The sequence below is a fragment of the Cyclopterus lumpus genome, chromosome 13 (assembly GCF_009769545.1).
Source record: "Cyclopterus lumpus isolate fCycLum1 chromosome 13, fCycLum1.pri, whole genome shotgun sequence".
NCBI classification, from domain to species: domain Eukaryota; kingdom Metazoa; phylum Chordata; class Actinopteri; order Perciformes; family Cyclopteridae; genus Cyclopterus; species Cyclopterus lumpus.
The window spans coordinates 7533293-7597389 of record NC_046978.1 but is presented as its reverse complement, the minus strand read 5'-3'; the positions used below and the strand labels follow the sequence as shown (position 1 = coordinate 7597389).

General features: G+C 42.5%; 5 protein-coding genes and 1 long non-coding RNA gene across 14 annotated transcripts; 5 read left to right on the top strand and 1 right to left on the bottom strand.

Moving 5' to 3' along the window:
* Nucleotides 1-6567: 6567 nt before the first annotated feature.
* On the top strand, nt 6568-26494 carry taok1a (TAO kinase 1a). Of its 4 annotated transcripts, none has more exons than XM_034547823.1 (20): nt 6568-6877; nt 12870-13119; nt 13795-13866; nt 13962-14063; nt 14164-14209; nt 14328-14424; nt 14521-14634; nt 14733-14824; nt 15051-15144; nt 15265-15346; nt 15457-15624; nt 16784-16984; nt 17186-17314; nt 17606-17842; nt 17933-18061; nt 18196-18399; nt 18551-18790; nt 19157-19369; nt 21601-21783; nt 22665-26494. In XM_034547823.1, exons 2-20 carry the CDS (start codon nt 12988-12990, stop codon nt 23196-23198), a joined length of 3069 nt encoding a protein of 1022 aa, XP_034403714.1. In that variant the 5' UTR covers nt 6568-6877; nt 12870-12987; the 3' UTR covers nt 23199-26494. The 4 variants fall into 4 exon arrangements, with proteins under 4 accessions (XP_034403714.1, XP_034403713.1, XP_034403715.1 ...); XM_034547822.1 differs by having other exon boundaries at nt 6568-6987; XM_034547824.1 differs by having other exon boundaries at nt 6568-7072.
* Nucleotides 26495-26684: 190 nt separating this feature from the next.
* LOC117741505 lies at nt 26685-29678 on the top strand. Its single transcript, XR_004610740.1, has 4 exons — nt 26685-26960; nt 27969-28116; nt 28298-28342; nt 28446-29678. It is a non-coding gene; the product is annotated as an uncharacterized LOC117741505 (long non-coding RNA).
* A 72-nt stretch (nt 29679-29750) lies between these two features.
* On the top strand, nt 29751-34590 carry paf1 (PAF1 homolog, Paf1/RNA polymerase II complex component). Of its 4 annotated transcripts, none has more exons than XM_034548579.1 (14): nt 29751-30004; nt 30642-30671; nt 30791-30883; nt 30970-31091; nt 31179-31245; nt 31328-31429; nt 31679-31784; nt 31938-32006; nt 32235-32338; nt 32430-32546; nt 32650-32778; nt 33016-33121; nt 33590-33668; nt 33799-34590. In XM_034548579.1, exons 1-14 carry the CDS (start codon nt 29958-29960, stop codon nt 34233-34235), a joined length of 1608 nt encoding a protein of 535 aa, XP_034404470.1. In that variant the 5' UTR covers nt 29751-29957; the 3' UTR covers nt 34236-34590. The 4 variants fall into 4 exon arrangements, with proteins under 4 accessions (XP_034404470.1, XP_034404468.1, XP_034404471.1 ...); XM_034548577.1 differs by having other exon boundaries at nt 29752-30004; nt 30639-30671; XM_034548580.1 differs by lacking the exon at nt 29751-30004 and adding an exon at nt 30018-30197.
* A 215-nt stretch (nt 34591-34805) lies between these two features.
* Nucleotides 34806-37907, bottom strand: gmfg (glia maturation factor, gamma). Its single transcript, XM_034547933.1, has 8 exons — nt 36756-37907; nt 36523-36666; nt 36065-36161; nt 35877-35926; nt 35714-35763; nt 35520-35602; nt 35224-35297; nt 34806-34975 (listed from the first exon to the last, which is right to left on the bottom strand). The coding sequence occupies exons 2-8, from the start codon at nt 36523-36525 to the stop codon at nt 34904-34906; spliced, it is 429 nt and encodes a 142-aa protein (XP_034403824.1). The 5' UTR covers nt 36526-36666; nt 36756-37907; the 3' UTR covers nt 34806-34903.
* A 68-nt stretch (nt 37908-37975) lies between these two features.
* LOC117741137 (protein Smaug homolog 2) lies at nt 37976-49370 on the top strand. Of its 3 annotated transcripts, none has more exons than XM_034547932.1 (14): nt 37976-38322; nt 39967-40304; nt 40380-40482; nt 40844-41314; nt 41485-41727; nt 41859-41968; nt 42297-42383; nt 42685-42958; nt 43350-43435; nt 43676-43791; nt 43999-44197; nt 44750-44876; nt 46489-46572; nt 47536-49370. In XM_034547932.1, exons 2-14 carry the CDS (start codon nt 40287-40289, stop codon nt 47562-47564), a joined length of 1947 nt encoding a protein of 648 aa, XP_034403823.1. In that variant the 5' UTR covers nt 37976-38322; nt 39967-40286; the 3' UTR covers nt 47565-49370. The 3 variants fall into 3 exon arrangements, with proteins under 3 accessions (XP_034403823.1, XP_034403822.1, XP_034403821.1); XM_034547931.1 differs by adding an exon at nt 38624-38728 and having other exon boundaries at nt 39967-40482; XM_034547930.1 differs by having other exon boundaries at nt 39967-40482.
* A 1219-nt stretch (nt 49371-50589) lies between these two features.
* On the top strand, nt 50590-54727 carry socs9 (suppressor of cytokine signaling 9). The gene is made up of 2 exons (XM_034549044.1): nt 50590-50705; nt 51716-54727. The coding sequence occupies exon 2, from the start codon at nt 51880-51882 to the stop codon at nt 53536-53538; it is 1659 nt and encodes a 552-aa protein (XP_034404935.1). The 5' UTR covers nt 50590-50705; nt 51716-51879; the 3' UTR covers nt 53539-54727.
* Nucleotides 54728-64097: the final 9370 nt, after the last annotated feature.

Below are 64097 nucleotides of genomic sequence, written 5' to 3'. Positions count from 1 at the left end.
CACAAAGCTGGCAACCACCATGACTATATTTTCACCAGAAACTGCTCCACATCTAACCTCACTGTAACTCCACTTCATGTCTCTGACCACTTCTTCATCTCGTACTCTCTCCCACTCTTTGGAACTGACAACCCTCCCACAACGGACTCTGCACCTGTCCGTCGCAACATCCGTACCCTCTCACCCTCCTCTCTCTGGCCTCGTCTGTCCTGTCAGCCCTCCCTTCAACTGACTCCTTCTCACTCATGCATCCTAACTCTGCCACTGACACTTTACTCTCTACTCTGTCTTCCTCTCTTGATTCTCTCTGTCCTCTTACAACTCGAAAAGGTCCGCAAGTCCTCTCCGGCTCCGTGGCTGTCCGAACCAGTGTGCGCCAAGAGAGCCACTATGCGAGCATCGGAAAGAAAATGGCGAAAATCCAAACACACCAGCGACCTGCTCACCTATCAATCTCTTCTCTCCTCCTCTGCATCCATCTCTGCAGCCAAAAGCCTGTTCCACCAATCCAGAATCGAATCCTCTTTTTCTAACCCCAAAAAGCTCTTCTCTATTTTTTCCAACCTCCTTGACCCCCCTGGCCCCCCCCTCCCTCCACCCTTCTACCAAGCCACTTTGTTGACTACTTTACAAAAAAGATAGACGACATACGCTCTTCATTCACTAATCCATCTTCTATAACTACACCTCCAGTAACTTCATCTTCTTCCCCCTCGTTTTCCTCTTTTAACCCCCTGTCTCCTAATCAAGTTCTTACCTTGGTAACCTCTGCCCGCCCGACCACCTGCCCCCTTGACCCCATCCCGTCTCACATTCACCAGTCCATTGCTCCGGACCTTCTTCCCTTTCTCACCCATCTTATTAACACCTCCCTCTCAACCGGCTGTTTCCCTAACTCTCTGAAGGAGGCAAGAGTCAACCCTCTCCTGAAGAAACCCACTCTCAACCCGTCTGAAGTCAACAACTACAGACCCGTCTCTCTCCTCCCCTTCCTTTCCAAAACTCTAGAGCGAGCTATCTTTAACGAAGTCTCCCCCTTCTCCACCATAACAACCTTCTTGACCCTTACCAGTCTGGATTCAAGGCAGGCCACTCAACAGAGACTGCCCTCCTTGCTGTGTCTGAGCAGCTTCACACTGCTAGAGCAGATCAGGTCCAGTCTACATCCAGGACATGGTCAAACCTCACACCCCAGCCCGTTCACTATGCTCGGCTTCTGCCAATCTGCTCATAGCTCTGTCACTACGAGCTAAACACTCAACAAAGTCAAGACTGTTTGCTGTGCTGGCTCCTCATTGGTGGAATGAGCTCCCCATTGATATCAGAAGAGCAGAAAGTCTCTACACCTTCCGTCGCAAACTAAAAACACATCTTTTTCGACTATACCTTGAATAGGGAAGGTAGCGCCGTAGTAGCACTTTAGTAGCACTTAAATGTCTCTTACTGATAGCACTTTGTAGTTTAACTTTATTGAAGAAATTGTACTTGCTTGATTCTTGTTGTTCCGAGTTTGGACTCATGGTTTAATGCACTTATTGTAAGTCGCTTTGGATAAAAGCGTCAGCTAAATGACTTGTAATGTAATGTAATACAAAAGACTACACAATATCAACAAGTAAATGGACCTGTACTTGTAAAGCGCTTCGCTGGTCTTCCGACCACTCAAAGTGCTTTAAGAATACATAACTTTTTTTTTTTATATTAAAAGTAATAAAGTCTGATTGATAACATGTCATCAATCAGATCTTAAGACTTTTGGGCTAGCGGAGCCGGGGACCGAACCTTCTGATTGAAGGACGACCCTGGTCATCACTGAGCCCACAAGGTGACTCGTAGAACATTCATTGATAGAGAAGAACTGGTCAAAATCCATCAAAGATATCTATAAACTCAAATAATAAATAATAAAGTCAAAATGTAACATTATCTATCAGAACAAAATATATCTCGAACAAGGAAACTCAAAATAATGTTTAGTGTCAATACTATGGAAACCATGATAACCAATTTCATCTTAATTTGTTAATTCATTATTTGTCCCGTAACCCAACACCTAAAACAAAACCTCTACCCTTGTGTTCAATTCAATTCAGTTTATTTTGTATAGCCCAATATCACAAATTACAAATCTGTACACATACGACACCCCTGACCTTTGACCTCACATCGGATCAGGAAAACTCCCCAAAAATAATCTTTCACAGGGAAAAAAGGGAAGAAACCTTCAGGAGAGCAACAGAGGAGGATCCCTCTCCCCGGATGGACAGAAGCAATAGATGTCATGTGTACAGATCAACAGAGTTACAGAGTTACATAAACACATTACATGAATATGACAATGTATGAATGGACCTCCACAGTCCATGAAACAGAAGGAGGTAGAGAGGAGGAGGGGCGGGGCGATCAGCAGGGCCATGGCACGGTCCATGTATAGATGAGAGAAAATAAAGTATCCAGTCGGCACAAATTTACCTTAATTGGTACATTAGACAGCTTGAGAACATAGCAGTAAATGGTGGAGGTGTGGATTGTTCTTGTATGGTCCTGCATTATCTCTGCAGCTTTTACATGGCCAAATTGCTTTAGAACGGGTCGGCGGGCATGAGCATAAGTATGGAGGAGAGTTTTCTTTTGAAATGTTGAAGTGCCCCCTCATGCACTAATGACCTCTTTCAGCCATTAGCAGCTGAACAGCCTGTCGATCAGGTGAGTTTGGTATGTTTCCTTTGTTGTTGGTACGTAGTGAGTCATAGGTTGAAGCCTTGGAGCACTGACCAAGTGGAAGTTTCTGATGCCCTGAGGTGATAATGTCTGGAACTTCATATCAAAAGATTGTTCCGACCCCAGCTTTAGAAGGTCTTTTAACCCTAAATAGAGCATTTGGTTGTTGCATTGTCCACATGAAAAAATTAAATTAAAATAAATCCAAGTATTACAATGTTTGTGTGTGCATGTTTGTGTGATAATAACAATTTTGAAGATGAGTTGGATATTTCATTGCCAGAAATACAATTTTGTAAAATATAAATGAAAACAACCCATCAAGGAACGTTGCATGTACATGCTTTCATTAGATATGTATGGAGTATCGAAGCTATTTCTCCTGTTGATTGTCTCCAATCCAACTTCCGGTGATGATCACGACTATAATTTCTGCAACAATGTAGCAACAATAAAGTGTTATGAGGATATATTTTGCTGAAGTTGCTTCCAGAGCAGAATGTCACTCAATACCAGACTCACTCAAACATGACTACATCCCCCAGTACTCACTGATTGGTGTCAATACAAAAGACTACACAATATCAACAGGTAAATGGACCTGTACTTGTAAAGCGCTTCTCTGGTCTTCCGACCACTCAAAGCGCTTTAAGAATATATAACTTTTTGTTATTATATTAAAAGTAATAAGGTCTGATTGATAACATGTCGATGTGTCCTTGGGCACATCGACATGTTATCAATCAGATCTTAATACTTTTGGGCTAGCGGAGCCGGGGACTGAACCCTCTGATTGAAGGACGACACTGGTCATCTATAAACTCATGCTCAGCATTGCAACAGATGGTACATGTGTTATGAGTTCATTACCTCAGTGTCATGCAGGATGTTCTCTCCTCAAAGTGAGAACTTCTCCTCCGGCTGCATTTCTTTTGGAGGTGTAATTGGCTCATCTCATTAAGCTTATTTGTTTTTTACCATCTACAACACATCTGGGATTTTTGAAACTAAAATGAAAAGAAATATGCGATGTTCAATATGTTCAACCGTTGCACTTTTCTTTTGTGAATCAACTTTCCCTCAAACTGCCCTCTTCAATCACCGTTTCCAACAAGTCGTTCAACAACCCACAGAGAAAGGAAAAGTGACACTTCAGTTATGTGGAGCAGCATTAATAGAAAAGCAATATGAGAGAATGTTTTCCAGTGAGGAAAAGTGAGCATCACAACCTGTAACTCTGTAACAAAGGTGACATGTTTTGTGGCTGCATTACATTTTGGTGTCATATCTGCATTGTGTATGACATTGTTCTCCGCTGTACATCAATGCAAATGGTGAGTCACGAAAAGATAATTTGCTGTTTGAATCTATGAGTTGCCAACACCAAAATATGTACCAACGACATAAATATTCTGCTGTCAGACTATGAAGTCATTGAAGCTCTGCTTTCACTGAGGGTTCATTGAGCTCTTAGTTATTTCTATGAGCACATACACAGTCGTGAAGATATATTTCCCATCCTTGTGCTCTGCACGGCCTAAGTGCCATGCGACCATATTTCTGTTCCCAATCAACCATCATATCTTCAGCAGGAGGAGGTGGAGCCAGAAGGGCCCACAATTTAGAGGGCTATGCTGTACTCATATAATCTGTAGATACAAGGTTCTATTTTGTGTCTTGAGGCTCCGCCCTCTAAGAGCTGTCACTATTGGGTTATGGGCGAAGCTGATGGAGTCTATGTCCCACTGTGATGGGTCATGTTCAACACAGCACTGCCATGGCACAACATTGTGGGGAAATGGTCAATTTGGTTCCTAAGCAGCCCAGTTTCTAAGTGATGATCAGATTAGACTAGTGATTTAACTTCTTCCCAGGCTCTCTTTAGACCAGTGGTTCTCAAACTGTGAGGTGCGCCCCTCTAGTGGGGCGCAGGAGGAAATGCAGAAATACCTTTATTGACAACTTCACATATTACACAAGTTTAAAGGTACAAAGATATACAACTAAGTCATTAATAAAATACATGTCAGAATGCCTGTACCTTCCTGTACATGTTTACGTTACGCGGTTAACAGGTTACGCATGTTAACAGGTTACGCATGCGACGGTCAAGATTCTTGGCGACTCGCTGATTCTTAGCGTTTTTGCCAAAAGTCAATCTCCATGAGATCTGCTTTTCTGTTGCTGCCCTTCAAAACAAATTTTGTTTTTGCACAGGTTGAACGTTATTTTTTGGAAAATGTATGCAGTGTAAAACTCTTTCTTGCCAAATATTTGAACTTGTTTAGTTTAGTTTTTCACAGGTTGCACTTATTATCTTGAAAAGATATCCAGTGCAAAACAGGTTAATTGTAGTCCCAATAAGCTATGTCTTTGCCAGTGTGTTTTTTTGCACATATAACTTTATTTGATTGCACATTTGGTTTACTTGAAAGTGTCACAAAAAGTTATTTCAATAAAAGTCAGCATAGACTATTTTTTTGGGGCGGAGGGGCATGAGCATTTTTCTTCCTCCAAAGTGGGGCGTGACAGAAAAAGTTTGAGAACCACTGCTTTAGACACACTCACTTTTGACCTGGGAGTAGAACAGTGAGGAAATGGAAGAACGAGATGTAGAGATGGAGGCATGAGAATAAGTTAAGGTATACAATGGTAAAATGGCCTTTTCATTCAAAGGTTCCTGTCATTGCAGCATTCTTAAGTGAATGGGTTCCTGTGGTTGCCTTCATGCAGTATAACACTTCTAAAACCCTTTTTGTTGTAGGGAAGCCTGCTACATCTGTCAACTACCACCTGTTTAACCAACCACCATCAGCATTACCTCATAACTTTCACCAGTTTAGTGAACAAAATAAGTCTAATTTGCTCAACAGCACAACATAAAGAAGAAAAAAACTGGTTGTCTGCTCACCATCAATATCATCTTAATTTTCAATCGGTATCCTCTTGAAGAGGAAGTAATGCAACATCCTTCATTCGAATTAAAGCAGATCCAAACCAAATTGAGTAGAGCTTTTCCATTTGTTGGCTTTCGAACAGGCAGGTTATTGTACAGGCTGAGTTACCATGCATACAGTGATGGTTAGAGGGGGTTTGAACTTGAAGGAGAGGCTGGAGGGGTTTCTTCTGTACACTGTTACATCATGCAGAAACCAACCAAATGCAGCAAAAAAATGAACAAAAGTCGACTATCATGCACTGCCCGAAGACACATTGCATACTCTAAGTCGGCTGATCAAGGATTCCAAGTATTCTGAGTACCATGCACCCACCTCAAGATGTTTGTAAAGCCCTGGAATTTTTCTTCTTGAACAATATGTCTATGAACCAACTGGATATTATGTTATGTTGACCCTTTCTCTAACATGTCCACTTGAACATAATACATTATATAGCCAAAATATAAAAGAATGTGAATGGCGGACCATGAAATACTAGCCTGCTGACCACGTCCATATCTCTTGAAGCCATTAAGAGAAAACAATATGTTGGACTTGCCATGAACTTTATTCACCTTCAACAGACTCACTGGCTAGGGGCTAGGTCTCTAACTTTGAGGATACATTTGAATATGTGACAAAGTAGTTAACCCTAACAATCATCTAAAATCAATTATGTTTTTTCAGAATATTAGCCTACCATGATTTATTTCATGATCATTCACTTGTACATGACATAATGACATATGGCGTGGTCCTTTAAGCCTTAAACAAATATGAATAAATGCTGTGTCAAAATGTAATACAACGTTTTGTAAGAGAATCTTCTCAACTTTATATTATATTGTTTTTTACTTATGTCTCCGCCTCTGGAGGTTATTTGGGTCAGAGAGAGTTTACTGCAGCTACAACAGGGCGGAACTGCAGTTCTCACTATATCGAAGGAAGACGGACCGTCGGCCAGAGTAACAGTTTAATTAGGCAGCCAAGTGAGTCGTTAAAATGCTTGGGTGCTAGCTTAAACCGCCCAGTTTTCCCCCAACGACATCGCGGATATCACCACGGATTGTTTCTGGGTGTTTTGGAGGTGTTTGAACTTCCCTCACATTCTCCCCGACGCATTTCGACGAAGGGAGGCGGCGGCGGAGCGCTCGGCAGCCATCTTTGGACTGGGAGTGGGATTCGACTACTCTGGCACCCCAGTTACTTCGAAGAGGGTGGGGATTTTAACCGACCGTAATTTACTAATCTTCCCTTTATAATCGACTGACAGCGTTAAGAACCACGCGGATTTAACGTAGGAAGTCTCCGCGTCGCGGATGAAACGGTAATCACACTTTAATGATCGCAAACTGTTTTGAATAACGCGACATTCTCTCCGGTGCTGAAAGCTGGCCTGTCAGGAGAGGAGGGTGAGTTTCAGCTAGCGCTCGCTGGCTAAGCTAAGTTAGCAAACATCACACAGGGAAGCTTGCTAACTTGGCTATTTATGACGAATGACTTAAAAGTTGGCGTAATTCCACATCATTCGAGTAGTTACTCAACTGTTCGCGTTGTGAATACGTCGCGGATCTACGCTCGGGTCGTTTGATCATATGACACGTAACTTAGCTTAGCTAACGTTAAGTTTGATGTGAAGGCTAACAACGCTGGCTGATTTGGGAGCTCCCGAAACCTCCTGAATGTGTATTCGCTCGCTTGAGATTGGGAGTGGTGTTGGGTTAGTTTGATTTACTGATGTGAGACAAGTGAAACGGCGATGGGAAAGTGACAACTTTCAGACATTACACTAAGTGCTCTCGCTAATTCCACTTGTGTTGAAACTCTCGTGAGGTATCACCCAGCCACACAGGTAGCTTTGGATATCACGCAGCAGGTAAGGCTGGGCGGCTCGTGTGTCTCAAATATGATCGTTTTGGTTAAACCGTGGTCATCTGATTGTGGGTTATCACATGTTTTCAGATCAGTGACACTACTGTACAGATACTCTGAGACCCAATGGCCATCTTACTCGATGTATTTACTGTAACGGACGCTGTCCATAAGACGTACACATACGCCTTTTGTTTGTATTTGTTCTCTGACATACATGTTAATGATAAAGGACCCACTCGTGGTTGACACTGATTATGTGTTTTTATTTGTGCGTATGGTTTGGAGGGCCAAAAGGAAATGACTTAACTATTACTGATGTGAGTTAAACCTCCGTGCTGATTTCTAAAAAGTGATGTCAATTGCATTTTGTAAAGATGGATTAACTGCATGGCCTGAAAGCTTTCAAAACTTTCTTTCGCTGTGTTTGAAATTGCAATTCACGTCTGTGAGCATGCCATTGCTGTTGAGTCAAGCTAGACAGACAGATAATCACCAGTCAAAATGCTCACCAGGGCCCCTTCCTACCTCCCGATAGCTGTGCGAACAGGAAATGCAGCGCAGTGAGGGCATACATTGGGAATTCCAGCCCTCTAGCTTTGTTGTCCTGTCCTGCTGCATTCTTGTGCATGTGTGTGCTGTGCTTGTTGGAACGCAAGGGTGTTTTTATGAAGGTATCAGTTATCATCACTCACTTTTGTGATCCAGTCGAAAATGCCATCATGAGATTTGACAACAACGCTCATTCATGAGCAACACTGTAGTAAAGAACAATGGCAATAAAGAGGCACAGTCCTGCATCGTAATGAGGCGTTATTTCTGAGCCGTGGCTGCATCTGTGTGGAATAGTGAGTTGTTCAGTGTTTTTGAGAGACAAAAGATGTCCACTTGAACTGGGGGCTGTTCCTCCCAGGCTGGGAAAGAAGTCTTGTGACTCTAGCGTCAGCTCTGTATCTGTTTGCAGCTGATCATCTGAGCCGCATGGACTCAGTAAACTTTCCTCAGTTATCTTTTATAGTCTACATCTGTATTACAGCAGTGGAGCTGTACAACAACAACAATAACAACAACTATTTACTCAACAGTTGAAGCCAGACAGTGGTTGTGGACGTAATGCTATATTCTGTCAATATCCATCCATCCATTATCACCCGCTTATCCGGGGTCGGGTCGCGGTGGCAGCAGGTTCAGCAGGCCGACCCAGGCTTCCCTCTCACCCGCAACACTTTCCAGCTCATTCTGGGGGATCCCGAGGCGTTCCATGTCCAGCCGGGAGATATAATCCCTCCAGCGTGTCCTCTGTCTTCCCCGGGGCCTCCTACAAATTGGACGTGCCCGGAAAACCTCTAATGTGAGGCGTCCAGGAGGCATCCTGACTAGATGCCCGAACCACCTCAGCTGACTCCTTTCGACACAAAGGAGCAGCGACTCGACTCCAAGCTCCCCCCTGATGTCCGAGCTCCTTACCCTATCTCTAAGGCTGAGCCCGGCCACCCTACGGAGGAAGCTCATTTCGGCTGCTTGTATCCGAGATCTCGTTCTTTCGGTCACGACCCAGAGTTCGTGACCATAGGTGAGGGTTGGAACGTAGACCGACCAGTAAATGGAGAGCTTTGCCTTCCGGCTCAGCTCCCTCTTCACCAAGACGGACCGGTACAGTGCCTGTTTTACTGATGCAGCCGCACCGATCCGCCTGTCGATCTCCCGCTCCACCTTACCCTCACTCGTGAACAAGACCCCGAGATACTTGAACTCCTTCGCTTGGGGTAGGCAGTTTGCCCCCACCTGGAGGGAGCAATCCGCCGGTTTCCGGCAGAGCACCATGGCCTCAGATTTGGAGGTGCTAACTCTCATCCCTGCCGCGTCGCACTCGGCTGCAAAACGCCCCAGTGAATGCTGGAGGTCACGGTCCGAGGAGGCAAACAGGACCACATCATCCGCAAACAGCAGAGAGGCGATCCCGAGACTCCCGAACCGGATCCTCTCCGCCCCCTGGCTGCGCCTAGATATCCTGTCCGTGAAGGTCACGAACAGGACCGGTGATAAAGGGCAGCCCTGGCGGAGGCCAACACCCACCGGGAACGTGTCTGACTTACTACCGAGGAGACGAACACAGCTCCTACTGCAGGCGTACAGAGACTGGATGGCCCATGCCAACGGGTCCGGCACCCCATACTCCCGCAGCACCCCCCACAAAACCCCCCGAGGGACCCGGTCGAAAGCCTTCTCCAGGTCTACAAAGCACATGTAAACTGGTTGGGCAAACTCCCAGGACCCCTCCAGTAATCTTGCGAGGGTAAAGAGCTGGTCCACTGTTCCACGACCGGGACGGAATCCGCACTGTTCGTCTTGAATCTGAGGTTCGACAAGCGGTCGGAGCCTCCTCTCCAGCACCCTGGCATAAGGTTTTCCCGGGAGGCTGAGCAGTGTGATACCACGATAGTTCGAGCACACTCTCCGGTCCCCCTTCTTGAAGATGGGAACCACCACCCCGGTCTGCCAGTCCATGGGCACTGTTCCCGACCCCCATGCGACACTGAAAAGGCGTGTCAACCAAGACAGCCCAATAATGTCCAGCGCTTTCAGCATCTCAGGGCGGATCTCATCCACCCCTGGCGCCTTGCCACCAAGGAGCTTTTTGACTACCTTAGCGACCTCTGCCAGGGATATGGGTGAAACCACCCCAAAGTCTTCCGGCGCTGCCCCCTTTCCGGGGGACATGTTGGCCGGGTTTAGGAGTTCCTCAAAGTGCTCTTTCCACCGCCCGACGATGTCCCCAGTCCGGGTCAGCAGTTCCCCCCCCCCCCTGCTGAGAACAGCCTGGGGTAGACCCTGCTTTCCCTTCCTGAGCCGTCGGATGGTTTGCCAGAACTTCCTTGAGGCCAACCGAAAGTCCTTCTCCATGGCCTCCTCGAACTCCTCCCATGCCCGAGTTTTAGCCTCCGCGACCATCGCCGCTGCAGCCCTTCTGGCCCGCCGGTACCCGTCAGCTGCTTCAGGAGACCCCTGGTCCAGCCAGGCCCGAAAGGCCTCCTTCTTCAGTTTGACGGCTTCCCTCACCCCCGGTGTCCACCACCGGGTTCTCGGGTTGCCGCCACAACAGGCACCGATGACCTTCCGGCCACAGCCCCGAGCAGCCGCGTCCACAATAGAGGCTTTGAACAAGGTCCACTCGGATTCCATGTCCCCAGCCTCCCTCGGGATTTGTGAGAAGTTCTTCCGGAGGTGGGAGTTGAAGACCTCCCGGACAGGATCCTCTGCCAGACGTTCCCAGTTCACCCTCACTACACGTTTGGGCTTGCCAGGTCTTTCTAGCCGACTCCCCCGCCATCTGATCCAACTCACCACCAGGTGGTGATCAGTTGACAGCTCTGCTCCTCTCTTCACCCGAGTGTCCAAGACATACGGCCGCAGATCAGATGATACGATTACAAAGTCGATCATTGATCTTCGGCCTAAGGTGTTCTGGTACCAGGTACACTTATGAGCCACCTTATGTTCGAACATGGTGTTCGTTATGGACAAACTGTGGCTAGCACAGAAGTCCAACAACAAAACACCATTTGGGTTCAGATCGGGCAAGCCGTTCCTCCCAATCACGCCCCGCCAGGTTTCTCTGTCATTGCCCATGTGAGCGTTGAAGTCTCCCAGGAGAACTATGGAGCCAGCAGGCGGCGCCCTTTCCAGGACCCCTCCCACCGACTCCAAGAAGGCCGGATACTCCGATATGCTGTTCGGTGCATAAGCACAAACAACAGTCAGAGCCTTACTCCCCGCAACCCGTAGGCGCAGGGAGTCGACCCTCTCGTTCCCCGGGGAAAACTCCCAACACAGCGGCGCTCAGCCGGGGGCTTGTGAGTATCCCCACTCCCGCCCGGCGCCTCTCACCCTGGGCAACTCCAGAAAAGGACAAAGTCCAACCCTTCTCCAGGAGCTTGGTTCCAGAGCCCATGCTGTGCGTGGAGGTGAGCCCAACTATATCTAGCTGGTACCGCTCCACCTCCTGCACCAGCTCCGGCTCTTTCCCCGCTAGTGAGGTGACGTTCCACGTCCCTAGAGCTAGTCTATGCTGCCGGCGATCGGCCCGCCCAGGTCTCCCGCCTGGCCCGCCTCCCGGTCTACATAGCACCCGACCCCGATAATTCTCCCTGCGGGTGGTGGGTCCACAGGGTGACTGCTGCTCCATGCTGTTTTTTTCGGGCTGAGCCCGACCGGGCCCCAAGGGCGAAAGCCCGGCCACCAGACACTCGCCGACGAGCTCCCCTCCTGGGTCTGGCTCCGGGAGGGTGCCCCGGTTTCCCTTGTCCGGGCAAGGTAGCTTCAGTCCGTGGGCTGCTTATCAAGGTCTGTCAATATCTGTACTTTTAAAGGGTGTCCTGACTTTATCTCAAATAAAAAACAAATAAGATAAACAAATCAGGCTAATCAACACAATCCCCGGTAAATATTTTCAGCATTTTTCCCTTTCAGAATAAAGATGGGTAATCCTGAGTACCATGGACATTTTTTTGGAAAGGCACACAGTTTTTCCAGTTTTTCAAATCAGTGATGACTACAAAGCATGCTCAGAAACCACTATAGATAATTGAGTAGGTGTTTTGGGAGTTCGGTGAACTGCTCCATTAATCACTAGTTACATGGAAGATGTTTGAGAAAACCGTGTGTTTTACCAAGTACCTACAGGTTTAACAAGTAGTCCGATCACTGGAATGCTTTGTTTCAGCTCAGGCATCTATCTCGCAGTGAGTGAAACAGCGGGTTACCTTATTTATTTTTTTTGTTCGAGCTGGAAATTGTCAGCTGTGAGACAGTTCTTTGAATCCTCCTCACATCTGTCCATCTTCGTACCAGTCACTGAAGGTGTGAGAGGAGTTTGCTAGGACACTGCCCACTGCTTTCTGTACTGTGGTTGCTGTTACTATGGAAACAGAAGACCTGTCTCTTGCTCCCTCAGGATTTCCAAATGGCCATTCTCCACATTTGCACCTGGCATCATGGTTCAGTTCATGTTTTGCGTAGCCCTCTCTTTCTCAGATTAATAGGCTCTGCTGTTGCACACATGGACAGCCAGAGAGCTGTGTGATGTTGTACTTGTTGTTTTACACTTTCCACTGTAACTGATAGCATAATAAAAACAATGTCAAGGAATCTATTATTAAAGAAAATAATGTGTATTTCATCCAAATTAATGTAACCCCCTCTTGGAGAATTGTGTACGTTCCTGCTGTCAATTTAATATTTATGATAAAACCCTATACTTTATACTGGGGAGTGGTTTTACCAGACTGCTGCTGTTGTCTTTTTTCAATGTGTTCTTATTTTTCCTTGTACTTTTAGCTCTGAACACACATGAGACCACTGTCCTGCAGATGAGCCATCGGTGGGGGCTTTCAAGGCGCTGTCGCAGACCCAGATAGTTCCTGGCGACAGCGGCTCTGCCCCCCAACTCCCCATTATGCCCAACAGCAGTCGGGCGGGGAGCCTTAAGGACCCCGAAACTGCTGAGCTCTTCTTCAAGGAGGACCCAGAAAAGCTGTATTCAGATCTGCGAGAGATCGGACATGGCAGCTTTGGTGCTGTATATTTTGTGAGTATTTCACAATTTAAGGTTATGGTCAAAGCCGAAAGCCAGGTTCAGTCTGATATCAGAACTGCGTCAAAAAAACGTGGCCGCCTCATTCATTTCAGTAAGGCCACTGTGTTGGCACATTGAGACACATGGAGGTCTGACCCAGAGATAAAGGGTTCTGCCTGGCTCAGTTAATCAAATATATTCAATGCACATTTCAGGTATTGCACTGTAACAAGAATGTCGTAATTCAATTGTTATGTAGGATAAAATGAATGCTGTTGTGATAAGTTACCTGAAAATTCGGAAGTCCTGTGTCATAGCACTATAAACCGCTCACTAAGAAGTTCAGCGTGAATGTTTTTTCAGCCTGTCAAGTGAATACAGAGCTTGGGTTAAGATTGGGGCTTTGCAGCCTTGAAGGTCATTAGAATGACCGTGATAAATTATTTTGTTTTGTTTCAGTATTCAGCAATTGGAAAGCATTGTTCTATCAACCACAAAGACCTTTAGATCCTTTAAAATATTTCAGAATTATTCTACAAATCTTGCACTGTTTAGCAACACTGTCTTCCTACCAGCTTTGACCTCCAGCAAATATCTTTGAAAAGATCACTAAACTAAGACTTGAATCATTGGTTATGTTGTGAAGTGATAAATAGTCATGCAAAATGTAATGTGCTTTTCATTCAGGCACGGGATGTGCGGACAAATGAGGTGGTGGCCATCAAGAAGATGTCTTACAGTGGAAAGCAGTCCACTGAGGTATAATAAATAGTGTTCACTGGCATCTATATCATGTTAATATCACATATTTGTTGTTTGTTGTCATAGTCCTCTAATTTTTTTGTTTTTCACAGAAATGGCAAGACATAATCAAGGAAGTGAAATTCCTGCAGAGAATACAGCACCCAAACAGCATAGAGTACAAAGGATGTTACCTGCGAGAACACACTGCCTGGGTAAAACTCGACATGAGAGTCAATGATGATGACTAACGTGTATGACCCAGAGATTGGAAAAGTAACACATTCACACTAAATGCTCTTTATTTCATTGCAGCTGGTAATGGAGTATTGTCTCGGCTCTGCTTCAGATTTGTTGGAAGGTGAGTTGAAAACCTTTATACTCTCGATGATTGCGTGAGGCGGCATAACTAAAAAACGGAGACGGTAGTCTCGCCTTTTTCTGATTTACATCGCCGTTGGTGAATTTATCCCTTCCAGTTCACAAGAAACCTCTGCAAGAAGTTGAAATAGCTGCAATTACCCATGGTGCTCTTCAAGGGTTGGCTTATCTTCACTCCCACAACATGATTCATCGGTAAGTGTTTGGGAGCATGCTGGACACTGCGTATGCCCTCAGGCATCCTGTCTTTCGTGGGGAGCTGTAATCATTTCCTCTTATGTGTTTTGACAGAGATATCAAGGCAGGTAATGTCTTGCTGACTGAGCCAGGGCAGGTAAAACTAGCAGATTTTGGTTCTGCCTCCATTGCCTGTCCTGCCAACTCCTTTGTTGGGACTCCATATTGGTACGCTACAAAACATTTTGTTAAAAGTTTCTCACATTTTCTAGTAAAATGGTTGTTTACACATTTTATATTGCGCTAAATGGGTTTGTTTTTCTCAGGATGGCCCCAGAAGTAATTTTAGCTATGGATGAAGGCCAGTATGATGGAAAGGTGGACATTTGGTCCTTGGGAATAACCTGCATTGAATTGGGTAAGATCACTGTTGTGTATATGGCCTAATTCCCAGTTTAGACTTAGATTACATTTGTTACATTGCTTGCATACACATTAATCTCCTTTTCTCAGTTTTACAAACATCTCATTGCCAGCATTCATTTTGCTCACTTAACTGAATAATGTTGCTCTTTCTTCCTCTCATAATTTCATTTTCCTTTGCAACATCTGAATCATTGGTGTAACTGCTACTTGGCCTGTAGCTGAGAGGAAGCCTCCACTGTTCAACATGAATGCAATGAGTGCCTTATACCATATAGCACAGAATGAGAGTCCCACGCTGCAGTCCAGTGAATGGTGAGTTTAGAATTATTATTATTATTATTATATTAGCTGGTCTGTTTCCTAAATAAACTGAGGCCATAAAATAACTACAATTCCATAATAATTTTTCTACATTTCACCTTTCAACTTCAGGACAGAATATTTCAGAAATTTTGTAGATTCTTGCCTTCAGAAATTTCCCCAAGACAGACCGAACTCTGAGGAGCTCTTAAAGGTAATACACTCCAAATGGCTATGGCAGATTATGTTCCATGTTTAACCCCCATCACTGTATTAAATGTCTGGTTTTTAATGCAAGACGTCTTTTCTGTGTTCTTCCTCCAGCATGCATTTGTCCAGCGTGAGCGGCCAGAATCCGTTCTAATAGACCTGATAAGTCGGACTAAGGACGCGGTGCGAGAGCTCGACAATCTGCAGTATCGGAAAATGAAGAAGATCTTGTTTCACGAAGCCCACAATGGCCCCACAACCGAGGCACAGGATGAAGATGAGGTTTGTCACGTGACTGCTTTAACTTCTATTAGCCTGCATTTTACATTACATTACATTACATGTCATTTAGCTGACGCTTTTATCCAAAGCGACTTACAATAAGTGCATTAAACCGTGAGTCCAAACTCAGAACAACAAGAATCAAGCAAGTACAATTTCTTCAATAAAGTCAAACTACAAAGTACTATCCGTAAGTGACATTTAAGTGCTACTGAAGTGCTATCGGTAAGGGACATTTAAGTGCTACTACGGCATTTAAATGCTACCTATTCAAGGTATAGTCGAAAGAGATGTGTTTTTAGTTTGCGCCGGAAGATGTAGAGACTTTCTGCTGTCCTGATGTCAATGGGGAGCTCGTTCCACCAATGAGGAGCCAGCACAGCAAACAGTCGTGATTTAGCTCGAAGTGAAGGAGCTACAAGCAGATTGGCAGAAGCCGAGCGAAGTGAACGGGCTGGGGTGTACGGTTTGACCATGTCCTGGATGTAGACCGGACCCGATCTGTTCGCAGCACCGTACGCAAGTACCAATGTTTTGAAGCGGATGCGGGCGGCCACCGGTAACCAGTGAAGGTCGCGGAGGAGCGGAGTAGTGTGGGTAAATTTCGGTCGGTTGAAGACCAGTCGAGCAGCTGCATTCTGGATGAGCTGTAGAGGTCGAATGGCATTAGCAGGTAGACCTGCCAGGAGGGAGTTGCAATAGTCCAGCCGTGAGATGACCAGAGCCTGGACCAGAACCTGTGCCGCCTTCTGAGTGAGAAGGGGTCGGATTCTCCTGATGTTGTACAGCATGTACCTACAGGAGCGTGTTATTGCGGCAATGTTGGCAGTCAGGGAGAGTTGGCTGTCGAGCGTCACTCCGAGGTTCCTGGCAGTCGGAGTCGGAACCAGCACTGAGTTGTTGAAGTTAATAGTCAGGTCGTGGGTGGGAGAGCCTTTTCCTGGAAGGAGGAGAAGTTCAGTCTTGTCCGGGTTAATTTTCAGGTGGTGTGCGGACATCCACTGAGAGATGTCGGTCAGACAGGCAGAGATTCAGGCATTTCTCTCTTTCTATCCCTGTCAGGCGAGAGGTTGTATTTTGTATGCTGTCATCCTGTAAGTTATAAGAGTGTTGTTTTAACCGTCTTACTATCTGCCGCATGGGTCTTTCTCTTTTTTAGGATCCAGAGCACAGCGTGGGTAGAACGGGTACAGTGAACAGCGTGGGGAGCAACCAATCCATACCCAGTATGTCAATCAGTGCCAGTTCCCAGAGCAGCTCTGTCAACAGCCTCACAGATGCAGGCGATGACAAGAGTGAGGTGGACATGGAGGGCGATCACACGGTCATGTCCAACAGCTCGGTGATACGCCTCAAACCGGTAGGAAGATCATGTTCCGGTCTGACCTGCAACCATGTTGTGTTATATGGTGTTCACGGTTTCAAATTGATGATAATAATAATGCATTATTATTAAACGATTTATATTCATTAATTTTAAATACAAGATGAGGCATAATTACTTTGCAGTATTTTGTTCTGCTGTTTACGTGCTCTGTGTGTATATTTGCTTGCTTTTCAGGAAGAGGAGACATACAATGAAGAGTCAGAGCCTAACACCCGGCCAACTGATCCTCAGTCCCCGCCTGCACACACTCCACGGCCAAAACGGAACCGCGAACACTTTGCTACTATACGCACAGCCTCAGTGGTAATAACTAATTTATGTAATTTACAGATCAAATAAGATGGCTATTATAACTGCTTGTGAATCTATTGGACATTTTCCACATCCATGTGTTTTTCAAAGGCAGACACCTTTTGACATATTGCCCTCATGATCATTGCAGTCATGATCCAGCTTGAAAACTTAATGCACTTGGATATGTTACCCATATTCTCTTAAATACCTCATTTTGGCATGATACATATGGTGGCCTCAAATACATATTGCATATACATTACAACAATATAAAGGGAATCCGTGTCTTGTGTTTTCCAGCTCACTCGCCAGATTAAGGAGCACGAGCAGGATTCCGAGTTAAGAGAGCAGATATTGGGCTACAAGCGCATGAGGCGGCAGCACCAGAAACAGCTGATGGCTCTGGAAAACAAGCTGAAAGCTGAGATGGATGAGCACAGGCTTCGCCTGGACAAGGAGCTGGAGAACCAGAGGAATAACTTCGCCCAGGAGATGGAGAAACTGATCAAGAAGCACCTGGTGTCCATGGAGAAAGATGTAGGCTTGAAGCTCATCTGCGTTCACTGAAGATTTACAAAACACTGTTTTTTTGTTGCCAACTGATTATAGTTTGCGTTTTTTCAATAGGTAAAAACTTTTACCAATGATGAGAAGAAGTTCCAGCAACATATTCAGAGTCAGCAGAAGAAGGAGCTCAACAGCTTCCTCGAATCCCAGAAACGGGAGTACAAACTTCGCAAGGAACAACTTAAAGAGGTAAGGGGATCCAGGCCTTCCTGCCCCTTACAATAGTATCCTAAACTTTAAGTTTACTTACAATCGGCAAATGGACGTCAATCAGCACTTTGAAGTCTGTGTCACCAGTCACCTGCATTCTTTCTTCTGTTTAGGAATTGAATGAAAACCAGTCAACACCCAAGAAAGAAAAGCAGGAGTGGTTGTCCAAGCAGAAGGAGAACTTCCAACACTTCCAAGCTGAGGAAGAGGCCAACTTGGCGCGTAGACAGAGGCAGTATCTGGACCTGGAGTGCCGCAGGTTCAAACGGAGGATCTTGATTGCTCGCCACAATATTGAACGGGACTTAGTGCGTGAGGTCAGCACTCTGTCTCCTACATTGTATTTCTGGGTCTGAAATGTTGCAAATATTAATTACTTAATGGATTGACCTGCTAAAATGGGTATTTGGGTGCATCATCACTTTGCTGTTTGACTCTCCATGCATGTCTCCATGCGCACATAATTAGGAGCTAAACAAACGTCAGACCCAGAAGGACTTGGAACATGCCATGCTTCTTCGGCACCATGAGTCAATGCAAGAACTGGAGTTCCGCCAGCTCAACAACATCCAAAAGACGAGGGCTGAGCTCATCCGCCTGCAGCACCAGACGGAGCTCACCAATCAGCAGGAGTACAACAAGAGGAGGGAGCGGGAGCTTCGACGCAAACACGTCATGGAGGTTCGCCAGCAGCCCAAGAGCCTCAGGGTGAGAACACAGCTTGTGAGCATGCATGGCAATTGAATAATCAGTAGATTCTCTTAATTTCAATGATAATGAAACATGGCTCTGGATACTTGTGGGGCTGTTTAACATTCAATTCACTATTTGTCGGGCTAACCTAAATTTCATCTTTAATAAGCCGAGATGTTGCGAAACATTGATCTAGTGCCTTAAAGTATGAGTGTGGAGCTTTCACCCTGCTCCTTGGTTAAACTGTTGTTCATGACATTGTGAATAGCGGCCGACCCACATTCCTTAATGTTGGTGATAATATTCAGTTCCTGTGTTGTCTCAATGTTTGCTTTTAAAGAAGGAAATACATACTTTGATTTGTTTTTCTCTGTAACGTAGTCCAAAGAGCTACAGATTAAGAAGCAGTTCCAGGACACATGCAAGATCCAGACCAGGCAGTACAAAGCGCTGAGGAACCATCTGTTGGAAACCACGCCAAAGTCGGAGCACAAGGCTGTCCTTAAACGTCTCAAGCATGAGCAGCACCGCAAACTTGCCATCTTGGCAGAGCAGTACGACCACTCCATCAATGAGATGCTTTCCAATCAGGCGGTGAGTCTGGGAATGTTAGAAATGTAGAATCCTTAAGCTGTAAAATAAGACTCCCAATTTTGCAACCTTTAGAGGATGGACCAATATCAACGTCCCTTAGCCCTTAAAGGGACTTACTGACATCACCTGGTAAATGGTTGAGTGTGAGAGGCTGTGAGGGCTTGATATGGTGTAAATATGAATGGGACTGCACTTGTGCTGCAACATATCACGTAACCATGACTACATACTAAAATATTGTGTACAATTGTGGGTATTTATTTTATACTTTTTAGTCCCGGATTTGAATGTCATCCATGCTCTTTCCTCACGAGATGAGACTTCATTTCAAATCTATTTACTCGTTTTTGTCAAAACAGTTTCAATAACAAAACGAAATGTGTGGGCAAAGAAACTAATTTAATCGCATGATTTTTCTGTGATTAACAGCGATTAATTGCATTATGTGCAAAATTCAATAATGAATTAAAAACTAGTGTATTGCAAGTACAGGTACCAGAAGAAACATTTGTCTGTTCAGTAGTTATGGTCCCTGTAGAGTGACGTTAAGTGGTCTAGCACTGAAGAAAGTACACAGCTGGAATTGACTGTGCAGGGACCTTTAGTCTGTACAGCCTGTTGATTTCCTTTTAGTGAATCTCAGTCAAAGAAAGATAAATATAGAGTGAACAGGTACCAACAGTTAGTTTAAGTGGCTCATAACCTTTCCGCATTGTTCAGAACTTTGTCAAACGCACTTTAATCATATTTCTGTCACCGCTAAGTGTTCTGACTTTATTATAAACGGACCACTGCTCTCCAACATGATTACAATGTTCCGTCCACGTTTCTGAAGCATGTCTGTCTTCTGTTGCCATGACAGTCAAAGCACGTGAATGCAGCTCCCAGTTCATCAATATAATGAACTGTGACTCTGAGATAACTGTGGTACCCAGAGATGTCCAGTCGTCTCCAGTGAGAGCAACAGTTGGTGCCCGTTGTAACGCCGCCATCTTTGTAGTCCGCTCCGTTTCATACACATCGACGGTGCGTCTTGAGGCTCGTACGCTCCGTCTTTCGTTGTGATTCTCAGGACGCTCCTCAGACCGACATCTTCCTCTACAGGAAGCGGCCTGCAGTCCGCTGCTCTCCACTTGGCCGAGGCATGTGTTCATTGTTCACGTGTTCATGTGTTCATTGTTCACGTGTTCATTGTTCACGTGTTCATTGTTCACGTGTTCATTGTTCACGTGTTCATGTGTTCATTGTTCATGTGTTCATTGTTCATGTGTTCATTGTTCATGTGTTCTTTGTTCATGTGTTCTTTGTTCATGTGTTCACGTGTTCATTGTTCATGTGTTCTTTGTTCATGTGTTCACGTGTTCATTGTTCCTGTGTTCATTGTTCATGTGTTCTTTGTTCATGTGTTCATTGTTCATGTATTCATTGTTCCTGCGTTGGTTTATCCACAGTTCTCCGCACGCCGCATCCAAAGTAGTCTGACGAAGTTTCGCTCCACTGGTTGTTTGGTAGCTAGTGACATCAATGCTGTGTGACACCTTTAAGACGTACTTCATGCTCGTGGTACTTCATGCTCGTAGAACTCCGGTGATGAGAACTCCAGTTTGAGTGGTTACAAATAACTTTACTTTTATCAACTACGCCGTCTGGTAGAGATTTAAAATGAAAATGTCCTTTTAAAAGTACATTTCTCCATGTTCTCGGTGAATGTGTTCAGCAGCATTAAGCTCCTCCCAATGCAAACAAAATAATGCTGTTAACGCATGAAAAAAATCATTGTCGGTAATAGATGGATTGCTACGTTAACGTATTTATAACGTTAACGCGTTATAAATACCTTAACGTAGCGTGTGTGTGTTTATGTTCCATCTTTAATGTTGTGTAAATGTAATTTATCGGGCTGAACACCCACGTGCCGTCCTTTTTGTTTATCTTTTTTTCGTTTGACTTCTCCATGCTTCCATTGGTAACTGTGCTTAACATCACATTGCAATGAATTGTGGGTAATTCCCTTAGGCAAAGTCGGCATAAAATGTCTGCCAGAGAGCCCTCAAACACTCTACGGAGTGACAGTGGGACAGCCCTCAACCCTCACAGACTTAGCGGGAGCACGCCTCAAAATCTGAGTCCGTAAAGGTGGCGATTGGGATTGGGCCGATGTGTCCAAATCAGTTATGGTTGTGTCTGAGTGTATTTTACTCATTGGTTCCTGATCTATTCTCTGTCACCAGCTTCGTCTGGATGAGACTCAGGAGGCTCAGTGCCAAGGCCTGCGAATGCAGCTACAGCAGGAGTTGGAGCTTCTCAACGCCTACCAGAGCAAGATCAAGATGCAGACAGATGCCCAACATGAGCGTGAGAGAAAGGACCTGGAGCAGAGGGTGTCCCTCCGGAGGGCCCTCCTGGAACAGAAGGTCCTCCTCTGTTCTCATGTCGAGATTTATATTGGTCCGACTATTGGGAAGATTTTAGTTTTATAGCTACTTTTATTTTAAAAGGCCAGCAGACTCGCACATGTTGTCCTGGTTTATTAGACTGCTGCTCTGGTTGAAGGAGGTACAAGGCACACAAGGATATGAGAGTGTACAAATAATAATGATAACGGTGTAATATGTCCGGCCCTAACAACATTAACAGGAGAGTAAGGGCAATATCAAACATTCACAAAATGAACATTAATTCCAATTCCCATATACTTCCATTCTATGCTAGCGAAGGGGCAATTACGACATTCGCTTCCGGTGGCAAAGCAAATTTGCCTTGCATGGATTTAAATTTTGGTGAAGTTATTGGTTGAGGCCGCAACCAATAACAAAGACGTGGGTGTGGTTGACTCCACTCGGCCCTGTCCACATTCACCACAAATACCAGGCAATAGTCCCTTTCCTGCATTCATTAATGTGTTGAAGATTTCAGCTCCATAAATGTTGTAAAATAAGTGAAACAACCTGTGGCGGTGTAGCACGGGTGTGCTGGACCTTTTTTAAGAGTAACTGAATCTTTCAGTAAACATTTGAACTAAATAAAATGAATGATGTTCTGTTCAAGTGTTTCAATATGTCATGACAGCGGGACACAATAGCAGGACTCTGAATGGGGAGCAGCTAAATGGGATACAGCCATCCTTAATTTGATTATTTACACCGTTTGTTTTTCTTTATCAGATTTCCAGTAGCTGTGAATGCTAAATATGCACTGTTCACGCCACTGTGTTCTACAAGCATTAAGTCACACTGCTAACTGTGAAGCAAATGTATTGTATATGAACATTGTCATTTTGTAAATGTTTCCCTAGATTGAGGAGGAGATGATGTCATTGGAGAATGAACGCTCGGAGCGAATCCGGAGCCTGCTGGAACGTCAAGCCAGAGAAATTGAGGCTTTCGACTCTGAGAGCATGCGCCTAGGCTTCAGCAACATGGTGCTATCAAACATCTCCCCAGATGCTCTCAGCAATAGCTTCCCTGGTGCTCCAGCTAGTTGGAGTCAGCAACAGCAACCGCCTGGAAGCTCTCCAGGGTCACAGTGGGGCAGTGGCGGTTCGGGCTTAGGGTCGAGCCACCATGGCAGCCATCACCACTATCACTCCAGTCCGGGAGGGGCACCCATGCAGCAAGGCTGGGGGCAGGGCATGCAGGGAGGTGGGGTTCCATCACCGTGGGGCCACTCACCAGCAGCAGGCCTGGTCTCCCGCAGCAGTGGAGGTGTACAGAACAGCCCCCAGGCAATGGGGAGGACACCCTCAGGAGGGCGCAGTGAGCAGAGCATGAGCAGGAGTACCAGTGTCACCTCTCAAATATCTAATGGGTCACACCTCTCCTACACATAGATCCCTTGTCAGCCTTGGAGTCCGATTTGAGCGAGGAGGTGAAAAGCAGACAAAGCAGGACAGAATATTGGCAGAGCTCTGCTTCTGTGTCTCACTGCGTTTCTCCCATGTACAGATGTGGATGTGCGATGACATAAATGTTGCTCAGGTCAAAAGGGCTGGTAGAGACACATCCTTAAATTTATGTTACATAAGAAATTTGAGTGTCAACACAATGTTCCCATTTGTTTTTATTTACAGCTCTCTCCCTCTGAATTTTATTAAATGTATGTTCTGTGCTATTCACAGCCATTGCTCTCATTTTGCACATGAAACACTGTTAAAAAGCGTTTGACATGTGTGAACGATGTCCTTTTTAGAAATGTGGTTCAAACAATCAGAACTCATTTTATTTAGGGCCCTCCACTCTCCCGATTCTTATTCTGTTAAATACTGGTCCATTTTCTGACTGGTTAAAAAAAGTGTCAAACCTAACTAAAAATGCTTTGCTGTTGTGATACCAGCCTGCTGTAATGGTCATTGTGATAATTAGATTCCTCCTTTCATTCAGTACTTGTATTTCACCCGATTTCCTGGTCAGCAATCAAAATGAGACGTCACAAATTCAGAGCCAAATAATCAAACCGTAAAGTTTCAGGCTTATGTTACAACACGACAACAGTGCCTTTTTTTTTTTTTTTTAAATCCTTGATTATAAAAAAAATATCCATCTCCGATGTTTATAGTTTGATATTTTAAATTTCATCATCAGCTTGTAACAGGTTATTTTTTTATTTTAGTTCCAGAGGTCTAAAAATACTTTTGTCAGATTATTGTACTTACTGTGTATGCAGTAAAGTTGGTTAAAGTCTTATAAATGGTGAAAAATACTTATATCGGTGTATATCAGTAACTATATATATTTTGTTGGTCTTTTAGAGTGTTGGTACTCTAGGGGTGAACTCGGAAACCCCGGCTTTACATAGAATGTCATTGTACACATTCACAGGAGGATTTGTGAGGTGATTTTAAAAAAAAAAGAAAGAGAGACTACCTTTGCCTTCAAAAACAATCTTAGTATTGATCAGTGGATTTTTTTTATTAGTGCCTTTTTTTAAACTGCTGCCTTTTTTTAAAGCACTTTAAATATGTGTACAATTTGACTTCTTCTTGCGAAGCACCCGGTGGATGAGTGTGTCGTTGGTACGCATGTTAAGTTGAGAAGTGGAGCTGACCCGTGCTGTGATTTGTAGGAGCAATTTTCCCAAGTACAGACAAGACCTAGTGTATGGCAATAAACAGTGTGTGAATGAAAGCATGTCCCCCAAGCCCCCTTCTGCAGCTTTAACTATTTTGAAACTGTAGCTGTTGTTGGTTATCTCCTCTGTGTTCATGCTGAGTTTTGATTGAATAGAGGATGTAAGAATGCTGCAAGCTTTTTAGATCTGTTTTGGCTCCAGTTTCATGAAACAAACTGAATCCAGTTCACTGAAGAGAGTCCGTTATGTGTAGGCAGAAAGCTGAAGCCAATTGTCATGACCATGACAGCAGGCTTGGCACTACCAAGAAAATGACAACACTGCTAAAAATGTTGGGGCCCAGTTAAGTAACACTAAAAATGTAAAAGGTGCTTATAAAGTTAAACTTGTTACACCATCTAATCAGAACTCAAGAACAAGGGGGTCTGAAACAAGCACATGCTCGCATGGCGACATTGTATCGCATACATGTAAATGTACAATTGAGTCAATGCACACTCTGTGAAAACAGCCAAATACAAAATAAATGTGGCAAAAGGCATTTAGGTATTCATTTTTGATAGCTCTCGTAGTTCCTCTAATAATATCTCTCTGCTCACTCCCTTCTCTCTGGTTTGTGGTGGAAATATCACGAGAGAAGTCAGTCTTACAAGTCAGGCTTTCCTGACAGTTTAAAACCTTATTTTGAAAAGGCCATTAAAGATAATGATATATGCTCCCTTGAATCACAAAGCTGGAGTTAAATGTTCATATGTGTATATTTGATTAAAGAAAACATTTAAAGCTTAAACTCACATTTAAGAAAACTAACTTTATTGAACTGACAGACCACACTGATATTAGCAAAATCTTTGCTCTTAAAGTGGTGTTGGGTTGTCCGGTTGACATTGCTCATTGGAAGATGTTCTTAGTTGTGTGTACACAGACAGAATGCCTTGTTTGCATGTATTTGCTGTCATCTCCTTTTTTTTTAAATGCCACTCCTTCAGTCAAGCGGCCATCTCTGAGCATTATCGCTGAAGAGTTTGTTCCCCCCGGGCCACACAATGTTCTACTCTGAATCCGATCACATTTGAGGACGCACAAATGCTGGGGTCTTTTTCTTAAATACATGTGTATATATATATTCTCTCCTTGAAAGTATGCATTATATCAAGCTGCTTATGGTTTGGTCCCAAAACATGCTTTTTTTCGTGTTAATGCTGAGTGTCTAGTTCCAGCTACTTCTAACAGCAGGGTATATTCAGCATTCATTTTCTGATGTATTGATACTTGGTAAAGAAAAGGAGAATGTATTTATCGTGATCTGAATCTTACCTTAATTCAAAAGTCAAGGCCAAGAGTTTGAATGTTAGGCCAATCGAACCTCACATACATGCCAACCTTAAGTTTGTGTGCACAACCTTTGTTCACTTTATGTCAATGTTGTTGTGAGGGAGTCTGAATATTGTTGTCAATCATTGTCAATTGTCTCCACAACCTGGATTTTATCTTTTTTTATTTACTTTAACTTTGATGTCAAATTTAGTCCTACTGACTGAAAGCTTATGGGAAGCAGAAGGAGAATCGGCAACACAGATGGCGATCCTTTCTATGGTCAAACACTGTGCCATACCTGAGTTGCCAAGCCCAGATACCACTGCATTGTCTCATCGCCATGTTTCAGTAGGCGGATGGCACGAAATGTATGAAACATAAAAACAATTTGGTTCTGGCTAAAAGGCTTGAAAAGATCAAGTGGATGACAGGCAAATTATGAAAAGAGATTGCATTTCTTTGAAGATGTCAGTATTCTTCTTTGGCACATTACCACTACAACTCATAACCTGTATTAAAATGTATAGACGGTGGAACTTGTTATTGAATGTCAGAGAGATTATAAATATACTACATAAGAGATGGTAAATTACTAAAAGTGGATTTAAATTGTGTAAAAAGATTCAGAAAACCAAATAGAAATAGGATCAAATTGACTTATTTGTTTGTATTATATTTAGCATTGTGTTGGCAGAGGAATATTGAACAGAAATCAGCTGTAATAAAGTAATTTTAGTATAACTGGCCGTGTGTTTTTTTGTTTTTTTTGGTTGCTGTAGTATGTAAATTGCATGACAGTACTGTGCCACACAGGAGGTCTCAGCCAATGATATCCCTGGTCCCTGAGCAAGGAGCGTTAAAAAGAGGTCATGTCTTGCGTCCATAACGTCGATGGCTCAACACATGCGCAGTTAAGTCTGGTCTGCACTTCTCACGAGCTTACCCCATGAGTCCGAGGCGGCCGAGCGAAACCAAATTGCACCTAAACGGACTCGATCCCTTTTTTCTAGCTCCGTCTGCAGTAACGTCAATGTTACGGTTGAACTGCGCATGTGTCAAACCCCAAAATGCTCCCACGCCTTCATTTAATAGGCCTTGTCCCAGAAGCGGAAATACATGCAACGTGATACGTGACGAGTATTGTAAACAAATGTGAATGTTTTTGCTCGCCTTAAAAGGAATGTCAGTACAAGAGTCGTTTACTTGAGTGAGTAAATAGTCGAGTCATTAATCGATCTTTTTGCCCGGTTAACAATAATGGATATGTGACAAATGTAACTTCGCGTTAGCTGTAAACAGCAGTTTACCTCGTGAACTTTGCCGTGTTCAATGTCACATTTAAATCCTTGCAACGTTAAGCGTTACATACGTTAATCATGCGTTCATGTCTCGGCTTGTAAAGTTAAAAAGCAACGTATCATTAGCTGAACTAGCTGACGTCACACAAACAGAGCTTTAAAACAGTTAATCTAGATGTATCACGACTTTAGCTGTCAAGCTAACTACGGTAGACGTCACTGACGCTGAAGAAACATTATTATTGTCCCTGCATCGAGGATATTGACGCGACAACTCCGTATGCGTGACAGTAACGTTTCACAACGTGTAGTAACGTTGACTTCGGCCGCTAACGTGAACATGTGTGTTTAGTGGATACATTAGGCCTAAGAGTAGACGTGTAACGTAGCTAAGCTGAAACGTGTGGACACTGATTTACTATCTTTACTAAATGAAATGAGGTTAGCCAGTAAAGTGGCAACATCCGTCTTTCTAAGGTTTTTAATCTTGGTAAACTTTCCTTTTACAGTGTATACGTCATAAACGTATGATCCTTAATTGTTTTTGTTCCCCACATATGTTGATTTACGGTATGTTTGGGTAATTTTAGTTTACCTAGTTATAGTAATACTTTATGACATACTGTAGATATGATTTACAAAACATATTTGGGATGGATAAACCGTAACCTATTATACTACACCAATAATGATGAAGGAAATATGCTATACAAATTAATAATGTATGCAATACTTACACTATTTACAATATGTGTTATGTATACACCGTCATGTCATGCGGTTACGACATAAACTGTGTTCCCTGATGGTAGATTGGAATAATTACTCTTGAAAAGTCAGAAAACCTTTTGTATTCACGGTATAAATACGAGGATCATAATACCAGAAGGCATCACTTATTCTTACTGTATGTGTAGTGTCCTCACAGAGCTCCGGGATGTTGTGTGAAGTCGTGCTGTCATCGCTTTGGTTCCTGTTTGTTATCTTCTGGGTCGAGACAATAAGTGTTTGCTGTTTCTGTCAATGTTTCTACCAGGACCGGGCTTTTTACTACTGGGGAGATGGGTAAGAGATGTTTTTTTTTTTTTAAATGTGCATTATATATTCCTAATAGTTTGTTCATTATTCAACAAAACCGAAAAACTAATTCTCCCTCCATATGAAAGACATAGTATATAAATCGTAGTGTGTGTACTGGGTCCATGGGTAAATGAACACTATGTTTTAATAGAACTATTTGTTACAGGGTATTTGCAGATGATCCTGGACAGATGATATATATGTTGAGCAGGTAATAATTATATTTCTATCCTGAATAATTGAATTTATAACAATGTGAAATATGAGCCATGTGTATTTGTGTGCAGGGTATAATATTGTTTCTCTCTCCACAGAGTGGATACCCATATTCAGACAGAGATGCAGACCTGAGACAGAAAGAACGCCACTTAAAGGACTCAATAAAGGCAGTTCTTTGACTGAAGACCAAAGGATGGCGAGCAGTAGCTGTTTTTTCTTTGCGTTGACTGCCTTGCACACTGTTGTGCAGTCCTTATTAACATCTCTAAATGTAGGCCCCCTTTTAATAATAGGTGGTGTAGATATGCAGAATTAGTGAATGCACTGCTAAGACATAGAAGGAGGTCCTCAGTGATTGATGTGTATCATGCCCACCAGTGTCAACATTTATATTTCCACTTTAAGATTTTGGGGGAGCAGAAAACATGCTTAGTTTTCTTGGTCTTTTTTTTCAGTCCATTTTGAGAATATGGCGTTTTTATAATACTGCCATTCTATGCAACTACAGTTGTTGCTGTCTGCAGCTATATTTGTTTTTTTAAATATCAGATTGCAGTAACCTGCTATAAGTTATAAATTGTGGCCTTCATCTGCTGATGGATTTTTCTCAGTTGGCATGTGTCCTCTTTCCCGATATAAGTACACTTATTTACTCACTGAAATTTTACACTGAGGATGCATGATAACTGAGCCATTTGGAACTGCAAAAGCTCCTTTTGCTGCTGAAGATCACACAATGGGATCGAAAGCCCAAAAAGTGGACCTTATGTTCCGAAACAAGCAACATATTTTGCAGTATGTTGAATGCTGTATGCCAAAAATATCCAGATGTCCGACTGCATCGGGTCCCATTTTGCAGGATGCAAGCCAGCATGCTTCTCCGGTCCATTTGACCCTTAAAACTCTGCACAGCAGATATAAGCAAGAGGGTCAAAGTTCAGGGTGCACTATTATGATGAAGGAGTCTGCATGCAACAGTATATTTGTATGGGCCGCTGCTACTAAAAGTACAAATAAAAAAGTGTGTGATTTGGAATACAGCCCTGATTTGTGTGTTTCTAAAGATGGATATGATAGTGTGCCCCATGTTAGGAATCCTCACTGAGAGCAATATGTCAGTATTATATCGAGTAAAATACATTTTATTTACGCAACTCTTTGCAAGCCTGTGAGAATATTAATCTGCCAAGATAGTTTTGCATTCCTTCTGTCAATTGAAGGGTTTGCTTTTGAACAAAACCAGCAGATAGTTTGGGTCTCATTTTGAGGCAAACAATGTCAATATTGATTTGTAAAAATGTGCTCAATAAACGTATTTTGAAGTGCGAGTTTCTTTCTTGAGTGCTCCATTACGCAGCCCAACACCGCACACGCCAGGCCGGCAGGGGTCGCTCACGGCACAGAAGGAAAGTCATTCCACCGCCGGGTCATCAGCCTGTTCTGCCGGGGTCCAAAATAATGCCGTATACATTCTGATTAAAGTAAGATTTTAATGGTTGTTTGTAGATTTACGTGCATCGAGGACTTCGTTAGCCATCTGGCGTATTATTGTTGATTATTTGTGAAAACAAATAAGTGTTTTCAGTTGAGAGCAGTTTGTCGTAAACATGGCTCCAACGATCCAGACACAGTCACAACGAGAAGACGGCCACAGGTAAGTAAAACACACATATTTGTTCCGCGGTGGTTGAACTGTCCGGTCGTCTTCAGTAGATACTTCACGGTCACGTGACCGAGTAGACGCTAAAGCAGATACAAGTCGTCGACATTCGCTTCATCAGTGTTGAACGTCAGCTAACGATGCTAGTTAGGAGGAAGCTTAGCTCCAGTGAACTTCCGCTGCTCGGGTAACTTGGCGCTCATTACATATTTTAGATGGCGTTAAGTGAGTTAGATCCATCCAGTCAGATGTAATAACTTAATTCGGAGGCAAATGAACAGGCCAACATTGTGTTAATGATACCTGAACGTGTTTTGTTTTTTTGTAAGACCGCTGAAGTTAGCCAGTCCGAATGCTAACTGTAACGTGAAGTTAGTAACCAGGCAGAACATGAAGCATTAACTGTCCTTCATTGCAATGTGAATTACTCAGACAGCAACTTCGTGGAAAGCATTTGCATGCAGGAAACAAAAGATAATTGCGGGTTATTTAATCTATCCACCAAATGCACAATAAGAAAATGTTACAGAGAGCAGTGCATACAGTATATTCAATTCCCTTTTGACAGAAACATTTAAGTGTCACACTCGATCATTGGCTCATAAGATTGTTCTGTTTTCTCTTCCAGCAGGCCATCTTCTCATAGGACTGTTCCAGAGAGGTAATCAGATTTAGCACGGATGAGTATTTACTATAGTTTACAGTAATGTTGAGTGCCTCCTTTTTAAAAGTGTCACTAAAACCCAAACTGTACGTCCTGTACTTTTGTGCCCATGATAGGTCAGGGGTGGTCTGTCGAGTGAAATACTGCAACAGCCTTCCTGACATCCCCTTTGACCCCAAATTCATCACATATCCGTTTGATCAGCACAGGTAAACATCCAGCCTCTCCATCCACAGGCAGAGTCCACGCCAATGAACACGGATGCAGCTTGACATTTGCTTTTCTTTGGTGGCAGGTTTGTACAATATAAAGCCACTTCTCTCGAGAAGCAGCACAAACATGAGCTCCTGACTGAGCCAGACCTTGGGGTCACCATTGATCTCATCAACCCAGACACTTACCGCATAGACCCAAATGGTAAGTCTAGTTGTTTTTTTGTTTTTTAGACACTACTGTGCTTTGTCAAATGTTTGCATAGACTGAACCATTCTTTTAAATTCTCAGTACTGCTCGATCCTGCTGATGAAAAACTGTTGGAAGAGGACATCCAGGCTCCATCCAGTTCGAAGAGGTAAGGCTGCTGAATAGGCAGCTTTATGGTCTATAGATTCATGTGGAGATATTTAGTTTAATGTTTTCATCTTGCCTCTTAGGTCACAGCAGCATGCCAAGGTGGTCCCTTGGATGAGAAAGACAGAATATATTTCTACGGAGTTTAACAGATACGGTGTTTCCAACGAGAAAGTGGAAGTCAAGTAAGTTGGCAAAATGTCTTCACGTTGAAAGTGTGTGTGTGTGTGTGTGTGTGTGGTGTGTGTGTGTGTGTGTGTGTGTGTGTGTGTGTGTGTGTGTGTGTGTGTGTGTGTGTGTGTGTGTGTGTGTGTGTGTGTGTGTGTGTGTGTGTGTGTGTGTGTGTGTGTGTGTGTGTGTGTGTGTGTGTGTGTGTGTGTGTGTGTGTGTGTGTGTGTGTGTGTGTGTGTGATCTAAATATGTTTTGTGTTTAGGATTGGTGTGTCTGTCAAACAGCAGTTTACAGAAGAAGAAATCTACAAGGACAGAGACAGCCAGATTTCTGCGATTGAGAAAACATTTGAGGATGCACAGAAATCGGTGCGTGAGCTCTAGCGAGCCTGCAGAAGTAGAGGAATGTTTGAAATGTCCAGCTCTCGGCTGGACATCAGCACCTTGAACCAAAATGTAGACATTTTTTGGGCTTAAAAAAAATGTGCTTTGTTTTGGAAACATGTTGTTGTTTCTCTCCAGATTGCGCAGCACTACAGTAAACCCAGAGTTACTCCTGTGGAGGTACTACCTGTGTTCCCCGACTTCAAGGTAAACTATAATTTCACTTACTTTGAGTCTCTGTGTATGATTTCAAATTGAATACCACAGGCAAGTGCAGGGAGGGAACATATGTAATACTACATGCAACTTTAAAAATAAAAAAAAATTTGTCTCGAGTTGCTTTTTTCTTTTTGTCTATAAGAAACTTTAACTAACAAACTGGGCCTTGACATATTTATATAATTACTTTTTGTACACTTTGGTCTCCTTCTGCAGATGTGGATCAACCCATGTGCTCAGGTCATCTTTGACTCTGATCCTGCACCTAAAGACTTTTCAGGTCCAACAGGAGTGGACATGATGTCTCAGGCCATGATCAGGTATTTACAAAGTATCGGTTTTCTGGAGGTCTGTTGAAACGGTACATTTTTTGCATAAACACTAATTATGTTTCATGTTTCTTCAATCCAGGGGTATGATGGATGAGGAAGGAAATCAGTTTGTGGCTTACTTCCTGCCCCATGAAGAAACAATTCGCAAGCGCAAGAGAGACTCCGATGAGGGGATGGATTATATGCCTGAGGACTTGTATGTGAAAATATTATATTAAGAAAATCATCCCTTTGCTGCTTTGCTTTGCTTGTACAACAGGAAGTAATAACAATGCTTTTTTAAATGTTCTGTTTTGCAGGTATGATTACAAGATAGCCAGGGAGTACAACTGGAATGTTAAGAACAAAGCCAGCAAGGGTTATGAAGAGAACTACTTCTTCATCTTCAGAGATGGAGATGGTGTTTACTACAATGAGCTTGAGACCCGGTAAGTCATTGATCGGAGAAGAGACTTGTTTGTTGGTGCACATCAACATGAGGAAATGGAGATATGCAGCTGGTGTGTTTATTGTTTTTTTTTTAAGATCAAGCACAAATGTAGATGTTTTGGGGAGTTTGTTATACATTTATTAAAAGGCACAAAACAAACAGCCCCACGACTAATGGGGGTTAAATGAGAACCTGTTAGGCCTAGTCCTCTCACAGCCTTTCTTCTTTCCTACAGGGTGCGTCTGAGCAAGAGGAGAGCCAAGGCTGGAGCTCAGTCCACCACTAACGCAGTGCTGGTGTGTAAGCACAGAGACATGAACGAGAAGGAACTCGAAGCCCAGGTGAGTGTACTGTTTACTTCCATGATTGTCTTAATGTTAAACGGAACACTTTCCCCCCTTATTTTCTTAAAGGTATCTGTAGCACTTATTGTGACGGTGCATTGTTGTTGGAAGGGAAAACTTTGAATTAAGATTAGTGATGTTTTTATTTAATTAAAGCTAATTGTTTCATTCAATACCTACCATAATCTAAACACAAAAGTAAGGGGAATAACGTTTATATTATTATTTACATTAGTTTTTTTCAACATTATCTATACAAAGTAGTTTCAATTAGAGGAGGTATTTTGTTCACACCACAGTAATATGGCTGTATTTGTCTTTTTTGTTGTTGTGGTTTTTACCAATCCTTTCCAACCTGACTCAACTAATCTAATGACCGGAACTGTTATAGCATTATCTCTAAGCTTTGATTATTAAACCGTAGTAGTGTACTGATGGCTGCTTCTCTGTCATTGTGATTCCTAGGATGCACGTAAAGCTCAGCTGGAGAACCATGAGCCAGAAGATGAAGAGGAAGACTTGGATAAGGACTTGCGGGACTCTGGTCAGTTTTCTTATATTCTCTACATATGCAATTCTTATTTATACTTATTTGGTTACTTGCTGCACTGCAGTAATCGTTGGTTTTTATCAGTTTATATTTCTGTCTGTGATATTTGAATTGTTTTCTCCAGGTGACGATAAAGAGAAGGGCAGCGGCAGTGAGGCGGAGAACTCTGGCAGTGAATCTGAGCGGGAAGAGGAAGAACCGGTACAAAAGGCAGAGGAGGGCGAAGAGGAGGCGGCGCCCCAAGAGAAGCGGAAGAGGAAGACAAGCGGCAGTGGAAGTGAGAGCGGCGAGGAGAGGACCAGAGAAATGCGAGACGAGGAAGAGATCTTCGGCAGCGACGATGACAGTGAGGACCACGAGAACAACAAGAACTCAGCCAGGAGCAGTGGGGCGGAGGGCAGTGGGAGTGAGGATGAAAGGGGGAACCGAGGGGGCAGCAGGAGTCGCAGTGCCTCTCCAGCACACAGCGACCGCAGCAGCGACCACTCTGAGACCCGGGCCCAGAGTGGGAGTGGAAGTGAGAGGGGCTCAGATTCCAGTGATGCCAGTGACAGTGAATAGAATCCGTTGTACGGACACCTTTCTTACCTTTATGTTCAAACATGGCAGTGCTGCTCTGTCACTGGCCTTAATTTCACTTCAATCTGGGGATGTAGTTTCTTTAGGATTGCAAATATCAAATTACATGTGTGGGAGATGCTCATTGGTTTTGGATAGGGGACAGCTCTCTTCAATCCAGTTTTTAATTGTAGATTAAACTTTCGCACCAATAGCTATTTGTCCACCATTCCTACAATTTTGTCTGTCAGGTATTCCGTACAGGATCATGTAAAAATGTCTTTGTTTTTTGACTTTGTGTTACGGCTTTAAAACCGATAATAAAATAAATGCAGGTGACTTTTTGTAAGAAACAGTGGTCACAGGTTGTTGTTGTTTTTCTCTCTTTGACAGAGTTGGAGAACCTGTAAGTAATTCCATAAATGCACCATCTTATTTTGTAGGGTTGGTAAAGGACTGTTGTCTGTGCTCCCTTTTTATATATATATATATATATATATATATATCGTATCAAAGGGGGAATATATATGTCTACAATTATAATTTTTAAAAGTAAAACTGACAAATCAAAGCTTCCATTCATAGAGTAAATCATTTAATAACATGCACAGAAATTGAAAACTACAATCAACAGCCATGTTTCACAAAAATGAACTGATACGCCTGCATATTCAGCCAAAGAATCCCAACTGGTTCTTCAGCCATTCTTCTGTCAGGTCATCAGTATTTCTGGTTTCAAAGACCTCATAGAGTAATGGAGACAATTTGAAAAGAAGTTAAAAGATACTCAACAATACTCAAGCTAGTTGCTAATAAATGGGGTAGAATTAAAACATGCATCAAAAAGTACACGTAACATGCTAAACATGTAACCTATCAACTTCAGAATAGTTAGGATTTGGTTTTATATTCAATAATTGTCCCATTTGAATGCGATCAGCATACCATTGGAGTCATAACAGACCACAGGTCATGATTTTGGGATCATTACCTTTGTGAGCTCTGCAGCTTGCACCAGTCGATTCTTGCTGCCTGCATACATCATCTGTTGCTCCGGCTTACATCCTGTTCAAATTAAACGTATGATATTCAAAGGGATTCTGTAAGTTCACTCGGCAAACATTCCTCAAATCCAACAAATGCCACATTCATTGTGACAATAATTAAGAATGAAGTGGATTTAAGACAAAAGGAGACACTTGTTCATTTGACCGTTAAGTTATAATAAGAATAATATTAATCCAAGGAGATGGATTACTTTTGATTTAAGATACTGTTATTACTTACCCATTGGACTGGAGAATATGAAACACAGAGGGTAAGACACCCTTCCATCAGCATGGACATATTTGTAGCTGTAGACCATGAACGTGCAATACTGTCAAGAAATGTATGACCTTTTTGGGGGCTTTTAAGCACTGATATGCTTTGTGTGAATTTAAGGATTTTGCTATATTCTTAAAATGGGATAAGAAGGATATCTGGGTTGCCGCTCTGGGAGTTCATCTCTCAACTCATCCAGTGAGATGTCCTAAAAGACAAAGTTGATTTGACTTTAAATGCAGAATAAACTCCCCCCCCCCCCCCCCCCCCCCCCCCCCACCCCCCCACCCCCACCCCCCTAAAAAAACAAATTTGACTTGCCTCATATTCCTCTTCTAGGATAACAATCTGTTTCTCCATGTCTATTTTCACTAAGAAATAAAAATGATTATTTAGGCTTTTGGTTCGGTTTCATATTTGTTGATGCATTGATATTTTTTAAGGGATTTTAATTTGTGTTGATCAACTTACAGATGTGTTAACATTCACCAATAGCATGTGCTACTTACTTAGTATGGCAGCATTGTTGGTCTCTTTACGGAATCTAAACTTTCTCAGTTTAGCTTTCAGACTTTCATCCACTTCACACACAACCAGCGAGCTTGACTGCAAAATGATGTAAACATATCAGTCCAAATGTGTTAGTCTAGGGTACAGACGGGCCAGGAATAGAAACAAAGAAAGGGGGCACAAGACATTGGCCCCATCTGTTCCTATGTTGAAGTCTCTAACCACCTTGCGTGTGTGCATTAAACATTCATAAAACTATTCTGACATATTGAGGGCAGGAAATGTTTTTGCTGCGACATGCAAGAATGTAGTTTCCTGTGTGAAAGAGAGCGGTGGATGGTCGACTTGTGTGACACGGGGAAAAAAACACACACACAAACATATAAATGACAGTTGATCAAGTCACATTTCAAAAGAAAAGCACAATCTTTCAAGCAATTGCATCAGATTTACATACCATTCTCAAAGGATCCTTTCCTGCCTCCCTTTCTTCAAGGTGAGACTTGTTTGTGTGAAACAGGCAGACAAACTGACAGCTACTCTCAGACTGTGAAGATCCTCCTGATGTCAAGGGAGGGCGGGAATGCAGCAGTGCGGCTTCCTGTATTCACAACATAGCTCAGCCGAATGTTACACAAAACAATTGTAAAATCTTTTTATGTAACGCATTAAGAAATATGCATTACAAACCTATGAATCTTAGTATGACAGAGGGGATTGTGTTGAATGGATCCAAACAGTTTGAAGTTGAAGAAGCACGATGTTACTCTATGTTGTCTGTCACATTTGAGTGATATAATTGGTGTGATTAGGGTTACTTTCACTTCCCAGTTCCATACAGGGATGGGCATCAAATAGAAACGTGCCGAGCTCAAAAGTTTCCTCAGTTCCTTTAAACAAACACAACAAAAAATTGATCGCACACTTTTTTTTAAAGTAAAAGTATAGAAATGTATGCAGTAAAACACAAGCTACGTAAACATCAAAAGTAAAACGTATTCATAAAAAAGGGTTCCTGTCACAGTATCATGTTACTGTTACTGCTCTCTACTGGTGGAAACGTTAGGCCTGTTGCAGCTCTGGCCCTACCCTAATCAGTGATGTCGAAGCAGGTCTCTTTCCCTCTGTGTTCAGTGGGGTGTGTTTTGCCTCTGACAGCTCAAAGCAAACACCGGCTGTGACAACCGGTCGCAACCACAAGACATTATGCTTTCAACACATTCAGACGAATGCAACAGCAGTTATTTGGTGCTGACTAACCCTCAACAGAACCCACTTTGTGAAGACCTTTGTCTTTATCATACATCCTAAAACGATCTTGTCCATTTTCAATTTCAAAAGATGGTTATGTGTGAAATGACTCCCTGTTTCAACACAAACTATTCCCTATACAACATAGTAATATAATATAACATCCTATAACAATATAATTACTAGATTGAAAGAAAAAGAGCTGGCACAAACGTTAATCCATTAATAAGCATTTATGTATTAAGGAGTAGGCTGCAATTCAAGTGGTTGGCCATTGGGGGTTCAAATTCCTTGGCGAGGCATTAGCTCTTCTAGCTTCTCCAAAGTGAGGTTTTGCTCCTTTAAATCACTGTAAAGTACGTATATTTATGTTTAGGGCGGTTTGTCGGAAAAATGGGCAATTTGAAGGGAATCCACCAGGGCTTTGGGAAAATGTAATGTCGGCGGTTTTGGACGTCTTATGGTTATCATGTTTTCTTTCTTCTTTTTTTCCAATAGTGCCGACTTTTACTTCAACAGAAATACCTAATGTGTTTTACCCGTTCGTTCATGAACATGGTATGAAGCTCAGGGCTGATGCCCCATGTGTCTACATATCAGGGTGGGAGCGTTTCTTATATACTAGACAGTGGGAGGAACACAACACTGCGTACCGTCCAGACGTATGACGTTGTACTCACGTCTTGCGTCAACTCAAAATCGAAGTAGATTTCTCCAGGCGTACACTCTTTATTTTTGGCATTGCAATAAACATTTTGTACATAAATTCTTTAACATGGCCTGTTTAAAACCACAGGAGATTGCCGCTGTAAAGGGATATCCTTAGGAATACCTCGTACGGGATCGAAATCTACGCTTCTCTCAGCTAAGCTAACGTTATTGCATATATTAGCAACATTTGCTAGCTAAGAAGCTAGCGCTAGCACTTGGCGATCCCTACCGTCGAGCTAGCTATGCAGTAGCTAGCACTTTAGCCTAGCTCGCTAAGCAGTGACAACTGACACAGGTAAACAACAAACCTTTTGAGACTGTTTATTGGTAATCACAACTAACATAACTACACCCAGTTGACTAGCTAGCTACAACCAGCTGTCGATTAAAACTGCGTTTTAACGTCCCCGTCTGCATCGCTAAGATTGAAGTAACGTTACGTAGCAACGGCGTTAACGGAAGGACCAAACACCCTGAATCTATCGCCCCTCACCGAGCTGGTGATGAGGTGTGATGGGGGAGACGAGGCTTTATAAAGCACCGACTTACTATGTTGTATGTACATTGTGTGTAAAAAATGTTTCACTGTTTCGAAGGATTTGATAAGAGTCCAAAATGGTGACACCTGCTGGCGAAGCCCTTTGTACCGAGACGATGGTCAAACAGTTCGTTAACCGAGTGATTTACCGTTTTCGTTCTTGGTATGTTGTTGTTGTTTTATAAATCAAAAAGTCTCACTTTCATACACAATTTATGGCAAAATACTAAAGAATATTGACAAAAACATCTCGTATTCAAAACGAGCACGATGCAACAATTTACGAGGACTAGTTTTGGGGGCACGGTCACGTGATATTTGGAGTCCTGAAGCGTGTATCGAAACATCTTGCTGCGATTTTCCGCTATGAAAGGTCGTTATTGTGTTTAGTTGCTTCGAGCATAACGTAACTAAACTATTTTAACTATTCGCTATCTAATGCCAGGTTCATGGGTTTAACGTGAACCTGTTTCAATAGTAATACATCGCAGGGATAACCACAACAACAGTCTTCTGACCAAAGCCTATAGTCAGAAACCGGGTTGTTCTTCAATCAAAATATCTCATAATGTTACATGTGCAACAGTTGGCACTTACTAGTTTGGGCATTTAACGTTGACATACCCTTGCTTGTTTAGTGATTATGTTTGTGTTCTACTTCTCTCCAGTCGCAGATACACAGTGACTGATCTGTTGTAAATGCCTTGCACTGAAGACGGTCTTTATTCGTTGGATAGCAGTCTATTTCAGTTGTTTGTGTTAAGCGTTCATGACCTGAACTCTAATCTTTTAGATTATTTTAGCCGTCTTTATCATTATCAAATTATCAGCGTGGGCAAGATTGGCAGGAGTCTCTATTAAGCGGTAATGATTATACTTAAAGTCCCAGTTATAACTGAAAATGGAAAATGTATTTTATTCCACATCTCATTTTGTTGGGAAAATTCTAAAACTCCAATTTGATGTTATATTCCTGATCCCTGCAATTATTTGCATATCATAACAGGTGGAACCAGTGTGTGTGTGTGTGCTATGATCTCTTATTCATATATGATTCTACACACCTGGAGACAGCTGGAAATTCAGTTTGTTACTCACTTATCATTATACAAATTATGACTTGTTTGTGCACACATTTAACATAAACACAAACAAAATGGTCAAATATCATATTCCAGTTCTAAGTCGGTAAAATGAACTTAATCTGTCAAAGTACTTGTGCTCATTGTTTATATATAACCGTGTGGTTGTTGTCATGCTGAATGCAGTACAATTAGAAAAGATTAACCAATTTGGGATGGTTAGTAATATTGGGTTGGTTAATATTTAAAAATTGAAATAGACATTGGGTAAATTGTCATTTAAAGATCTTTCTCTTTTTCCTTTTGTTGATTTTGATAGGGCACAGATGATGTGATCCTGAACATGCCACAGTGAAAAACAAAGCTTTTCCCATCATTGCCCCACTACGATTGACACACTTAAAGCCACTTCATCGGACATCTTCCCAATAATCTACACGGCATCCCCGTCTGCAGCTCCTTCTGCACCTGAATCATGTGAGGGCCCCTCGGTCCAGTCTGAGGGGATCCCAGGACTGTTGCAAATACGACCCCGCTGTGCGGGGTGAGACTGAGACCGTTTGTGTCTAAGAGAGCAGTCTTTCCCGTACTCCCCTCACCATCCACACATTCCTGTTCTCCTTACCAAGGAGACACGCCATGATGTTCCGAGACCAGGTAGGTATCCTCACAGATTGGTTCAAGGGCTGGAATGAGTGTGAACAGACGGTGGCACTGTTGTCCCTCCTGAAGAGGGTGTCCCGCACCCAGGCTCGCTTCTTGCACATCTGCCTTGAACACTGGCTGGCAGACTGCACAGAGATCCACATCCTAGAAGCTGAGGCCAACAATGCAGGTAGTTGAGAAGTTTACATATTATATAAGTATTTCATTCGATATAATTGATTATCTCTGATTATTAGTTCCATCTTTTCCTAAAACTGGAGAAGGCTTATATGAAACTAGTAATTAATAATGAGTTGCTGGGCGACTGTGGGTCAGTGGTTAGCAGGTCCGTCTTTCATTCAGGGGGATGGTGGTTCAATCCCCACCCTAGTCGATGTGTCCTTGAGCAAGACACTTAACCTTGAATATTTCCCTGTAGCTGTGTCTACAGTGTATGCATGTAACATGATTGTAAGTCGCTTTGGATAAAAGTGTCAGCTAAATGACATGTAATGTAATGGTGAAATTCTCTGTTTGCTTTTTGTCATTAGCAATTGTCAGCCAGTGGCATCAGGAGCCGAAGGAAAAAGTTGTGTCCTTGCTGCTGTCCCACCTGCCTCTGCTGCAGCCACGCAACAGTGAGGCCAAATGTGAGTACATGAAGCTGCTGCAGAAGGTGTTGAGTCACACTATTGAGAGTAGCCTGTTTGTGGAAGAAAGCAGGCAGCTGCTGTCCTACGCGCTCATCCACCCTGCCACAACACTGGATGACCGCACCTCTCTGGCCATGTGGCTAAATCACCTAGAGGAGCACCTATCCAGTGGCTATGCCCCCCGGCCCCCATCTAGCCCCTACCACCCACGTCAGGGCTCAGATGAATGGCCCAGCTCTACTGAGGCTCTGGACCCTGGCCACGCTTGGCACGACCAGTCCCCCTCATCCAGCACGTCTCCAGCAGGCCAGAACGGACACATGCCTTTCCCAGGTGGGATGTCCTCTCCCATCAACAGCAATAACACAGGTAATGTTTGCCATTCTCCTCCTCCTACATTGGGTAAAACGTAAATCAAATAGTTTATTAGAGACTTATGGATCTATTGTAGACATCCCCATATTGTGCAAACAATGTTTTTCATACAAATTCCTCAGAATTTCTGTTGTTTCTCACATCTTTATTGTTTCTCTGGCCAGGTCTGGGTGGACAGATGCAGCCCAGCCCTCTGAAGAAGTCCATGTCCGTGATTCCTTCCAGTCCCCAGGCTTGTGTCTCTGAGTGGGTTAGCCATGATGACATAGGGGGCAGGCAGAACTTCATTCTCACAGACCACGCTCCCCTTTCACCCCAAAGCAGCGTAGCCTCCTCAGGCAGTGAGCAGACAGAAGAACAAGGCTCCTATCGCAACACCTTCCAGGAGGATGGCAGTGGCATGAGAGGTCAGAGTTCATTACCTAATTGAGCCACGGTATTTTGCCCCGTACAGCCCCGTACAGCCAACAGCTGTGGTGATGGAAGCCAAAATGTAACGTTACTGTTTTTTGTGTCCCTTGCTGTGTATTTCTTCTAGATGTTCCTGCATGGTTGAAGAGTCTCCGTCTTCATAAATATGCATCACTTTTTTCCCAGATGACCTATGATGAGATGATGATTCTCACAGAGCATCACCTGGAGTCGCAGGTTTTTAAGCCTTCTTATAGCGTACTGTACACGGTGGTTGGGCTTTGATTACTCCACCCTCCTTATCAATTGTGAACATTACTGTCCACAAAGCAGATGATACATCAGCTCTCAATGAAGCATGAAATTAAGCGACGCACCCTACAGTTATATTGAGCCAGTCGCACATATAAATAGTGTGATCTTGCCTCTGCCCCTTGGCTTTAATGAAACAAATGGTGATTAGGTTTGTTATTTAGTAACTGTATGAATTGCACAGTGTTCTCACATGAAATAACTCGTCTCTTTCTTAAGGCATCTTGTTTCTTTCTTTCTCTCTTCTTTTTAGAACGTCACTAAAGGAGCACGGCATAAGATCGCCTTGAGTATCCAGAAACTGCGAGAAAGGCAGAGTGTGCTCAAGTCTTTAGAAAAGGTAATTCAATGGGTTAATGTTGTTCTTGTAATGCTTGAAAAGGGGGCAATGGATTTTTGTCTTCGCTTGTACCAGTTTAAAAAAAGTACTTGAGTATGTACTCGTGAATGACCATGTGACCCTTGATTTAGTTGCATTGAGAAATCCCCTTTCTGCTCACTGGCATAGGAAATGTTTGCAATCCCGAATGCTGACATGCAGATCTACAGCGTGGATATCCTCCCGTCTGTTTACAACACCACCCGTAAACCCCAAATGACCTCTGAATAGCTTATACTCTAATGTTGTCATCTCCTGGCAGGATATTTTGGAAGGGGGCAACCTGCGTAACGCCCTCCAGGAGCTGCAACAGATCATCCTCACACCCATTAAAGCCAACAGCCTTCCCAGTGCAGCACAGATTGCCCCTGATACAGCCACCTCCCCGTCAGACGCCACACAAACAGGAGCAGACAAAGAGCCGGCCTCAGAGGGCTTCCAGTCCCACAACCCCCCTCCCTGTGATGGAGACTCCTCAGCCACACCCATCTCAGACGGCGACATTGCTGGACAGTTCACCCGTGTCATGGGTAAAGGTAAAAATAAGTTGTTTTTTCAAGATTGAAATTGAGTACATGTAGATCGACTACAGAGGTAGTTATGTGTTTTGTCCTTAAGCGCTCTTAAAACTTTGTGAACACACATAAGAAACAGTTTTCAGCACAATAAAACACTGTAACAATGCTGTTAAGCTTTCATTTTATGCCCATGTCAGCAATCAACATAAAACGCATAGATATATTATTATTATTATTATAATATATATATATATATATATATATATATATATATATATATATATATATATATTTATTTATTAATAATTAATGTACTATCCATTTCTACCCTCATGAGATGATATATCTCTCAGATCCATATGTAATTCATTGATATTAATATATAAACCCTGGCTTCTGTTTGTTTCAGTGTGCACCCAGTTGCTGGTGTCAAGGCCAGATGAGGAGAATATCAGCTGTTACCTTCAGCTTATTGAGAAGTGTCTGACTCATGAGGTGAGGACCTGAAGATGTATTGTTGAAAGTTCATCTTGGTAGTCTTACTTAAATATTGACAATACCATAACGACAAATTGACAAGAATTGTTAGTAATAGAGACTCTTATAATAATTTATAGTTTTATTTATCTTGAAATGATGAATACAATTGTGTTTTTCCTTTTTATAAATCACAAATACCAGAAGGTTCTGTTAATGCTCTTGGAATATTGAACACTTTAGTTCTGTTGCTGTCAGGCCTTCACAGAAACTCACAAGAAAAGGCTGGTCTCCTGGAAGCAGCAGGTCCTCAAATTGCTGCGCCTGTTCCCTCGGAAAGCTATGCTGGACATGCCTGTGTACCGACAGAAAGGGTGAGACTCTCATGGCCCTCCATACCTTTGATCTCCTCCTTCAGCTGAATGTTGTATTTTCCCTGCACTCGTCCCCACTGTCTCACTTTGATTCTCTTTCACGCTCTCTTTCAAATAATAACTAGCACTTCAGAACATGAAGTCAAGTCTATAATTAAACATTGAGTTTGGTAACTCAAATTTAATTCTGATGTTTTTTTACTCCAGCTGGACATATGGGTCCAACTCCCTCCCCACAGCAGGCTCTGTGAGTGGAGTTGTAGGGCGGCGGGGACAAAGGCCGTTCCAGATGACTCCTCGTGGACTTCCAGCAGGACGCATCGGTCTTCTGAGTCCCGGCGGGATCGGGGGAGCGTCTCCACGCCACACACTCACTAATCCTGCGCTGGCAGGCCAGGGAAGACAAGTCAGTGTTCCTGTCAATGGATGAGCATTTTACCACCAGTTTATGACACTTGTAGCTTGCTCTTAAATTGTTGACAAAATGGATCAAATTCATCAAGCATGTCATGTTTTTCTTTCATTTGTTTGGAGATTGTTCATTTGTTTTTCTTACTGTTCATGAATCAGTCTCAATATGATGTGTTGATGCTTATTTGAGTTTTTCTTGATTATGTCCAGTCACTATGTCTGAAGGTCAAATTTACCTGCTTGATGACATGTCCAAGGAGTCTAAAAGGACTTTGTAAACATTTGTTCTGAAAGAAAAACAAGAGATTTGGCACTTTAATCGGTACACACACACACACACACTCACACACACACACACACACACACACACACATGCGCGCGCGCACGACAGTACAAGGGGTTAGGAATCACATTTAGATATTAACTAATTTATTATCAAAGCTTGAAGGGCTTCTGTTTGATGACTGAGGTGAAAGATAAGCAAAATAGTTCAACGTTTCAAGATGAGTGGCATTTGCGTAATGAGAATTTGTGTTTTCCTTGATAGAACCTGTGGTTTGCTAACCCTGGGGGCAGTAACAGCATGCCAAGTCAGAGTCGCAGCTCTGTGCAGCGGACCCACTCACTCCCTGTTCACACCTCCCCGCAAACCATGCTCATGTTCCAGCAGCAAGGTATTGTATGATGTCAAGCCTCTTTCATTCTTCTTTAACATAGTGGATGCACTTACCCACAGTCTATCCCAGTCCCAATAAGAGGCCATTCACATTCAAATGCCCGCTGTGCCACTATCATGCTTGGGGCCATACTTGTCTGCGTCAATTTAGTTGAGCGTTCAACAAAGGATGTTTCCATAATGGAGCATCCTTTGTCAACGTATAGAAACATAAATGAAACAAGGGGAGAGAGGAGGATATGACATGTGACAGGTCCTTGGCTGCACTTCAAAAGGAGTGTCGCAACCATGCGCCCCAATCAAAAGAGTTAAACTGTGTGTTCTTCTGGAAACTCAAAATGATCCAATTTAAACCTGTCTCGGCACAACTTATCCCCCCACAGTCTTGCAACTGAGTATAATTATCAGTCAAGGGTTAAACTTGAGACCCAAATGGTCATCGCTGCTCTGAGTACTGAGGTTTCACTTTCAAGCATACTCATGCTCTGTCCCTCCTACGACCAGTATTATATATCATGTGTGCATCCACTCGGGACCGTTCACACCTGACATCATAATACATCTCATGTGCGTCTTGAGTGAAATTCAAGCTGTGACTCTTGCTTAACACAGAATACACTTGACAACGGGGGTACCTCACCTCAGTGAAAAGGGTCCTCCCCACTTTTGCCCCGGTTTGATCCAACGGATTATCATGTTGTTCTTTAGTTAGCATGTTTCAGCAGTCGTTATGCATCATGCATTAAGCGTATCTGGCAGTTTATTGGAGGCAAATGTGTGAATAATGCATTTAGCACTAAATCACATTTTTTGATGTCAGGAAAACACAGTGTCATATGTGTTCTGTTAAAATGTTGGATCAGCACATATATTTCCAATAATGTAATTTAACATTTTCAGGGGTCTTATATTTTTTTTGTTTTGTCTGATTTATATTTTGCAGGGACCTAATGATAAAACTCTTTCAAACTAATCATCACCACAACCCCTTTATTTGATTCAAAATAAAATTAACCATATTTTGAAGGTCTATTATTATGATTAAATGTGTGTGTGTGCACAATTATTGACAGTTTGAGAGGTTTATGTCAAATCCTCTACTAGATATTAACAACAGACAGTTTGAATAATAAAGTAACATTCACCAATGTTTTCATTTACATTTAATACTGTTGACCAACTTTACAAATTGTGTGCAGCCGTTGCATGTAGTTTTTAGTGTGTCATCACTATTTGCCTAAGTTGGTCCTTATTAGTGGCAGAGACGGTATGATACATCTTGTTTTGTTTGTGTGGCTGACAACAGAACTACTCAATAGTTACAATCACCTGGTTCTGATTAGTATCAGGTCAAAGAGTTATGAACATTACACACACATAATAACAGTTATTCATCAGCACACATAAACTGGCTATTTCCCCCTTAAACTAGGCAGTTGTGTGCACATCATGGTTAGACATACTTTATTTGGAGAAAAGAAATACACATCTGCTTTTGTAAATTTAGAGCGTGAAAGAAATTGACATTTTGGAAATCCTGAAAGTAATATAGATTTCACTTCTACTTCCTGTGTACTAAGATTTGTACTTGTTTTTACTCATTGCCACAGAATGCCAAGTTCCGGGTGCTGACCTGGAGATCAACCCCACGCTGGAGTCACTGTGCCTCAGTATGACAGAGCATGCCTTAGGGGGTAAGTGTCCTCAGTGCTCTGGAACTAAACAGGTCACTGGCTGGCAAACCTCCCACTAGACTATCAACTAGACACCTTTTTATGTATTCTAACTTAGCAATGACAGAGGATTTAACAAACTTCAGGGAAGGCAATGCATGCTAATTTGTTCACACACACAAGTTCTCCTCTGCAAACATAGATGAACAAGTATGTTGACTTTTATAATTCATATTTAATTAGTTTTATTTGGGTATTAATTTTTAATAACATCTAAATTATACAATATCATTAGTCGAGTCAGTCGGGGGTCCTCTTGCGGAGAGAGACACAGGCTTCCCTTTGTGCATCATATGGTGTTCTCGAATGACAACATTTGCATTAATGTGTCAAACGCTTTCTGTGGTTGATGTATAAAGGTATTCCTGTTGCATCATTTATTTTGATGACATTCGGGGCATTTAAACTATTTTCTTTCATTTCTCAGAGACAGATACGGTTAGTGACATGCATACGTTTAGTTTGGCTTATTTTCTGCATGTCCAAGATTAAACAGTAGGGACGTACACACTGGAATTTTTCCACAGATTGCAATTCAAACATCTAATTTCAACAGCAATGTTTCGCTATTTACACTGTTCACTATTTAATTATTACCACAGACATTACAACAAACACCCTGTTAACATACACAGCACTAGCAGATGTACACATGCATATGATGGCGACAGTAGCTCCAATGCAATAGGGAGGATATTGTATGTACTGTCATTAAGCATAGTGCTGCTATTTATCTAGACACATCTAATATATAAGATATACTTCAATGGCTGACATACCATACAACTGTATGCAATGAATGCAAAAACATCTGTGGAAACATGGCCTTGGGAGAAGAACTACTCTGTTTCAGGATGAAATGTGAATGGTACAATATATGATTGTAAGTGTCTTGAAACATATTTATTCCAATCTTTTCCTCAGATGGAACAGACCGAACATCAACAATATGAAAAGAAGAAAGGAAAAATACACTTCAGTTGAGGCCTGTTCAGTTCCTCATCACCCAGCACAAAGATATACATACGTATGCTTAAGAAAACCAGGCAAAGCAGTCACTACAAAATGACAAAAAAACTGTGTATATGTTCTCTAATATTTTTGTACTTTATTATATACAACTAAGTTTATTAAAAATGGAATACAGATGATTATTATATTGCAGGCCAGAAAATAGCAAACTGCTCCATGTCACCTGCAGGACTGTGACATGATGTGCAGAGGCTCAGTTTGCTGTGGTCTGAGAGAAAACACAGAAAACCGGTGGATTGGTGCTGTCTTAAAGGGGTTTGGCCCGATGAGTTATTCTTCTTTTCCTCCTGCCTTGGAGCAAGGCTTCTTTCCAGAACACACTGACAGCCACAGCCCCTGCACCACATACAATGTAGATTCAGAAAATGTCCAGCCAGAAGTGAGGCACTTTGACTAAATTATCTATTATACCAGCCACCAAACTGTAATTGGCCCCAAGATGCAGTCGCCAGTCCTTTTCCTAACCACCCTGATTATTCTATAACCAGTGCTAGTAAAGGTTTGTGTTGGTTGAAACTAAGTCGGCTTTCCTTGGTTCTTTTTATCCGCTCTGGAGGGCATGTTTTGTGGTGAAAGAGAGGACCAAAAGAATTTGGTGAAAGCTTGTAATCCTACCATAGACATGCCCTTTTTTGTCTTGTTTTTTTCCCTGAACAGTCAAAGCAGATGTGACTGTCCTCCTCTACAAAGCCAAAGAGAAGGGTTGTGCGGTGGTTTATTTGAGAAGGATAGTTGTAGTAAACTGCAACAGAATGGTATAATGTTTTTTTTTTGTTTTTTTTTAAAGAACAACAGACCGAATAATTTATGCCAGCTGCAATGTGTCTGTTATTTTATGCCCTGCTACGTGATGATGAATCTCATTTTGTGCCGAGGAATCCCAAGAGGGATGAATAAGGGTTGGTGTGGTATGTACTGTGCAAGAGCTGATTTGATATTGAATTGATCAAAGCGAGGAGAGTAGAATGTTTTCAATTTACTCACTAATGCTCGGTGAGAAAACTAAATGAAACATCTCAACCCCCTGGCCTCCTGATGATTGGCTCTGGAAAATGAAACTTGATGTTGTAATAAATGCTCCGCTGTGCAGCGCCTCACCCTCTGGGTGCCCTCTTCCTCAAACGGCCAAAGTGATGATTTGATGATTCATACTTTTCAAGGTGCTTGACAGTGTCCATATTTTCTGTTTGTGTCTCAATGCGTTTCAGTCTCAGAACCCTAACATTATCATGTGGTATCAGTGTTGAATCAAAAACTTGTCTTCTACGGCCTCTGTCTTTGAATGTGGCAGAGCGGAGGTGCATGTATGTGTAATATGGTCTTAACTTTTTGGATCACTTTTGGTTGCATCAAGGCAGGGATAACCATTCACATTTTATTTCAGCAGAGCCATAGGAGGTCTGTCAAGTAAAGATGGTTATTTACAGATATCTTTTCCAATTTTATTTTTTACTCTCCCTTGATATTGATAACTTATACTTATTTTCTATAATTGCATGTTTTGCCACACTAATACAGCACTGTTGTAGATAGAGGACATGGTGGTTGATGGTGAGCAGAGTCACCAACAGCTAGAGAGCAGAAATCTTGCAACACATGTTGTATATCTATACCGCCTAAATGTCACTGTTTACATCTCTATGGGATAATGCCCAATTCATGTTATGTGATGTCATGAATACTCCATTGTCTCACTGTGTAACGCATTAAAGAACTGTCGCCTTCTCGCACATGAGCCGGCTGGGTAGCGCCTGAAAACAAAAGCCTTCTACCCCCTCATATAATCCATGGACTCCGTCTGAGTCTCAGGAGGTTTTTCAAGTGAGATTTGAGGCATGTAACGCCTGCTCTTCTGGTAATCCGATGACTTGAGAGAATTATCTTTCCTGGCCTTGTTACTGAACTGTTAACTGTCATGTCCTGATAAACTGTTCCTGCGGTGCCTGAAATGCACAGCTCCAGCATCCTCAATATGTTGAATTAATGGTCTTGAGTAGTATTCTAGTCGTGGATTTCTTCAGAGCAGGCTCTTGGATAGATCTGACTCGCTAAAAGCATCACACTCCTGCCTGTGAGGGACTTCAGAGAGTTACTAATGCTGACAACTTTAAGACTCGGCTATCTTTTTTTAAACTATTCACTATACTGTATATTATGTCTGTTATGTTACAAATGGCTCAGATTATCCTTTCATAGCCTCGCTTTGGACAGCTTACATATTCCTGCAAATAGGCACAGGTACAGTGCAGCATATTTCTGCGAGTGTCTGTGCATAATGAAGATGCAGCAGGGGATGACTATGCTTATCTGAGCCACGAATCATGTGATTATGAGTAAACAGAACACTAATAACAGGCCAAGGAATATGTTTACTCCATGTTTACATTCCAGCGAAACATGAAGTGAGTTGGGAAATGCACTTCACAAATTCAGCCTGGTGGTTTTTCACATGCCAAGCATCCACGAGGAGGTACAGAGCCTGTCATACGGAGATGTCTACCAAGTGTACCCACAATCATGTTAATGTCCCTGTCAGGCTTAATTATTTAATTAATGCTGCCAGCTGTAGGCTACATTGCTTATATGTGTCTTGTACAATTTATATTTAATTATGACTCCCCGGACATTTTCTAATATTTGATGAACCTTTTGCATCCCATGCTTACTCTACTTTTTTACTGTCACCCATATGTGTGAATGGTCTGAAGTGCAGCATCCACCGGATCATTGACAGTCCAAATAAAGAGGTTCAGTTATTTTGCAACTTCACTTGTGGTTTGTGTCTATTTACTTTGCTACATAATCGATACGTATTTTTGCAGCTGGAACAAATATCTGTCGGCTTTTTATATTACTCATTTGTCCTGTTATAAACGCCCTTTATGTTCTGACGTTCCTAGGGAAAAAAAATACTCGTAATGACTTTTTACTTCCGGGTTGCACGACGTTAGCAGTTAATTTATCAAGCTAATATGAGCTAGCCGCATCTTTTGTTAAGGCCATTAGTTTATTCAAGAAGAACCGGGAGCTCTGTCGTCGTAAAACTTCACAACAATTGCTCGGTATGTTCACACGTTGTGCTATAGTTGAGAAGGATAGATATAAGTTGCCATAAATACAACATAACCTGCAGCAAAGAGTGCCCAAGTTAGCAGATAGCTCGCGTTAGCTGCCCTGCTCACGTAGCATACACTGCTAACGTTAGCTTAGCTCGGTAGCTTCCACCGTAAAGGGGGATTTGAGTCGTCAAGTTGCCTACATAATTTGACATCTCGAAAGTATTAAACGCGTGCCAAAGTTGAGTGTTAAAAGTTGGAAGTTATGAATCGACTGTTTACTTTCTTTCAATACTAGATGCTGATCTTTTAAAGAGGAAAGGGCTCCCTGATAATGTTCAGTATCGTTTTTCAAGATAACAATGAGAACGTCGGGACAAGACAATTGTGTAACGATGAGATAACTTCAGCTGAGCGTCATAGCGTATATACTTTCAGGGGAAGCACTTTTTTTCTGATAAACTTGATACATATTTTACTTTTTTAAGGACTGGTTTTCGGTTGTGTGTTTTGGGCAATATGCCTTGAATTCTAAGTATGTGCTTGATCTATTCTCATCGCATCGACTTGACACACTGAACGCACAATTCAACTAACATTTAACCACAAACAGCCTCCAAAATGACAATAAAGTTGAATAAATTAGAGCGGCAATGATAAGTTAATTAGCATATCAACAGAAATCAAAATCTATCTGACTATTTTGAGTACAGATTGATCAAATGACTAAAAAATAACAGCCCAGCTATTCAAGTGTGAATATACTGGTTTCCTAATTTTTTAATTATTTTATGACTATTTTTTGACCTACACATTTATTGAAAATAATCAAAAGATTAAACTGATGACAATAAGCGTCAGTAGCAGCTAAACAAATTCTACCTTCAACAAGGTAGAATTTTGAGCATAGCTGTTAGGTTGGATTGCATCAATTTCAGAAAGTATTTCACTGATAATATGATTGTTATCTGAAAAAGTTAATTGCTGTTAAGTGTAACTCTCATTTTGTTTTGCAGGTTGTTTTAACTCTATGACCAGAATGCATGGACAATGACAATGATGTCTCAAACAAGGGCTGTGGATGGGAAACTACCTGCCAAAAGATAACTGCACTTACAAATCACCCATTGGCAACTCCCTGGAGGGGCACAAGTGTTGCCTTTTCACCACATAATTTATCATGTCATTACCAAAGGAGTCAGGGAACCGAGGTAAAGATCGAGAGAGGGGGGCCCGTCCTAAGGTGAGACAAAGCCGGTCAGAGGAAAGACGCGATCCAGGCAGTGGACGGAAAGGTGTAAAGGGAAAGAAAAAAGGCCTTTCTTCCCATGAACCAGCAGCTGAGAGGCCTGTCAGTGATGGCTTTGAGTATGGTGAAATGTTGAGTGACATCGACTCCAAGGACCAATCTTCCCCCTCACCTTTGAAGGAGAGTTTGAGATGGCAGGGGTTGGAAGCCGCCTCATTTGTAGGACAAGAACGGGTCACATCCCGGCCAGGACTGGGAACAGTTAGCTCTGCTACAGAGATACCTGGAGCCGGTGAAGGTGAGAGCAGAGGGTCAAGCAGCAGCCGCACTCTTCGGCAAAAAATCCAAGATGCAATGGGGCAATGTTTCCCAATAAAGACGCACAGCGCGACGGCACCAGCACCATCTCCGCAGGCTCTTTCCTCAACTGCCTGTGCCTCTTCGAGGCGCAAGATCCACCTCAGTGAGTTGATGTTGGATGACTGCCCTTTCCCTGTAGGATCAGAGCTGGCTCAAAAGTGGTATCTCATTAAGCAACACACAGCCCCCATTACCCAGCCTCCCTTGCTTGATTCCGCAGTAGTGTGCATTGCCCCTACTGCAGTCATGGCTACGGTGGTGGAAGACGTAGATGACAGGTTGCGAGAGCGCAGGCGCATCAGCATCGAACAAGGTGTTGAGCCACCACCCAATGCAGAGATTCACACATTTGAGGTGACGGCCCAAATTAACCCTCTCTACAAGCATGGCCCTAAGCTGGCGCATGGTATGAATGAATTAGCTGGGGCTGAGAGAGCCTCCGTTCATCATCATCAGCAGCTTCTTCTCCAAAGACAGCAGCAGCACCACCAGCTTCTTCTACAAAGCTGCCTGGACACTCTGGATGAGGTGGTGGCCTCTGCTTCTGCCTCTGCCTCTGGCCACACCTGTGACTCTGCCCCTGCCCACACCTGTGACTCTATCCCCGAACCTCTGGTTGACTCAGAGGTTACAGCGACCAACGTGCCCTCTAGAGTCATACTTACTCCAACTGAGGACCCCAAATCTCACGATGGCTACCGCATTCACACTCAGATTGATTACATTCACTGTTTGGTTCCAGACCTTTTGCAGATCACCAACCTCCCCTGTTACTGGGGGGTGATGGACCGCTACGAGGCAGAGACGCTGTTGGAGGGAAAGCCTGAAGGCACCTTCCTCCTGCGTGACTCTGCTCAGGAAGACTACCTCTTCTCCGTTAGCTTCCGCCGCTATGGCCGCTCTCTACACGCACGCATTGAACAGTGGAATCACAATTTTAGCTTTGACGTGCACGACCCAAGTGTCTTCCACGCTCCCACAGTTACAGGATTGCTGGAACACTACAAGGATCCCAACTCCTGCATGTTCTTCGAGCCCTTGCTGTCCAACCCCATCCATCGCGCACAGCCCTTCACCCTGCAACACATCTGCCGAGCGGTCATAAGCAGCTGCACCACCTATGATGGCATTAACATGCTTCCCATTCCAAATACTTTGAAAAAGCACCTGAAGGAATACCACTATAAGCAGAGAGTACGTGTACGCCGAATGGACACCTGGTGGGAATGAAAAGAACGGACTAAAAGAAACTACTAAACCCATTTTTAACAATCCCCGAACTGAACTGAACTGAACTGAACTGAACGAGTCGTGTTCATCACTCTATCTGGCTGTGTTCAACTACACTGCAACATAGTTATTTATTTTACCCTTGCTGTACATGTCTTAACAATTGTACTAAACCACATTGATGAGACGATATGTAATCTCATTGACCTTGCACACTAAAGTTCTTTATGCTCAAATTAAACAAAGTTATTTAGATCTGTGGTGTTCAGAGAATTACCCTCACATCTCCTCTGTGTTTCCAAGTGTGACTAAATCAGCTTAATTATCCACGGTGGGGGAAAGTGTCCTAGTGTCAATTGAGATGATTATAATAGAGTTGTTCATCAGTCATGTGCTGAGAAGGTGGAGAACATACTGACACGGTTGTCTTCTTGTTATTGAGGCGTTGGAGTGCACCACGATTGAAGAATGATCCATTGTTTCCACTTTGAGCCCGGGGCTCATTAGATGAGTTGAGAGGTAGTTGCATATGCAACCTGTTATTAAAAAGTGAAAGTAATGCTCACATTAGTTTTCAATGTTGTGGTTTAAATGCAGGGAAAGATGCAAAGTGTGATGTTGCATAACTAGCAGTTAATTAATATCTTGTGCTCGGATTCTACATCCTTCAGCTGCTTTGTTTTCAGCTTACATTATGTAACCATCTGTGGTTTCTGCTGTGAGGTGTGCAGCAAGTGCCAGCAGTCTTAATTCGTTTTAAAGTAAAAGATCAATGTGGCCTTCATGAACTTGTCAGCAGCAGGTGAAGCAGTTGTATTATCAGAATACAGATAAAGCCGAGATATTCACGGACCATATGTTGCTCGAAATCTGACGGTGTTTTCGAATTCTACATCTAGTCTTCCTCAGTCCAGAGGGTTGGTCTGTCTTTAAAAAAAAGAAATTGTTAAAAATAAGTGTGCTGAAGATTTGGATCCTTAAATGAGAAAAAAAAGTCACTGTTGCTTTACATCCCGCTGTGCATATTTTAAAGAGATGGGACACTAATCCATTCACTCAGTTCAATGACAACATTACCATAATTAATTAGCACTGATGAGTCCTAATTAGCAAATAGAACAATAGGAGAAATTATGTGCTTTTTTCTGGAGCTTGACATTAAGTCAGTTACATAGACGCACATCTAAAAGCTCTGCAAAAAGGAATCAGCCCCAAGCTAAAGAAAACCCTGAATGCACGGAGCAAATGCTTAACGTGCAGTGTATTGGAGTACATGATAAAGCTAAAATAACTAATACATTAACTAAGCATTTACATGAAGACTCCCTTGTCACTGTCTCATCAATAGACTGCAAATTCCTATTCAGTATGTTGGAACAAATAGGATAAGATATGTATTATATTATTACTGAAATACAAATATGTACACCTTTTTCTAAAATAAAACTATCGTTGGACTACTAGCGTACTATAAATCTCACAAATGGCAGACACAAAACATTTACATGTTTGAATGTACAAATAAAATGCAGAATCCCCATAGCAACAGAAAATAAAATGCGTTTCATGCTCGGGAGACTTTCATTTGCCCATTATCTTGGGACTTATTTAAAGATTAATTGCCAAATGTACCTAAGCAGTGAAGTCATACTGCTGTATGTGAACAGCCTTTTGTATTAATTAAAACACAGAAGAGAGACCACACTGCTAATTGTTGTGTGCACTAAGTAATAATCACAAAAGACAACCGTCCCAGTATTAATGGGGGAGCATGGAGAATGGATCCCCAATCGTCTTCTGAATCGTTGTGTTGACGTTTTCTCCTTGAGATTTGATATGCAGAATGCAAATCATCCATGACAAGCACTCATCCACTAATGAAGCAGCTATAATTTAAACATCACTGCCAAGGCAGCATTGAAGTCTGCATTCAAATGGACCTCTGACCTTTTGTATACCCAATTAAGTCACTATAAAATCTAAACTGTACAATGAGATTTACTGTGTTGGAAGACATTTGACCTCTCATGCACACATAAGTGCGGCTCACACTATGAACCCTCGACACAAGCAATTTTAGATCCTTGACAGCTCGAGGCTTTTGTCTTGTTTTTCCCTGCACAATACAGTGCTCTGCAATCTGGTCAGCCTGGCAGATAAGAGCCGATAATGAATGTTTCTCCGCACCTCATTCTAAGACTTTTAACTCTTTGTTCTACAGGTTGCATAGTTTCCCATCATTTCCTAGATAAATAAGTATCTGTAATTCCCTGTGCGATTATTTGTCACTATTGGTTCAACTGACACTTCCAACAAATAAGTGTTCAATTCCACATATATATGTCCCAAATTTAAAAAAATGTATAATGCATTCTTATTTAGTTGTGTTTAAAATAGAACAGTATCTTTCTCCAGAGAATTAATTTTCAAATTCTCAATTTCTTATAAACTCAACAAAACTAATGTAGTTAGATTGTTGTCTCTATTTGCCCCGTGCCTAAATTCCTAGGACATTTTAGGAAATAACAGACTTGTCAAATAATGTGCTACTAATTCAATAAATATATAGCTCAATCATTATGCACATTATTTGTGCAGCTTTAGATCACGACATTTTAATCGATCGCCTCAAAACCTGGGTTGGCATCAAGGACGCTGCACTTGGCTGGTTTTATTCAGTTCCCCAAACAATAACACCAGTCTCATCAAGAGTCAACTTGGTCCCTTGGCTGCTTATTTAAAACCTGTTGCCAGAAATGTGGGTGTAATGTTTGGCTCTCAATTAAATTTTGAATCACAGATCAAAAAAATTAACCAGTCCTGCTTCTTTCAATTAAGAATAATCTCAAAAATCAAACCCATATTGTCACGCTCAGATCTGGAAAAAGTCATTCATTCACTCGACTCAACTACTGCAACTCCCTCCTTTCCGGCATAAATCAAAAATCCATCTCCCGCCTCCAACTAGTCCAGAATGCAGCAGCTCGGCTTCTCACTGGTTCTAACAGACGGCGTCACATGACTCCAGTCCTGGCCTCTAACAGACGGCATCACATGACTCCAGTCCTGGCCTCTAACAGACGGCATCACATGACTCCAGTCCTGGCCTCTCTTCACTGGCTCCCTGTTAGTTTTAGAATTGATTTTAAGATTTTGCTGCTCACTTTTAAAGCACGCCTGGGTCTGGCCCCAAGCTACATCATTGAAATGTTAGCCCCATATGAGCCAGCTCGCAGCCTTAGATCCTCCGGTGGGGACCTTCAAGGCCCTTCAAGACCCTTCAAGGCCCTTCTGGCCGTTCCAAAGTCAAGGCTTAAATCAAAGTGTGACCGTGCTTTTGCCATCAGAGCCCCTCGACTATGGAACGACCTACCTGAGGTAATAAGGCTCGCAGAATCAGCTTCTTTTAAATCACTTCTTAAAACCCATTTTATACAACTGCTTTTAAGTGATGTCGTCCTTTTATGCAGTTTCCCCTTGTTTCCCCTATTTTAGTTTGTCTGTTCTGCTTTATTTTGTATTTGTAATTTTCTATTCCTCTATTGTGTTCATTGCCTATATGGCATTGTCTCCTTTGCCTCATGTATTTTCTGAAATGTTTACTTGTATTGATGTTGTGTTTTGTGTCTATGGCAGTGGTTCTTAGCACTTTGTAAACTCTGTTTTTAAAGGTGCTATGTAAATAAATGTATTATTATGTATTATTATCTTATAGAACTGCACATGCAGATGAATAGTATATTCATAATTATACCGTGTTTCCATCAGTGCAAAAAAGCTGTATAACATTCAGCACAGCAGGTGGCTGCAAAGAGCTTCAGTGTGTTTTACACTGAAGCTCTCAGAGTGTGTTCTCTGTGTGTGGTGCAGAGCGAGTGTGGCAGCTGCAGCTCGCAGCGTCGTGGCACTCATCGACCAGGTAATACAGGTCCCAGAGGAAAATAGGGGACTTTCCTTTGCCTGGATCAAGGTGCCCAGAGGGACAGCATGCTCAAGCAAAGCCGAAAGCTGATTGGCTACACATACTTAGTGTGTTTGTGCCTGTTTGGGTTTCTTTTCCCCCCTTCCCTCCATTGAGGGAAGAGCTTTTACTCTGAGCCTAATCTCTACAGTTGAGCATCACGGGGGTGGAGAATAAGATTGGAATGTTCAGAACACCTGGGGACAATTACTTCTTCAAATAATCTGCCGGTCATAATCTAACAAATGCCCCAAAAGGGCTCGACATGGCACAGACTTGGTTTATTAGAGACGGGAATTGTGCACATTGACGGTGACTCTTTTTGTAGGTTCATGCTTTTGGCTGCTTTACCCATATAGATTATGAACTCAACTACCATGGCATGCAGTGTGGTGCATCAAATTATTCTTGCACGGCTAGATATGATTCTTCTTATGCACCCAGAGAGTAGGAATACATTTCTGTGACAGAGGAAACACTGCAGCTGAGAAAGAGAGAGAGAGTTATTTTTGGTCAGTAGATGAATCCAGCTGAATTTCAACCTTGAACATGATTAGGAACAATCTTGCCTATTTTGAGTCACACCTTTTCAAACGGGGCACTTCTTGTCGAAACCAAGGAAGTAATTCCTGAGTTATTAAAGTTTCAGTTCTTAAAAGCCCCCCCCCCCCCCCCCTGTAGGAGGTACATTGTCACACAGTCACACGCTTACGTTTGATGTTTGTTTCCCTGGAAGCTAGCCTTTGACAACACAATAATTCCTTTCCCTCCTATTTAAAATACAAATGCAGTCCCGTTCTCTGCGGCTTGTGGCAACTCATATGAGGCCTTTGCTACAGAAAAACATCAACATTTTCATTTGGAGCTGCTTGTGTTTTTCCCTCACAATCTCTCGCCGCCTCTGTTTTTCGCTCTCCTGTGCACTGACAGGTTGTTGATGGAATAATGGGGGTGTAGAGCACGCTACAGCTAAGCCATTGGATACTAGATTGATGGGATGAACAGTCCATAGACTTTGTTGAAAAACAATCCAGGGATATACTGTGGACTGATGATGATGTTTAGTTATGTATGAAGCTGTGCAAATTAACCTATCTTGTAATTGAACGTCAAAATGTAGTTTTGTGTCATAATGTGTAAACGGACTGCAATGGAGATACAGATAACAGATATAATTATAGATAAGCAGTGTTTGTTTTGAGGAGTATAGTTAATTGATGTACGCCTTCCCAATGACTGCTAAAAAACGCCCATGCATCATTGATAAAATTTAGGGGGAAATGTATAAATTAATTGCATAAATGACGATTTAAATTGCATAAAACTCCTGTTCGCTGTGACTAATTATGCTTTTGCACAACAGTTGCATTGACGACCAGTGTTACAATGAAAACGTACAAATGAGAAAGGAATGCATTGTGATTCATTCCTCACAATGGGCACATTTTAAACCCAGTGATATATTCAGGTAATCATTTTCTATTCGTTTAACATTTTATCACAGAAGGGACCCATTTAATTTACAGGGAAATGTTGGTGGAGATGTTGGTCGAGCTCGGGCACAATAATTATCTGGACTAAAAGCAAATCACACAAACCACAACTTTTGCTTTCACTCTAAATAATTGCCTTCACTCATTCGCCTGACGTGGTATGCCATGAAATAGTTTGATAACATGTCGTTTTACTTCATTAACATTTATGAAATTTTATTTGGTAACCTTGTTGAGATGTCTTTTATTTGTGTGTGTCTCATAGATAATTCATCACAAAATGTCAGTCACAGGAGGAATTTCTAGTAAATCAAGTGAGTATACGCTATTCTAGTTATTCTTCCTTTCATATGTTTATCTACAATATTTACTTTCTCATTTCTCCTATTTAATAGTTTTCTTTCTAACAAAATATTTCAAAATGCGAAACTGGTGAAAAGCCATATTCCTACCAGGGAATATTCTAGCAACGTTACAAATTTGACGGTGTATATGATGTTAAATGTCTACTTAGAAATAGGTCGGTGTTATAAAATGTTTGGGAAGTTTTCTAAATGTTGCGTTTGCTCTGTGCCTTGAACCAAGGCTTTTAAAGTGAATGGTTATTATGAATCAATAAAAGTGATGATTAACACTAGTTACATGACAGAAGGAGGCATAAACTGCAGCCTCCGACTTATTCATATGTTTCTATTTTAAAAGACACTGGAATCAGCAAGAAAACACATCGAGGCTGCGGATGTTAGTCCGGACAGCTGATGTCACAGCCAACGGACCCACTGCTAAATCATTGCTTCTTAGGAGCCACAGAACTTTGGACCAGCCGGACGTGACAGAGGACAAAAGAGACTTTTCCCTGTTTTGAGTAACAGTTGCAACGTTTGTTCCTCCGATGTACTAATGGACTGGATTGTCTGTTCCGCTGTGGAGAAGCCTCGCAGAAAAATATTAATAATCAGCACAAACAGAGAGGCGCTCACAAAGCAGCACAACCCATTATTGACTATGTATATAATGGGACACTGAAGAGGATGCTACTGCAACAGCAGCCCGTTTAGATCCTCCAGACCCCCTTTGGCAATACCTGTGGAGAATTCAGACTTTTGGCAAAGTAAGTCGCTGTTTTTATCCCCCCGTTGTTTATTAAGAGCACAGTGTGTGTATGTGTGTGTGTTTTGCAGCCTCTTGGGTTGGTTTGTTGATCAGCAGCACAGATGTGGTTATTGATTGAAGAGCAGTGTCACATTTTGGATTGTGTTCACTTTGTCTGGGTTATGGATTGCTGTTTGGAGTGAGTTGTAGTTGTTGATAGTAGATCGGCCTCAAACAATAGCTGTGTTTGCCTGCCAGCAAGTGGTTTTACCTCCAGCTTTTGTGTGATTAGCATTTGTTTACCAGACTGGTATACAATACGTGTGCAATTAAGCTCACTTACTCAGCTGCACTGTCATCAAATATGTAGAAAAGGTGGTTAATGGCATAAAAGCACACAGTGCTTGAAGACCACCACACAACTGCCATTGGCAGCTATGGTGACAGGCAGCTGGTAAACGTCAGCAGTGCTTTTGAATGTAGATTGCATGTATTTACCGGCTGCTTCCTCAATACCTATGGTTGCCTGGGGCAAAGTTATCATCTCAAAGTAGGCCCCCATTCTGTGTGGCATGAGACACGAGTCACACATGTTGGGGAATGAGCTCGCGAGGGGGAAGGTCTAACCATGCACTTGTGCCCCGAAGCAAACTGTTGCACAGTTGCTTTTAATCATGTTGCAGCTGACATTTCTAGCATGTCAAGTTGTTTTTCTTTCAATGATTGATGTATCTTTGCGTCACACACACACACACGTCACTCAGTGGCATGGACAGAGATGGCTACAGACAGGGCCAGAGAGGGGATGATGTGCAGCAAAGGCTGGAACCTGGTTGGCCTTCATGGCCATGGTGCCCCTATGGATAGCATTTTACACCTCTGTGTTCCAGTTAATGTCTAACTGAAGCTTAAACAATCAAACCAAGATTCCACCGCTGATTTAAAAGACACATTTGCGGACTCAACCACTTTCAATTTCACTTGTATGGCTCAATAAACTTAGATGAACAGTTTGGCCCTGTCATAATCCACAAACAACTCAACTATGTTTGCAAGCGACAGCAACATTAAATTTGACAACATGGATATGTACTGTGGATCAGAGCTCTTTTAATTAATGACTGTCACTGGGCATATAATGTGTGAAATGGTCTAATTATGCCCACAATGAAAACCAGCAGGAATCTGGCATTGTCTCTGAAAACACTCATCCACTGCTCCCTACATACTACAAACACCCGGTAGTTCCACAGTAATTCATTCTGTCAGGTGGATTTAACATCTATCAAGACTGAAGCTTTGCATTGTTTGTTTTGTTTGAAAAAGTAGTCAGCATGCCATGTTTCTGGGTAAGAATAGTAAATACTAGATGTCGCGATTGTCCTAATATAAAGTGTGTGTGTGAGGAAACTGGCCACAGATGTTGGAGAATACAATAAAAAACAAACAGGTGAACTGTGAAGACAGACTGTTTCACAAAAAAAGAAGTTGAGCATTAATTTTCTTTCTTAATCCTGAAATGGCAAATAGATCAATAATATGGGACCTTATTGTGAGGATTCGGTTGTGCTGGACCCAAGCGCAGACACGGGGAGGCAAGGTTGGATGGAGGTAAACAGTTTATTGTATAGAACCGGGAGAGCGTAGATGGAGTGGTGAGGTGGCGTAAGCGGCGGCGGCTGAGCGGAAGTGCAGGTACGGTATTCCTGGGCACAGGGAACAGGGGTTAGCAGGAAATCACAAGCAAAATGAAAAATACGGCTTAGTGAGGCCGAGAGTCGAAGTACCACTGGAAATGGTGCAATAATCTGGCAACTGGAGAGAGGGAAGCCAGGGTGTTTTAACAGGGAGGACTTGATGATGTGATTGGAGACAGGTGCCGGAGATGACGTACAGGTGTGGAGATGATTGCCAGTTGCCGGAAGCCACGCCCACGAGACACACACACGTAACAGGGGACAAACAAGGAAAAGAGAGAAAAGGACGAGAGTCACAGCCGAGCCGTGACACTTATATACAGGCTTGCGGGACACTAGGGGTTTACTGTATATAAGCCTAGGCTAGGCATACTGTGCTTTATGAGTAATGCGTATGTGCACTCTGTGAACATTTTTATTGGAAGCTGGTGCAAAGTCCACAGGATTTGGTTCATTTAATGAATTTGGTCGTTTCTGTTTTTGTCAGGCATGTTTCAACCACACGTTTGATGATTTTCTGACACCAACAGTCATAAAATCAGAAAAATCAGAATAAAATTGTAATGAACTTTGGATTTGTTGAACTTTACAATAGTTCCAGAGTTTTTTTCCCAATCATGTTTGACATCTGTGCAGGCTCAGGTCAGCCTCAGGATAACATTTGGACAGAGAATGCAACTGTGTCGTTTCACTGCAAAAATAATAACAAAAGCCAGCTTTTCAGAATACCAAAGGTGGTGATATAAATCATTACGTCTGGAGCACATAATTGAGGACATGGGAGTTGTGACAGCCGGGGATCTCTTTTCCTCACTCGGGCCTCACTAAAAATGGACATCTAGTGTTAAGTTTCAGAGCAGAGGATATGCATGTTTTAGGATAATTAAATAGGCTGATTGCTTCTTATTTTACTGTCTCCTCAGCTTTGGTTTTATTGCTATCCTTTGCATCCAATTCAAAGCAATATGGTTCAGCCCAGACCAAGCCAACACTGCATTATGGCATAATTCAATTCTGTTATAATAGTAGTGACCTTTTAGTGATTTAAGTAACTACAGTGAATACTGAGCATATGGAGGAGAACAACGTTATTCAAAGCATTAATTAGGGCAACATTTTTTTGGGGTACTCCCAAAATTCATAAATGATATAACGTGTTAATAAGGAAATGGCACTATCTTTGTTATTGAATGCCAATCTTGCATAACATAATGGGGGGTGGGGGGCATATCATTGGAAACAGATACATAGCACAGTGGCTCTGCAGAGTTGGTGTGGCAAAGCAAAGAAAGGCAGTTTTGATCATATTATGGCTTGGCATGATGGCCGGTCTCTGGCAACACACACAAGTCCAATCCTCCTGTGGTCAGACGGGACCAGTGGCGGAAAATGTCTTTGGCACAAAGGATGTGTTATGTATGAGGTAAAAAATTGAATTATGCAAAGATGTAGACTATTTTGTTTTTTTTGGTGCAGCACAGCTGTCACAGCTTTGCTTTTCATCTTCACCGATTCAGGAGATACATCCTGCAACAGAGTTATGAGTACTTTTTGGAAAGGACAAAGGACAAAAAAAGCCTATTTGTCACAGTGATTAATATTATCAACATGAGTATTTTGTTATAGATTGTTTCCCTTGCACCAGGACATGCTATAATGTGCTTTTCATTTTGTTGTGCTCTTGATATTTTATGTTGTAAGACTGGGTAGAGGCTATTTTCTTAAAAAAGTCGTTTTAAGAACTGCAAATTGTCCCAAGAACCTTCTTACAGTAATAGTACCCACGTTGGAGTAGACTCTCATCAGCCAGACTTCCTGTTGACTGCCTTGGCCCTGCTGGGGCCATGGCGCATCATGGCCATGGCCCCTACTGATACGCCCCGCCCCCCCCTCCTCTCTACCTCCTTCTGTTTTCATAGATTGTGGAGGTCCATTCATACATTGTCATATTCATGTAATGTGTCCATAGGGAAGACATGCCCACATGTCTTTTCTATGGAAGACATGTCCGTTTAAAATGCCCGTGAGTTCACTGCTTTTTTTTTTTTTTACATCTGCAGTAGCGTTAATGTGTCTATGGCAGTGGTTCTTAAGCTGGGTTCGATCGAACCCCAAGGGTTCGGCGAGTCACTCTCAGGGGTTCGGCAGGGGTCAAGACACACACAGTATAGCCCGGTTCACACTAGCAATGTCGGGCTGTTTTTGTCGGTCGTCAAAAAATGCTGCGTTCACACCAAAAAAGTTGCGAAGTCAATGCACAGACGTGAATGGTATGAATAGAGCGAAGCGAATGATTCGCCCGACGCAATCAGCGTT

Excerpts from the sequence above, each read along its gene's own strand:
- gmfg (XM_034547933.1), bottom strand. Across the intron at positions 35,603-35,713 it reads CTCCCAGAGCGGCAACCCAG|GTTCATGGTCTACAGCTACA; the intron begins ATATCCTTCTTA and ends ACAGTATTGCAC. Across the intron at positions 34,976-35,223 it reads AAGCTGCAGAGCTCACAAAG|GTCTTTGAAACCAGAAATAC; the intron begins GTAATGATCCCA and ends TTACTCTATGAG.
- socs9 (XM_034549044.1), top strand. The coding sequence starts at position 51,880 with ATGTCATTACCAAAGGAGTCAGGGAACCGAGGTAAAGATCGAGAGAGG.
- LOC117741137 (XM_034547930.1), top strand. The coding sequence starts at position 40,287 with ATGATGTTCCGAGACCAGGTAGGTATCCTCACAGATTGGTTCAAGGGC. Across the intron at positions 41,969-42,296 it reads AGCATCACCTGGAGTCGCAG|AACGTCACTAAAGGAGCACG; the intron begins GTTTTTAAGCCT and ends TCTTCTTTTTAG. Across the intron at positions 42,959-43,349 it reads CACCCGTGTCATGGGTAAAG|TGTGCACCCAGTTGCTGGTG; the intron begins GTAAAAATAAGT and ends TGTTTGTTTCAG.
- taok1a (XM_034547823.1), top strand. The coding sequence starts at position 12,988 with ATGCCCAACAGCAGTCGGGCGGGGAGCCTTAAGGACCCCGAAACTGCT. Across the intron at positions 13,120-13,794 it reads GCTTTGGTGCTGTATATTTT|GCACGGGATGTGCGGACAAA; the intron begins GTGAGTATTTCA and ends CTTTTCATTCAG. Across the intron at positions 19,370-21,600 it reads AGATGCTTTCCAATCAGGCG|CTTCGTCTGGATGAGACTCA; the intron begins GTGAGTCTGGGA and ends CTCTGTCACCAG.
- paf1 (XM_034548577.1), top strand. The coding sequence starts at position 29,958 with ATGGCTCCAACGATCCAGACACAGTCACAACGAGAAGACGGCCACAG. Across the intron at positions 31,785-31,937 it reads TTGAGGATGCACAGAAATCG|ATTGCGCAGCACTACAGTAA; the intron begins GTGCGTGAGCTC and ends GTTTCTCTCCAG. Across the intron at positions 32,339-32,429 it reads ATGTCTCAGGCCATGATCAG|GGGTATGATGGATGAGGAAG; the intron begins GTATTTACAAAG and ends TCTTCAATCCAG.